This window comes from Gymnogyps californianus, chromosome 1 (genome assembly GCF_018139145.2).
Source record: "Gymnogyps californianus isolate 813 chromosome 1, ASM1813914v2, whole genome shotgun sequence".
Lineage (NCBI taxonomy): Eukaryota > Metazoa > Chordata > Aves > Accipitriformes > Cathartidae > Gymnogyps > Gymnogyps californianus.
Window position 1 is genome coordinate 98,538,531 of NC_059471.1, and position 60,948 is coordinate 98,599,478.

Sequence of the window (60,948 nt, forward strand, 5' to 3'; positions counted from 1 at the left end):
ATGAGGTCCCCAGCCCCACTGAACAGCAGGCCCACATTTTTCTTAGCCTTCATTTTGCTGCAAATGTACTTACAGAAACCTCTCTTCTTGTCCTTCACATCCTTCGCTATATTCACCTCCAGCTGAGCTTTGGTTTTCCTAACTCCATCCCTGCATGCTCAGGCAATGCCTCTATACACCTCCCAAGTAGCCTGTCCCTGCTTTCTCCTTCTGTGTACTCCCTTTTTGTTTCTGGTATCTCCTTGAACTGGGACCACTATAGTAATAGTTAGAGCTTTAGACTATTTTACACAGGCATCCCACGGCAAATTCTTACAGTCAATAGGCCCTTTTCTTCCAAAGTTCCTTTCGAAGTGAAGTTTTCTGATTTTTTCCCATTCCATTTCTGATTACCTCCCATCTTAATTTCATTCTATTATTTTTAGCTCATGTCTTCATTTTCTCTAAGCCTCCTAATATCACCTCTCCCCTGATTTGTGCTGACACCACCTCCAAATTTAAAATTCATTGAAATTTGTTTAAAGTAACATCCATGTATTCCCTTGAATCTATGTTGAACCAGTGTAATGTATATTTGTTATGCTCCAACTAAATCCTTGTATAATCGCATTGCCTTTAATTGGTTACACCTGGGGTTCATTTCATCTAGTTTCCAACAATAAGAACTTACTACATTTAACTGGATACATCAGTATTAATAAGTACATATTTTTAAAAGCTTGTGATGCCATCCAATCTGATAAGTCTTTACCAGCTGCATCTTACTATATAGCAAAGGCTCTTGGGACAAGGCACAGAGGTGTCTATTTTCAGGTATATAATGCATCAAGCTAACAAATGAGATTTTCCTCATTCTGCCTTTTAAACCAAAAAGAATACTACGTGGCTATACCATTTATTCTCCCTTACTTGGAGTTAATGAGATGATTAACAGGTTTGGCTAAGTTTCCCAAGAAAAAAAACCCCAGTGGGTGGCTACTCAGAATCTGTTTTTTAGGTAAGCCAAACCATCTCCGTCTCCACTGAGACTCAGTGGGCCTGTATACTTTCAGTACCTTTGGAAGGAAGGAACCTGGTCCAAGGAGCTTGTCCTGTCATCACACAAGCAGGAGAGCAATGCCTGGTGCAGAAAGGACCAGGGAATTCAGCAGGACTACTCAGCGTAGTTACTCATGTATATCAAGGTCTGCAATTTTGACCTTATAGTCCTACTAAGTTTCTGGTCACGTTACTAAACGCAGGTTTTGGAGAAAGCAGGAAGTCGAAGTTAGACGTCTTCCTCCCAAAATTCCATTTCACTGTTCTCTCACACAGCCGTAAACTAAAGCAAACTCTCCTTCCAATATTGCCTACAGTCGTTATTATTGTGATGCTTGTGATTCATTCAGTTTACTCATGCAATAGCATGCACATGCATTTGAAATGTAAATGTACTAATCTTTTACATCTATTGCTTGATAATTTAAGGACTTATGGCCAAAGGATCTACAACAATAGGAATGGTAATATGCACTGTTCTCTATGCATATAGTTCCATTTTCAAATAACCATAAATAGTGTATATAACAATGAAAGTAAAACTGAATAATGAATAAGAAAATCCGCACCTTTTGCTGTCGTTTTGATCATTAATTTCTATTTACTATCAGGAGTTAGGTGGAGGCAAACCCACATACTGTCATCCTTTCAATTTTCTTTAGCAGTATACCAGCTTTAACAAGGTATAGAGTACAAGGAATACAGTACAATTATGTATATTTTTCACCTTTATGCAGGAAAGCTCTTTCACTAGGTAGTATTGAACAACTGGAATAGCAATAATTTTTGCACTAAACCCACACACTTTTTTTCTTCAGAAACATGGATCTGTCTATGTGTCTATCTATCTATCTATCTATCTATCTTGGAATCAAATATCCAAGTCTTTTGTCCTCTCTACAGCATTTTTTCATATTCAGCAAAAACAACTGACTTAACTTTTTTTTTAATAGCTTTTCAGTTTCTACTCCCTTTGAGTAATTTTTAAAAACCTTTTTCACCTTAAGTAAATCTTGGTACTGATAAGTCAAACAATCAAGAAATAAATTTTAGAGAGAAAAAATGGAGAAAATCCCATGGTGTTTATTTCACTATTTAGGAATGATCTAAATTCTATTTAAAAGATTACATTTCCCAATCACCTGATTGGGTTTTGGATTAAAGGGGGAAGATCTGACTTTCTGAAAGTCCCGTTTCTGAGAGCTGAATCAATCTTAAAGATTTTGGCCAGAAAACGAAGGGGAGATGGGAAAAGATAAATGAAACTGAAGCTCTTAATTTTGCAGATTATGTTCTTCCTTGTAGCAGGTGAGTCAAAACACTTTTCTGAAGAATACTTAAATCTTGTAAATAGCCTGAATTTTTTGTTATGGCTTTAATTAAGCTGCCTCCCCCCCAGATCGTTAATCTAACCCCTTAAATGCCCAGCTCCACTTTGAATCAAGCCTTTTAACAGTCATTCATTGTGTCTTCAATAGTGATTTTGGTTTGAGCACCTGTGGATTTTTGCATATGTTCATGATATGAAAAACAATGGCCACCTGTCTGTACACCACCTATCCCAAGCTTAACGTAACCTGGAGCAGCGCAGTGCCAGTATGATCCCGCCATGCCCGGAAGGTCTCCCAGCTCCAGTCAGAGGAATGTCTGGGACCTTATCTATACTGTGAAAAAATGCCTGAAGTTAGAAAGCAGAGGTCTCTCCAGGCTCGCTTTATTGCTCTCTGCATTCCCCACGTACCCCAGAAGCAGCTCTCACTGCAGCAAGGGTTGTCCAAGTGGAGTGCGCCTCCGGGGCAGCACCCCCAGCAAGGGGCCCGTCGCTCAGAGCCTCTGTTTGCTCTTAGAAGTTTCAGTTCTTAAAACTGATAGCCGCGGCCATGTTGCAGGTATTAACTGTACTTCACCTGTGTTGCAATCAAGGGCAAAAATGCACCCTTGCAATCTTAAACCTGTGCTTTTAAGCAAGATGTTCTACCAGATTAACTGCAAGAGGAAACAGTCAGTTATAAGCTATGCACGCTTGTCCACACTGAGCTATGTAAGGTCAGCCTTTGTTGATAAGGATGGAGGTACACTGTATTCCTTTAAAAATGGAGCACCTTACTGAGGGTATGATGAAGAAACGAACTGGATTTTGAAGGAGCTGGCTATTGCTATTTATTGTCTATGTATTATTTTTTGTCATTTCAGCACAGTTTACGAGAAGCTGAGTGCTCATTGTAGTTATATAGCTGATCATATGAATAATCTCCAGGATTTAATATTGAAATGTTTTTATATAGTGATAAAAGTGGACTTGGCAGAAGTTCACAACAAAATGCAAGTGAAGAGGGTTCTGAAACCCTCTCTCTTATTGACAACACACTCAGAAGGTTTCCCCTTTCTCTTGTGTTAATAGGTGGATTTTTATTATGGAAGTACATTTTTAGAAGGGCCTGAATGGATCAATGTGATGCTTTTGCAAATTTAAGATCAGGAAAACATGGCAGGAAGAGAAGGAGCTGGGGGAAAAGAGGAGGAAACTGGACAGGTCATCTATGTTGGTCTTGCTGGAAGAGAAAAGATGGATGTGGATCACACAGCCAGGCACAGGTGGAAATGAGGCAGATGTTCCAGTCAACAAGTAGCTCATGTCCACATCTAGGCACCTCCTGCCAGCACATCTCAACCTCTGTTAACACGACCAAACTAGCCCTTGGACTGCCCACTTCAACAGTGTAAGAAGGAAGAGAAAGCTACCAAGGGGGACACCTATACACTTATTTGCTGCTTGGGTCCACGTAAGAACGATACTCTGTCAAGCAAGCTCCATCTCACGCAAGTAAGGTTAAAAAGCAGGTCCTCTACAATCACCCTGCAGGGTGGAAAGAACAACCGGAAGGAAAAAAATGAAGTGAATTGTAGTTTACGTTCATGGAGCTGAACAGAACAGATAGAGGTATGCCAGCTACAGTACCTTCTGTGATACACAAACCATGCAGGGCTATGTCACTTTATATATTAGGGGTGAAATCCTGGTTTTATTGTAGCTTTCAGAGAAATAAGTTTTCAGAATTGATTTAAGGATTTTTTAATTGCAGGTTTTTTAATTTTTTTTTTCTTTGTAGACATTAACATTTTGGTGAGCCATGATGTTTCTATATATGCACCTTGCCAGCATCTACCTCAGCAAAAGCCTCGAGTCATTTGAAGACAAACTAGGTCTCACCCTTATAGGAGGCAGAAAATAAAATAATAAAATAGCAAGCTATCAAGGCCTCAGTTCTCATGGTAGCTTTTGTTAAGAAAAAGGGAGAGAAGAAAGCAGCAGCTAACAAACAGAAGGCATGAATAAGGAAGCCTCTTTTTTTAAAGAAACCAGCCAGGATGGGCAGAGAAAGAAGGGAAGGGGAGGGCAGGAAGGCAGCCTCCAATAGCAAACCAAGTCAGATCCTTGGGTCAATGAAGAGTTGTAGCTTGCACCCGCTGACTATTACAATATATCACTACTTTTCCCAAGGCCGTAACTTCTCAGTTTGTATGTGACCCCCTTTTCAGTTCACCTGCTTGCATGGCCCTGAAGGCCCCCAAAGTATGTAGAAATTCCTGCCTTTTCTTAAAAAAACCCCTTTGTAGCCCACTTTTTAACCCTCTTGTTATCCAGGGAAAATCTCAATCCACAAGCTATATATAGCTCGTCAGGCCAGTGTTTCTCAGTGGCTTGAAAGAACTGCTGACCATGAGGCTTGATGAGCAGGTTAGCCGCAGTGCTGGTTACAGGACAGCCCGTGGCCCCACTGATACCTGCCGGTCAAGCCTGGAGGCCTACAAATAGGTCAAACCTATTGTCTAACCAAATAGGTCTAACCAAATCTCTTCTGCCTCAGTCTTTGAAAAGAGAACAGCCAACGATGCGGTTTGCTCCTCTGCCATGGGCTTCCACAGGAAAGCCTAGGCATGCCTCCTGTAAATTCAGTTAGGAATAAGTGAACACTACTTACAGTGCAGTATATTTTAGGGATAAATATTTGTGCATGTATTATTTCAACTTGAGTAACAGAGGCAGTTAGTGGTAGGGCATGAACAGAATTTGGTCTACTGTGGTGTGTGAAATGCTGCGTTACATCTGAGTTCTTCTAGTTCCTCCTCAGGGATGCATGACACTAAAAAACCCAAAGAACAAAAATGTGTGCAGGCACCTGTGGTACATGTTGCCTTAGCATCTCACACCTCGGACAAAAGTGTCTGAGGAAAACCTGTACAAAAGTGTGTCCTGCAACCTTGACTTATGTTTAGCAGAATAGGTAAGACATGCACTAGTTTCTGAAGCACAAGAGCACATGCTAGCTTTAGACTCGCTAACCCGCATGAAAAAAAACAGGAAAAAATCTATCGTGTGACACAAAATAGCTGTCTGTCTTTGTTTCCCAGACAGCTTTACTGAAACAAGACTTTCAAGTCATCTTGTGGCAGACTGGTTTATGCAATACTCCATTAAATGTTTGTCAGATGAGGGTTGTTTCTACATCCCGTTTTTTCTGAAGTCAGTGCACTCCTAGTGTGAAAAGCCTGTTCCAACTGTCTGCCCCTTTGAGGCTGATAGAGCCAGGCTGCCTTCCCAAGAGGATATCTGTCCATCAGTCAGTCTCTGGAGAATGTGGAAGATTTTTTGTGGTGAACTCTCTATCTTCCATCTCTGAAACCATCCTGCAGGAGCCCTATTCCCTGATTTCACCCTTGTATGTTGCTTTGAGTTCAGATCGTCTGGGACAAAGCCAAACAGAGGACACATTTGATGCAGGCAGTGTCACAGAGTCAGCAGCGCTCTTCCCTGAAAAAAAATTTCTTTTTATTCAGCAGCCCAGGACAAAGTCAGTCATCTGAGCAGGTCCTAATGGAGCAGTTCAAAGAGACTGCAGGAATAGATGAACAGCCTCCAGGCTCTGAAGTGCAGGGGTCTGCTCTAATCTTGCTCAGACCCCTTCTTATTGAAAGCTGCTGCTGCTCTGCTGCAGGGTGGGATGTGGGGGAGTGGGTTGCCAGTGTTTGTCCGAGGTGCCGACAGCCTACCACTAGCTGAGATCTGAGCCAGGTCTTGAGGGACCGTTCCCTGCTCAGGTCAGCAACAGCAGAAAGAGTTACTTCCTTAGAAAGGATGGTAGCACTCAGGTATGTCTTCCCAATCTAGTCATGACAACTTTAGATACAGCTGTGTGCGTTTAAAGATCTGTGTATAGGTCTGACTCCCATGCACTTCATTGCTATATTCAGCCCTCATTATGGATGTGAGGTCCGTTCTGGATGGTCTTCTCCACCCGCCTCCTGAGAGAGTAACAGATTCCCCCTTCCAAAGCACTCATTTTTGCCGCATATCAGGATTATTCCTTACTGGAGAGGCACAGATTTTTTTCCTTCAAGATCCTGAAAGCCTTATTTTTGCTGTAGTGGTATCTCCTTCATGGAGTCTGTCACTGCAGCCGTGGAAGGCAGCACAACATGAGACGGACCATCTGTAAATGCCCATGGGGAAAAAGAGGAACATACCTGCCTCTTTATCCTGAGGAACTGGGCTTTGAAACAAGACAAACGCTTTGACAAACACCAGGCTGCACTTGACAGTTCCCTTCAGGAGAGCTTGGACATTGGCTAGTAGTGCACTTGAGCAGGCTGAAGCCCTTGTTTTGCAGTGAATGCAGAACAGTCATCAGGAGCTACAGGTAGGACTCACAGTGCCATAGGTGACCACATCACTTAAATAAGTGGAGGAATACTAAGAACAAGGTGTCAGGATGAGGTACATTGATCTCAGACTTAGCTGTGGACCTCTACACACCAAGTAACACCTGTCAGAAGAACAATTTCGGAAGATCTCTTCATTAAGACAGGGATCATAACATACCTGACCTTTCCCATGCATTTTATTAACTCCTTAAGACAGGTTTGAGTAAATGTCAAACTCGCACATGGTATTGACATTCCTGAAGAAGATGAAGAAGCAAGCCCAAGGATGAATGGGGATGCCAGCTCTGCACTTGTCCTCAGACTGAACATAGCTCTTCGTTTCTGGAAATACTTCTCAAAAAGCGTCAGGGGCTTTGCAGTCTACATCTCGTCTTAGCTCAGAGGTTTTCTGGGTGCAGTAATGAAAACACTGGCAAAGGTTTCACAGAAGTACAGTGAGTGCTCTGTCTGCACCAGGAAGGAGAACCAGATCCTTCTTGATTTGACATGAATTTGTAGTCCTGGACAGCTTGTCTATTCTGTTTTTCCAGGCAAGGTTTCAGTAGGTCACATAAGATATTTGGCAGAGTTCTTTTACACTAAGCCTGCATGGACCATGCGAGGTGAGGGAGGGTAGGGGAAAGCTCTTGATTTCAGGCTTGAAGTCTAGCTGACTCTAAGCTCTCCCATAACACTTCCATTGACTAAATTAGGCTTTTTACAGATCTGCCATGCTGACCCACCAGCCTTTGAACCTAAGACAGAACATATCTGAATACCTTTTGGTGTGTTAAAAAGAAACCTCTATTATAGGTCTATTTTTCTTATGGAAAAACATTCCTAGGACAGAGTAGGGGGAAATCCCATCGAAGCCTGTGACATTTCCTAGGACAATTAGCAGCAGTTAGTGCATTGTGCCCCTCTAACTTCTTTCAGCATATATTTTATAGTTCAGTCAAAACACCCTACTGATCCAGAACTTGTGGGTGGTAGCCAGTCACCCTGAGTGGGTCAGTCGGCAGGCTTTTGTGCGTTTTATGCAAAAGCCAGACAGAAAAATCAAGTTTCTGATCCATAACCCCACTAGACAAAAGCCTCAACAGAAGGTAATTTGCAACTGCTCTGCTCCTGGGGGACAGAAATACTGGCCTGAGAACAGTATGTGCTGTGAGGACCATAGTCTTACACATAATCAAAGGTGCATTTCAAGCACTCGCTGGAACAGCGTTCCTTCCAGTTGCTTCAGCAGATACCCACATTTATAAGGTAGCTCCTGACTTGGGCAGGCTGGAGAGAGTAACCTAAAAAAGCTTCAATGTTCTTGTGGACACTTGACCAGAAAGAAAAAAAGAGAGAGAACCTAAAAAGCATCTGAGAGAAAGCAAGGTGCCTCAACTCTCTTTTTTGGCCCTACAGACTAGTGACTTGGACAGTGACTCCGCTGCTCTGGAGGCCCTGTAGAGTTCTTTGTGCATCACAGCAACCTTTTTCTGAAAGGCCCACGAAAGAGATTACCTTCTTGCAGGTTTTAAACCAATCTATGGCCAAGCATGTGTCTACAGCTCCTGCTATTAAGGAAGACTCAATCTTTCAGGCACCTCTGAGAGAGGTGCACAGTTTTTCTCTGTAGCCTTCTCTTTTTATGCTCGCTTTCCTTTTATTCAGGTGATGGGAAAGCAATCAGGACATCTCTCAGTTTCAAGAGCACTCTGAAAAAGGTGCCAGTGTTATGGGTGTTACCCCATAACAGGGGTGACAGGCTACCTGCCTTTCACTTTGTGGTTTTAGGTTTGGGTATACAGCTATGAGCACAACAGCATCTACAAAAATGGACACCCAGTTTCAGGGGTGTTTCACAGGACTGCTTACCTTCTGCACTGGGACACTGGGTGCCCCCCAGGACAACAGGGTATGAAAATTTCCTGGCTGAAAACAGAGAACTGTTGCTCCTGGGAGGGAGAGACTGTTTTGGGGGGTATAGATCTGACCTTTGCAGAGCTTTGCAAGGTTGCTTTCCTCTCTGAATTACCAAATCTTTCTGGATCACTGTGTGCTTGCATACCATATCTGAGAGCAAGAGACACTACACTGTTAATAAGTATTTGCACTGTTAACCTACCCCTATTTTAGCTTATACTACATTTCATAGCAGCATAGTCCATATGGAGCCTACTCTGCCCCAGGAGAAGCGGACGAAGCCCTCCGTCCTGAGCCTGCTGGGTATGGGTCACATTTTCCACTTACTTACCTCTGGACAACCTACACCTGGGTTTATCAGCATAGTCTGCTTATGCAGATGGACAGATACACAATCCTATCTTCCTGGGCTTGCACCACAAGTCCTTCCTGGCTGTAAAGGCTGATCTGTGTGCTTATGTCCTCCAAGGATTTGGCATTGCCCCTCCTTCACAAGACAAGCAGGCTAACCTCAGCCAACTGAAATAATTTTTGCTAGCCTACTTTCTTCCTCCAGAAGGGAGCATCTGAAGAAGCTGCTAAAGGATGATTGCTGGTCCTCCTGGGAGCCCTTTGAGGATGATGGTGTGGTGCCTCCATGCAGAAACGCTGGCATTAGGCTTCCCTGTTCACATGCAAATGTGTGAAACATCACCACAGTCAAAACCTGCTGTTCTTGCCCCATTCGGAGCCTGACAGATAGTCTGGGTGTCCCATCTAGGTAACAGTCTAGGCAAAGAGCCCTATTGCCCGTGAGACTATTAGGACTGGATTGCGTCTCTCTCATGGGACAGGAGGTGTGTCTTTATACTGTTTCCTGCTCTCACTGTTTTTTTGTAGCTTTTGTAGCCCCATCACATAGTGCTACAATTTTTGGATTAGTGCAGACACGTTGCATTCGAAATATACACACGATCGAGCTACTCTGGGTACATAGGATGCAGGAGACCCTGTGGCCACTTTTTGTAAGTGACTAACTCTGAATGTTTGAAGGTCAATCAGTTTGTGCTGAATGAAATGACTAATGGGCATCTGGGCTAATTTGTCACCTTTAGCATATCTAAGACAAAAATTCCAAGTCTTCTCAGATAGGGCTCAAACAAGTGGTGTCTTGCTGAAGTACGGGCACTTTCCTGAATGCTAGCTCCATACCTGCCCTTCTGGGGCATGTAACGGGCTGCTAAAGGTCTGGCTATTTTGTGGATTCTTTGCCTTAAGGTCATCTAACAGTTCCCAACACTTACAGGGTAAGTTCTCCCTGAATTTCAACTCTAATCTCTGCAAGGATACCAGGAAAATAATTTTCTGGGTGGAAACCCACAGTTCTTGTTTTAAGTGCAGTCCAGTGTTGAAAGATTGTGTATTGACTAGGCTTTTCTAACAAATCTGACTGGTATCAAGACACACGAACAAGAGCAGAATAACTTTATAGTTTTAAGAGGGTTGTTTTGTATTTATAAGCCATAGGAAAAATAGATTAAAAACCTCTGTATGTTATCTAGCCCACCCAAGTGTTGCCAACATCTATGACATGCACTGTGGTGAGGTGTCCACCTTGGCTGTTCCTGCTGCTCTTTGAGAGATTATCGGGCTATCCAACCCACCACCCTTTGAATTAGTTTCCAAGGTCTGAACCTCCATGTGTTTACCAGTTGACCCCCCCAGCTTCTGTGCTGGCACCCTCTTGGTAAACCAGTCTCCCCAGGAACAAGCCTGGAGAGCTCAGGACGCGGCGGGACACAAAAGCACCAAGCTCTTGCATCGCTTCTGAAGAACTCGCTCATTCCTGAGCAGCAATCTGAAGTTATAACTCTCTCTCTCCAGCTTCAGCACAGCCAGTTTAAGAAGAGGTTAACTCCTTGTTTTCATACCATAGGCACCTTGCAGCATTTGCGCTGTATTCAAAGGTGTGAAAATCCTCTTTATCAGGCTGGAGTAGTTCAGTAGAACTAAGTTGACTGGAAACAGGGCAGAGGATTGTTTTGTCTTGAAGATGCAACAACAGAAGGAGAGAAAATAAAACAAGATAATATTTTCACTTATTGTATAGTTAATATTAACAGTTGCAACTTGTACATAGACACAAGTAGAAATTAAACAAAAACAGAGCCATTAATAAAGGGACAAAATAAATGATAATGACAAAAAAATTATCATTAGATATTTACAATGTGCCTCCCACAAAATCTGAATAAGGGAGTATGGTCTTGAAGTACATTTTAAAAAATAAAACAGGAAATGGAAATACAACTCCCCCAAAACAATTACAACCCAGTTGGTTCAGATACTTGTTGTCTATGGGATTAGGTAGCAACGTAACAGCAAAAAAAGTGGCAATATTAATCCAGCCCAGATACAGGAGCATCTTGTCTCGCAGACAATCTTTTTACTCCTCAAGGAAATGTTCTTGCACTATTCCGTGCGTTCCTGGGTACTGCAGTACCTATATCTCTGCATGGACAGCTATTCAGTCAATAGCAGCCCAAGCTTTGTGAAGGCTGGAGCAATTCATTGACACCGTTAGAGAGGGGATGCTTTGCATACAGTAGGACTAATTGGACAGAATCATGTCAAAAGTGGAATCTGTCTACAAATATAGAAGGGTGGAAAATACTTGTTTGAATGACAGAAAAAGATTGGAAGGAAGGGAAATTTAGTCTAGCATAACAGGCACATAAGCAAAATGTTAGAAAAAAGTCTGGGAACATGGAAGATTGTCCCAGACAGGAATTTTTTCATGGGAAATGGACCGAGTAACCTAATTTTTCGTGCCTTTTTCCTCCGTAACTTCTCTGTGGATAATAAGAATATGCAGTCTGAAATCTTGTTTACTAAAACTACATAAGGAGTTACTATAAAGCAGAACAACTGCTTACTTCTAAAATTTTCAATACAAAAATGTTACAGGAAAATACGGATTGGTGGGAAGCAACTAAACTTTCAAATAGCTATAGCTGTGTGCAAACAACTCCAAAGCAACCTGAATTTTGATTAGTAAATTGTTGTAAAGATGCTTACTTAATACTTAAAAAAAAAAAACAGGGCAGGAAAGTTTGATTTCCAAGTACCTCAAATATTTACCAGTTGTTGCAGCTTGTATAGCTTTCCAAAATAATATGGTCTACCTACTGTGATTTTTTATATGTTATTATTTCAGTTCTAGCATTCATGTGTCTCTGATGATGCTTGAGGTGGAAAAAAACCCCTGAGTATAGACACAACATGTTAATAAAATTAACTATCAGTTGATCTACTTCTGCTACCTGACTTCCACCTATGCTATCTATTCTGTTTTCTTCTTCAAAACCTGTGCAGACAGACAGCAAGATAATCAGTATTTTGCAAAGAAACTCTATAAGCCCCACTTGGCCAATTAGTAATAGTGGTACAGTGTTAAGACCCAAGCATAGGCTTTGTCAGCTTTGGATATTTATAGAAATACTCATTTCCCAAGGCCATTTTCTACAGTGTACATGCAATGTTGTCTAAGTGTTTTTCATTGTACCTATACTTTGAACAGTTTTAAGCAAAACAGCAGTGAAGATGCCAGCCCTAGCTGGTATTTGTTTTATGAGGACTGTTGCTATTGTTACCACAGAAGTATTTAGGAAAAGAGGTCCATCACCAGCAGAAACTCGTATTAGCCAGCTTGTACTCCTTTCTCTGGATGGGTTGAAATTACCTTCTGAAAATTACTCACCGGGTGGTTGTACAGGAGTTTGATGACCTATGTCCAATCAATCCTAGAGAAAACAAATGCTTCCAGCTAGCTTCTTTTAGCTTCATACGAAGCTTTGACGTGTTTCAGTGTAGTTGGGATTTGATCCAAGGAGTTATAGAACTTGTAAGAAAAAGTTTGGTAAACAAGCAGTTAAACTAGCATAGGAATTTCCTCTTCAAAAATTTCCTTGCTTAATGCCGAAGTGTTGGCAATTAAGTAAAGGTAGAATTAAAGCATCAATCTTTCACCTCTTAGAGGAAAATAGTAATGTTGCTGTTCTCATTATTCACCAGAAAGGATCTGTTTTCTCATGCTGCCTTCTCTAAAGATAAGAAGTATTTTGGCTTTGTTTTATTTGTGCCTTCAAACACAAGACTTCTTTACATAGGCAGCAGGCAAGCAAACAGTTCTTTCTTAAGGAATTAATGTAGCCACTGAACCAGAATAAACCAATGAAGAGAGTCAGACCTAAATTAAGAATGATGAAGTAAGATGAAGAAATGTAAACATATTTTCGTCATCAACGAGGAAAATGTAGCAAGCAGTTAGAGTGCCGAGTGTGTGATGTTCTACTACAGGTTAATAATTTTTATACTGAGATGTGCAATAGTGGTAACTGTGATTCAGAAATAATTTCAGAAATCACCATTTTTTCTCCACTCCAAAATATATTCATATTGGAAATAGGGCTTCATTGAGCCACTTCAGTTAAAACAAAAAAAAAAGTCAAGAAAAATAACTGAACATATTGGAGTCAAACTGTAAAATCTTGCCTTACATGAAGTTATCCTGTGAAAAATTATGGACAACACATCTAGTTGCTTCCATGGAAAGCACAGCTTCCTGAATGTCAAGGAACTGCAGAAGTCCCTTCATTAGGAGTATTTGTTCGAAGTACAATAACAGAAACTGAAATCTTGCATTTGCATATGCAAACAGCACTTTCTCGTAATTGCAATAAATACATTTTTTCCTAAGTTAATTGCTGGCTTGCTGAAGAATATAAACAGGTGAAACTGAACTGCATTTTCACTTGCTTATAGCATGCCTGATCCAGTGAACTGGATCAGTATTTTGTTTGCGACCAATCGGTGATTTACAGTTTTCTGACTTCATCTGCACAGTTTATCACGGAATTAAAACAATGTTCGATTGTTGATAAAAATCAAGTACTTATACCTGATGCAGGAACAGACCATAAAAGCTTGCCTAGCTGCAGGTAAATATAAAGAGGACACTTTATTGTTACCCTTTTATTAGAGGCTAATCAACAAGTCTCCAAGCACTTTTACAAATATTTGGTTAAATGTGAAAATAGCTATACTCCTCCTGATAATGCATACCATTAATTCCCTTTTACAGAGCAGGAAATGGAGGCAGACAGAAACAAGTTCACCAAAGTTACACAGCAAATCTGGAGCTGAACTAGGATTGAAAGTGAAAAAACCCTAACTCTTTATTATTCAGACAAACAAGAGGCAATTCTTTTCGGATAGGATTTATCTCTGGTTATCTCATGCAGGTATTCAGAAAATTCAGCTGTTCAAAAGGTCTTGTTCCTTTTTTGTTTACTTCTTTAGCATAGAAATATTACCAAAGAAATGAAAATCAGTGGTCTTCCTGGATCTATAAAAAATAAGCTATTTGTTGATATAGGATGTCATGAGTAACATTCAATGTTTTAAAACCAAATTATAATTAAATGATCAGTTGAGAGGATCTGGCTCCACTAAATCAATGTTAATTTTGTCCAAGATTACATTTGGATCCAAAACATCACTTCTGTTTTCTAATTGGAAAAAAAAAAAAATCTTAAGATTTATTGTGGTTTGTTTCTTTTTATTTTCCCAATCAGTATATTTCTGTATGCATCAGCAAAACTAAATTTATTTGATTGTAATTTCTACTGAAACACAGTTCTGTCACTAATTGTTTAAAGCCAATTGCATAAGAATTGAGTAATTTTCCTTTTGCAAATTCATATTAAATAAAATATTTTAAAATGTAAGTCAAAATGTGTTTGTGTAATTTCTTTTTATAAGAGCAGTGAGATCAGTCTGCATCGAAACCCATATTCACTGATGCATTGTAGTTGCTTCAGGCCTGTTTGCTGGCACAAGAGTAACTATAAACCTGGTTTAACTGGCTGAGTAGTTTGGATTTATGGCTGCTTTGTGTTACAAGTGCAAGACAAAGCTAACAACCAGATCAGTGAAAAAAAAAGCCCCGAGTATCAGGAAAAAATCATGCAATAAATTAAAGTTGTCATTCAATTTCTGTGTCACAAGAGTAACATTATTTTAATGTGGATAGCAGATCAAATTTATAGGTCAAGTTCTATTCTGGTGTAGGAAAATGCAGCTGCATTTACATGGTACACCCAGAAAAATCCAACAGAGCAGTATTTGAATTTTTATTCTCTCTTGTTTTACAATAACAGACAAGAAACCCATTGAAACAACATGCACGTAAAGGAAAGTTAAGGTTACTTATTATTCCCGACAGTTTCTTCCCTCTGGGAGAGAGCAAAGAATTTCATAACTCTGAGACTTTCTTTGTCTCTATACTAGAAAGCTAAACTGGGAGGAAAAAGAAAAAAAGAATTGAGAACCAAGAAGAGCTGGGGCAATTTTCTGTTCTTCCATCTGTGTAGGGCTTGAAACTCCTAAAAAAGTTTCTGAAAGGCTGGGAAGGAAGTGAGAATGTTCACAGGGACACATCTTTCTAATCTGCAGATGCATCGGACCTTCTTCTAGTTCCCAGATAACACGGTAATTGGTTTAAGGAGTTGTGTTTTTTCAACATATTTAGTTAATACCCTAACAAAGGACTACCTCCTGTTTCATAGGCATTCAACAGTTAGAAAAAAAGATGATTTTTGAAGATATCTGCTCATTTATTTTGATTTTCAAACATACCCGCAGCAGGTAAATTTATATGTGTTTATTCTTGGTAATACCAGCAGATGCAAATGTACTTCCAAAGTCAACGTGCACTTAGTTTAAGCTTAGTTACTAAATGACTAATTAAGTTCCCAGGTTTCATGTAGTTTTATGGGTGAGTGCATAACTGTAGCGTCTGTCGTAAAGTGTCAACCACAGAGCTCTCTCTCATGGTACCGATGAAAAAAAATGCAGAGAGGACTCCACTGCAGTAGGGCATAATGAGATACCTGGTGCTTAAAGCTGGGCTGTGAAAACAAAGGAAGTGTTGAGTTGGGTGAGCCAGTCCCTCATCCGAATGTTTTTTGTTTTGTTTTTTTTTTTCCAATCATCGTGGACCTTAGCACCAAATTTCCCTGGAGATACCTCTAATTCTAGTTCTGTTGGTGAGGTAAAAGGAAGTCCTGCGCTGTAGTCCCAAAGTGGCAAGGGCAAGCTTATCCTGACATGCTTTGAGTAAGTACTCTGCAGTTTGGCTTTAGAGAGACCTTATCTCCGACTCCCCTGCGTTTTTTTCAGACACTAGAAACACAGGCAAAAATTCAGAAGTATGAAAGACAATGGAGCAAATGACATGTTGGGTATTAACAGAGTAGGAAAAGAACTGCGATGACAAAGTGCCGCAGAAACAAAGCGAGTTATGATTAATGGGTGGGCAGAGCTACCTTAAAGAATAAAGGAGGTGTCATAGGAAGCCAAAGGTATCGTATGGTACGATGTACAATGGTAGGTGATGCCAGACACTTAAAGAGATCAGTTTATTTTACATGCTGAAATTCAGATGCTTAGCACCAGTCTATAGAAACATTAGCTTGCATGCCTGTAAAAAACAAAAGAAAACATCCAAACATCCTTCCCCTGCCCCGCACGTGCATAAATATGGAGGAGGAAGTGGTTCACCAAACATTTAACTATTAATATTAAAGTGAAAGGCATTCGGAGTAAGTGCTGAGCTGAGCAGCGTTAGGCTGGGTCATGTTGAAGCTCTCAGACACCTGCAATTCTGGGCAGTGAACTCCGGGCTCCCCAGCAGGAGAAAGTCCCGCTCCAGCAGAGGACTCGCCTGCCCTCCCGAAGCACGCAGCCAGTCTGAAAAACCAACCCCTGCCCTCATCTCTCCTTTAAAGGTTGCTTATAATCCATTAATACAATGAATACTCAGCATCCTGCTCTCCAAAAGCCAGCTTGCATAATTAAAACGCAATAATACAGACATGCCACTATTTTGGAAGAGATTACAGGGCCACGAGCTCAGCCCTCGACTAGAAAAGACGAGCTGAACAGACCTGACAGCTTCTGCTGCCAAGAGGAGGCACTGTCCCCCTCCCCACCTCCGCCTCCGCCGCCTCCGCTGCTCCAGCTCTCCTGTTCTTTGACCTTTGTTAGCGAGCTGAGTTAACCTTGGGGAATATTAACCCAGTTAAAAAAAAAAAAAAAAAAAAAAAAAAAAAAGAACGCTTTTACCACGTTAGAGATCTGAAAGGCCAACCCTTTAGTGAGCCAGATACCAGCCTGAAGGAAGGGAGGGAAGAACTGGGGGGAAAGAGGGTGGGAATGCACTGTTCACTGACCAGCTCAGCCCTCTCTGAGAAGAAAAGGTGTTAACAAGGGTAATCAACGAGCTGCTAGCTTATGCCCAGATCTTCAAGTCTGTAACTAAGCAGAGCGCCATTCGTTTTAATGGAGCTGCACTGAATCCCCCCCCTCTCCCCCCCCCCGCCCCGACGGCAGCTCCGGTATTGTTTTGTAGTGCACAAAGCAACGTGGGTCCTCGTTCAGACTTCGAAACTTCTCTGGCAGAGGAGCACAGCGCTCCTCAGCACAGCATATTTGTTACCTGTTACCGTGTCCTTCTGCCCAATTGTGTTTAAAACACCTGAATTGATGTAATACCTTAGAAGAGGCTACATATAGACAACATCAACTTACAGAGGAACCAGCCTATATATTTTACATCTCACTTTCTCCTTATCTGTAGCCATTGTGCAAGACATTTGGACAAATGCAAAATGAGATCTAGGATACTCTTAAGCTCAAAATAAATACCTTTTTGAAACATAAATTGTTAGGTATCCTAATAACTAAGTGAGCTTTTTCTTGAGAGAGGAACTAGACATCATCAGTACAGGAGTACATAGCCTCCAAATGACTTTAAAAAAAAAAAAAAAAAAGTGAGTTTCCAAAGTAGAGACATGTTCAGGTTCTCCTGCAGAGCAGAACAGATCTTGAGGGATCTCTCCTTGTGGCCATGATGCCAAGTGACAATTTGCAGGGCCGTTTCCCTCCGTCTTGGTAAGGAAATTTAACAGGAAAACCTTGTGACTAGACACCCTGCTTCAAACCTAAAATATCTCTAAGCTCTGGAGGCCACTAACAGATTTACTGTAGATTAAAGACAAGGACATGCCATACAGATGGACATGTTAGAGAGCCACAGAAGGTGACAATGCAGTGCATTTTGGTTGTGACTTGGGACGATTTTACATTTTACTTCAGGTGAAATTTGAGGTTGAATTCCTGCAACTGAATCCGTACTGGAAAATTACTGAATCTCACTGATTCCTTTTGGGAGAGCATGAGCAGAAATAACCCTACAAAAAGGTTCAGCTGAAAAGCCTAAGCTAAAGTTTAAAGATATTTCAGCCAATACTCCTTACGCTTTTGTACTAAAGGGTCTGAAGATACATAGTTCTCTTCGAATACGCACGTAGAGCTGGAAAAATACTGAAGGTATGATCTTGGCTTCTTGGTACACTTGATGTAATTCCTTGATATGCATTTGAAAATATAAGCAACCCCAAATGCTTATCATGCCAAACTTGTGTACTTTGCCTTATCTGTAGTCTCCGTACAAGAGATGTTAAGCGTAGCATGCAGCAATATTGTAGCTAATTTGGAGCTCTTATTAAAAGTGAGTGGAATTTCTTCAAACACCTATGCACTTTTCCAGTCGTACTCTGAGGTTTTGGGATATAAGTGGATTTTTTTGCAGTGGAGCTCAGCTTTGGCAGAGAAAAACCTCACTCATTTGTAGATCTGCTTTACAGGAGGGTTACCACAAGTCACTAGAGCGTTATAAGTAACGTGACAATGGAGATTGCAGTAATTTTTCAGAGTGCCCCTTTATTAAATGGCCCTAAAAGGCAAAAGAAAAAGGAAGTTATTTCCCCAGGCTGGGTATTTTACGAGCAATCTTTATCAGCTCCTGTCCTGCCCCGTTCAGGGAAGCATTGTGGCTTTTTATTTGCATACAACACCCTGAAACGCAGGCTAATAAAGACTGATGTGTAAGTTCAAAAAAGGCCCGGCCCCCCCACCCCAGCGCGCTTAGGCTGGAACAGCAAAAGCAAAACCTGGGCCAGGTCCGCCCGGAGGAGTCGCGGCCCCTCCACCCCCCGGGGGGGGGACCTTACCCCGGGAGGCACCGCCACCGCCGCCCCCCTCGCCACCTCCCTTTGCTTCCCTCCGGCTTGTTTGTTTTGAAAACGTCTGTGGGGGGAGGAGGAGGAGGGCTGGGGGAAGGGGAGCCCCGGTCCGGTGCTGTCTGGCTGGGGGCGGCTGCCGCCCGCCCCCCCCCCCCCCCGGGCAGGAAGGGTTGCCCGTGCCCCCCGCCGGCGGCGGCACAGCATGGCTAGCCCCCTCCCCTTCCCTCCGCCCGGAGGGCTGGCGGGCGCCGTTCCGCCGCCGCCCCTGCCCCCGGGCCAGACCCGCGGCGTCTCCCCGCGGCCGCGGGGTGAGCGAGGCGGGCTGCGGGCAGCGCCCTCCTCCCCGCCGGCGGCGGCGGGAGGAAGGGGCCGGGCGACGCATCCACCTGGCGGCACCTGCCCCTTTCCCGCCGCTCCCCCCGCCGGGTAACTCCTCCCCGGCCGCAGCGGCTGCTCCCGGCTCGGTGCGTCGTGTCCTGTCCCGTCCCGTCCCGTCCCGCTTCGGCTCCGCTCCGGCGGGGGCAGCCCCAGGTAAGCGCGGCGCTCCCCGCCGCCCGGCCCGGCCTGGCCCGGCCGGGCTCTTCCCCGAGGCGAGCGGAGCCACCTCCGGGGCCGGGCGGCTCCCGCGGGCCGGGGGACGCCGTCGCCCCGGGGGGGGGCCCGTCCCGGCCGCTCCGAGTTGCGCCGGCGGTTTTTGGCTTTTAATTAAGGAACTTCGGCTTTGCTTTGGGGGAGTGCGGAGGGACCCCGGAGGCATCTGAAAATCCCCGTCCCGCGGGGCTAAGGGGGCCGGGGCCCCGCCGGGGCGGGGGTCGGCGCGGTGCGCGGCGCGGAGAGCCCCGCCGGCGCTCCCGGGGCTGGGGGCAGCGACGGCATCTCCCGAGAGAGAGAAAAGGAGGGGCCGGCTGATAAAATCGAGGGGGCACGTAAGCTCGCCCCTTTCAGCGGTGTTTGCCTCTGCTTTACCCGGTTGCGCCCTTTCCGCAGCCGGTTTCTCTGCTCGTAGGTGCGAGGCGAAAAAGTTGCGCTCCCCCGCGGACCGGTGGGTAAGGCAAGACGGGAGCTAAACTAGCACAGAAGAGGTGAATGGGTGTTGTGAAGTGAATAACGCGATCCGACGAGGTGCAGGAGGAAAGGTGCGGAGTGCTCTATGCACGCCAGCGCTGTCCCACCTCGTAGTTCTCGAGGTGGGGGTTGTCCATTTCTTGCCGTTGTGACGAAGGGAGACGAGGCGCTGCGAGATTAGGCAGCTTTTTCAAGGTCACGGAGTGGGTAGTCGCTCATACGGAGAATAAACTAAAACAGCATCTGGTTCTGTGGCCTCTTCATTGTGTATTAATGTCGCCGCTGCTTTGGTTTCTTGCAAAAGTTCTAATTTCTGGTTACAGTTGTCACAACTTGTCAAGTAATTTTGGAAGAGTAACTTTGTTGATAGAGTGCCTTCCTACAGGAGCCGTATCATTGAAACTTCTGGGCCAAAGCTTTGAATGCTGAAATCAACCCCACTCGGCACCTCCCCTCAGGTGGCTTTACTGATGATCATAGCTTACCTGGACCTCGAATTTCACCTCAGGTTTCTGGGCGGGTGGGTGGGTGTCAGTGAATTTAAGAGACCATTCTCACATTGTGCCTTTGTCCTAAGTATCCCTGTTTGCCCTGAGTAAAGTGACACTGATGCCTTTAGTGCTTTAGAAAAAGCCAAAGGAAGCAGCTTCACCTCTGAAGGATGATTTGCATCAGCTAAGGCAGTGTTAGGTGGGGGAAGAGATGGACGTTGTGTGTGGCATAGATCAATGAAACTGGGAAATCGTTGCAGTTGTGGCTGTTACCTACTGGTATCAACATAAATGTAAAGCCAAAAGACAGGTGGACTAAGACAAAAATTGATGTCAAAGTAGGACTTAACATGTCTTTTTTGCTTTTTCCTTTCATCCTTAAACTGTTAAAAATTATACTGGTACATAGGAAAGTCAGCCTAGAGCAAATCTGTCATGGTAGTCAAGCCTGAAAATGGAAATAAGTTGAAACTATGTTCCTGGATGTTGATGGAAAAACAAAGCGAAACAGTATTCTAGGATGCTGGTCAAAATATTTCTCTTGGAGTTGCTGCTCCTGGAGATATGGGCTCTTCCTCCTGTGTCAGTCAAGGGTCGGTCCACACTGAGTACTTCCAGTACCGTGACAGTAGCTCATCTGTGTCCGTGCTACTACATCAGTACTTCTCCCATGTCTTTGATGCATGGATCCCTAAACCTGTCTCTGGCAATACAAGCCTCTCTGTGGAGTGAATTCAAACCTCCTGCGAGCAGGCTTGCTTTTCTTTCTTGTCTGCCATAGACCCCTTCGAAGTGGTTTACAGCTCCTCAGGATCTGTAGTTCACAGGTTGAAAACAGCTGACCTGGACAAATATCTAAATAAGTCTGATTTGTTAGCATTGACAGTATTTATTTTTCTGTGGAGTGGGTACCTACTGGTACCATGTTCATACAATATTTGAATATGTTAAACTCGAATATGGTAAACAAGAATTCCTGAGAGCTTTGTTTTCCGTGCCAGAAACTTTCAGTGCTGTAGGCAGAGACTTGAATTTTACTGCCAGAAGATGAGGTTATTTGCTTCTGCCATGGAAGGAGAAGGGCAGAGGCAGAACCGGGGATGTAGTGTAGGGGAAGAAAGCACCAAAATGCCAGGCTGGCTGTTGCTGCATCCTCTAGCAACACTGTGATCTGTGCACATGAAGTGCTGGGTGCTGTGGGCAATGGCTGCCTCTGCAGTTATTGCCTGACCAATAGGTCCATCTCCTACCATGCCAGCAGATCTGGTTCTTCTGGGCTCTTAGTCCTTTCTATTTCAGAAATGGTTTTTTTTTGTAGGGTTTTCTGCCACTCATCATCCACTCAGCTAGGCAACAACTTTTCAGCCTCCTTTCCTGCCCCACCTTTCCTAACAAAGGCGTGTGATGTACTTGTGATAGGCTGAGTTTCATGGTAACATCTGTTTTCAGAGAAGACAAATAGATGATTATTCATAGTATGAATACAGCATCCTATAACTGTTTAAAATGAGACTGTTACGCTCAGAGCTTTTTAAGGCCTTTTTTTTTGTATGTGGAAGTGTATTAATCTTGGTTTGCTGGCCTTGGGAATACTGTTGTGGACTTTATTTGAGCTGCTGGTAGTGCTTATCAAGAGGCACTGTTTTTTGACACCCGTTGATAAGTAGTTCTACAGTTTAATGATATTTTAGGAGCTAATCTAGAATAGCTTCAAAGCTATTTCTTATGAGATCTAAGAATGCTGAGGCTGTATTTCTGGCATTTCATATAAATGTTTACATAGTCTCGTATAGTTCTCCGCAAGATGCGGTGTTACTGCATAGGCATGCCGAGGAGAGCTTACCTCTATTGAGAAGGTTAGCCGAAAGGCCAGGACATTGGACGAACCTGATTTTGATGACTTTGAGACATTCACTTGCTTGTCAATTTGTCTTTGACCCCTTCCAGAGGATAAATTTTACCTTGTGGAGTAAATTACATTCACTTTTTTTAATCATCGCAATAAAAATATTCAGTACTACTTCCTGAAGAAGTATCAAGGAAATCTTGTTAATGAAATGAGATGAAAATTCTTGTTTATTTCCTTTCCTTTTCCATACATAACTGTTTTTGTTTTTTTTTTTAACCTTTCTATACTTCATTTGCAAGTCATGATAATTTTTAGTGCTGCTTGTTAAATAGGAATCTTGACCTGTTTCTTTTCTCTTGTCCAGGTAACAGAGGCAGGAATTGCCCAGTGTGTGAAAGGATCATGTAAATGAATCTGGAATCACCTCTATGCTTGTTTTTTCTCTTCTTATTTTTTTATTGCCGCTCCTCCCTTTCCTCCCCACCTTCGTCTCATGGTTATATTGTGTTTAAGGTTACGCCACCGAAACTTCTAGGTGGTCATAAAACAGTTGGGAATAAAAAAAATGAAATCATACTTCCTTTCTAGCGTCATCAACAAATGTCATAATTTGTTGGCTTGCACTTTTTTAAGGTTGAGCTTTGCACTGGAATTACTCCTTTGCTATCTTAATGAGTTTTGCCAGTTTGTTCATTTGCATGTGCACTGTTACTTTATCCGGATAAAGGGAACTGCTAATTTTTTGGATGTGACACTGTGTTAGTCAGTGTTCATGTAGAGTGTTTGGATGCTTTTATGCTTCCCCCTTTTAGAAGCTGAACTTGACTTCATGCATTTGGCTTTTAACTGTTCTGTCCTCTCCCTTCTTCCTTGTTTGCATGTGGGTTTTTTTACATCTAACTGTGAAAAAAATAGTTTGGTTTTTTTGATTGTTTTTTCAATTGATGATACCTATCATAGAGCTTAGCAAACAGCTAATGATGTTTCTTTTTCAGGAAATAGCAGAAAATATGTATTGAAGTAATATGTAAATATAGGAAGTATACTGTTGCCAGTATAGCTCTGGCTTCATTGGTCAAGTTGAATTCACAGTGTTATATTAGGATATCTGAAGGTAATTATTCCATCCTATTGACTTAGGCATCTAGACATGGAAACAGCAGATAGTGATCTCTATATAAAAGCTTGTGGAAACAAATATAGCTAGCGGTACTTGTGGAACTCTACGCCTCCAAAGCATGGTACTGCTCTTCATTAACAATTACGACATGGTGTGTACTAAGGAAGTACCATTATTATTTCTTGCATGGAGAACTAGGGTGAAAGCCAGCAAGTCTGGTTTCACTAACAAAATCATGGTTAAATCTTTAGGGTTTCTTTGCCTTTCGTTCTTTCAGTTGTCTTTTTGGGACGTTGGCTCCTGGCTAGCGAAGGACACACGCAGTATAAAGGAGTCACGACCTGATGCTGCTGTAAGGAGGCAAAAGCGGAGGCTCACCTTCGCCCAGCAGTAGCGAGGTGAGGGGCTTAGGAGGATGCGGCGGTGAGGACCACTTACAGCTGGGCAGCACAACTCTCTGCCTGGTGCTTTTCCTGTCCGGGGGACAGAGTGGGTGTCACTGTGGTAGGGAGGAGGACAAGCCTTTGGAGGACTAACAGTCTAAGAAGGCTATATTCAATTAACTAGTATGTTATCAAATGAAGTACAGACCAACTCTACCACAACTTTTGCTTAAATATAAAGAACTGATTTGCAGAAATCCATAGAAAAGCTAAAAATGGTATTGAATTAAATTTGTTTTGAATTAATCTAATATTTTCAAAATTTTTTAATTGTTTGTTTGTTTGTTTTTTTTATTCTGACTTTTATTGGAAAAAACGATCTATTTTTTTAAAATCTTAATGACCTGTGACAGAATTTTAATTATAACACTCCTAAGGCATATGTGAGAAGAAACTAAGATATTTCAAGTAATAGCTGCGAGCTGTGAGGCAGTACGTTTCACTGTATTCATCAGTATACTATGTCAGTGATGGCTATGCGTTTTATACTCTTATTGTTGCCTGTCATTAGAAACAGTAGCGTTATTTCTTTACTTTCAGAGTTGTGAAACAAAAGCACACTCGATTTTGGACCTTCTGTGTTGCTGGAGGTCCAAATGCTGGTTCTGCTCCATCCATACTGGAGTAAACCAGAGGTTTTAAAATTCAGGGGCTTGACTGCCTATGAGTGACGGGTCCCTTTCATTATTTAGGTATACTTTTTCCAAAGCTAGAAGGTGTTAGCAAGCCGACCTGCAAGGCTCTGGCTCCCTGGGCCCTGTTTCTTATACCTTCAAGCCTGCTGTGGGGATGAGCTCCATCCCTGTTTCCTTGCCTGGGGATCTCTGTATGTTTTAACTCCTCCAGCTCACTTTAAAGGACTCCTGATGTTTGTTTCTTCAGATGTACCCAGTAAAGTGCCATTATAGCTCGGCAGACATCAGGAGGAATGACTGGCAGAGGGAGGAAAGGATAGTTGTGCGTTCCCACTAAACTCTTTTGCACCAGACTGGGTTTATGATACTTTTATGTGGGATCTATTTAAATCTGTCTGATGTGTGAGGTGAGTTAGAGGCCAAAGTATTGGACTGAGATAAGACGGACCAGTCTCTTCTAGCTCTATAGTTGTTGGGATGGGGAGCGTTTGACAGGTCAGCTTGTTTCTCCATGACCCAGCTTCCTTATCTGTGAAGTTGTTGCAGTACCCTTGATGTATTTGTAAAACATTTTGAAGTGTCAGTGATGCGTGTTTAAGAAAACTAGATTATATCATTATTGGATGCTACACATTGATTTTTGCCTTAATGTTTGCAAACTAACGGGAGCCTGGTGGTTTTGGTTTAATCTCTTTTTAATACACCGGCAAATGTGTATGTGTAATACCATGGAAATCTGTATATAACTATGACTTCCCTGTGTCTTGTGGTGTGCAAACGGAAACCTGTTATTAATCAGAAGCTGGATGGGAGATAGATTAACAAGAACTAAATTGGGAGTGATGGTTGAAAGCCAGTTAAGCAACAAAGACTTTTTTTTCCTCAGTTCATTTAAAAAAATACCAAAAAAACAACGAAATAAAAACCTTAAAAGAGTGAGGAAGACTGTCATCTGCCAATTTGCAAAACCTTTCAAATGGTAATGTAAAAAATATTTGGGTTTTTCTTTGGTCATAGTACCTGTTGGCTTACCTCAGAATCACCACCTAATATTCTTCTGTCTGCTATCACTAAACATCCTAATCCTTTTTTTTCCCCTCCTTTTCAGAGAACACGGAACAAAAATATCTTCCTGCAACTTGTTACTTTGTCCTCTGAGTCTGGGCAGAGCTACACTTCCTGACGCTGCTGTGAAGAGCTGGGTAAGAATGGATGCGACATAAAGCAGAAGTCTTGAAGTCTTAGTCACCAATCTGATGGACTTACTGTAAGTAGGAGTAAGACTTGTTTTTCACCTGTCTGCCATGCAAATAAGAGTTTAACCGTGCATTATTATTTACTTTTTTTTGCTAGCACTAATAAGTAAATACCAGAATCAGCCTTCCTAAACTGTCAGAAAGTATTGACACGCTCAAGGTGCCGAGCTGCTGTTGAGTTCTAAAACATAACCTTACGCTTCAGGCTGAATTATGTTGTGTCTTAATGCAACTGCTCTTTATAGTTGTGGCTTTCAACAGGGGTCATGGCAGTGTGCCTGTGTGCAGGGTACTGCTCTGCGAGCTGGAGAAAGGTATTTCTCAGTGCACGACTGAGGCACTTCCTAGGCTTTTTTTCATGTAGAGTAACATTATGAGAGGAATCAATAGATTAAATTATTTATTAAAATGATTGCTTGTGGAGGTGTATAACTGTCTAGTTTAGAACTGCAGCAGCAAACATTTTGTGCTTCTTGTGTCTTTGCTAATCTGTGGTTTTACTTAACGTTAATGTTTAACTTTAAAATAAACGGCTATATGCTTGAAACATTGGATGTAGCTCCTCTCTTTTACTCTATTTGAAAAACTCTTGTATTGGTGTGGCATATTGTTTCCCTGCTGTGCTTCTCTGCCTGTTTTTGGTGTGGTGGCTACAACACACAACCAAGAAAACAACTGTTTGCAACGCGGAAGAGTGAAGATGTGACTTGTGGGGCTGCTAGCCGTGGCGTTATCAAATGAGTTAGATAAATTTGTATTTCGTGATGCTTTGTTCATGTTCTCGTTTCTGTGTCATAAACCTCAGAGTGATACATGAGTAAGTGTTGAGAGAGGCAGGAGGACCTGAACTTGGTACTGACACCATGTGGGTTGTTGCCAGGATATTCTTTAACTCTCATTCTGTTAGCGAGAGTGAGCACTAACTTAATCTTCTCGGTTTGTGTGGCGCTCGTGTTAATGAATAGTTGCTACTGTATAATCCTCAAGGTTGTATTGAGAGGCTATTGAGATCCAATTTCATGCTGCACCTTAATTTGTACCCTCTCTTGAAATACTTCCGTATTTCCCCCCTCCCCAGATTTGGTGTTTTTCCAAAGGAAAAACCGACAAGAAAGGTGGACAAAGCTTCTGGTTGTGATTGTTTTCTGGGTTTTGTTTTTTTTTTTATATAGGTTCACGCTTTACTTCCAAACACTTGAATTGTTTCAGTACTGCTGACAAAGGAAAGATGACCTCTACTGTAGTAAGTAAACAAAATATTCAAAATATTCCTCTCTGATTTTTTTTTTAATGAGGTTTTATTTCTTTACAAGTAACAATCTATTGAGTGATGTCCTGGTTAACAAGTCTTTTAAAACGTGGAGTATTTGTTGTGTTTTCCTTTCTGCAAAAAGGGAAAGATGTACTGTGAGGCAGGTGTAAGAGGCTTGAATTAACTAGCATTTCAAGTGCTCAGATACTGCTGGGAGAGATTTATGCTTTTAAAGCTTATTTTGGAGGGATAGATTGGAATGGCTTCTAACTAGTTCTTAAAGCTCTTCCAGGATAAATATTCCACAACCTGTTGTAGGCCAGTGCGTTTCAGAAATAGCTTAGGTATACCTGGTGTTGTCATAGGACAAAGTGGGGCAGTAAACATTTATCCTAGACCTGGACAACTGCGTGCACAAAGGCTGTTACTTGTCAGTGTTTCTTTTGATGATGGTACTGCCTAAAACTGTCCTTGCTGCTTATTTCTACCCTGTCAGATGTTCCAGTGCAATGGTTTGTGTGGCCAGCTGGAGGGCTGGGCTCAAGAATCCTTCTTAGGTTGAGTTACTTTGGATCAGGAAACTGATCTCGTCATACGCCTTCCAGCCTCACTCTTGTTATTTTTATTATTCAAAGTGCGAGGTATTAGGCATGTACTGTAAATCTCTTTCTCTGTGTAAATTGGAGTCGCTAGGATGTGTATGTATGCATGGCGTATTTCTGCATTGGCAGAATTACTTAGTGGGGTTCTGAATGTAAATAGCATCTGAAACTTATTTTGCCCTAATTGGAGTCTTGCATCTTGTTTTTCATTTTCTCCTGTTTCCTTGCCCTCAACATTGTCATTTAGGGTCCACCGCCATACTATGAAAATCATGGCTTTCAGTCAGAAAACGTCTGTTCTGCCAGGCAGCCAGTAGGTGCTAACCCGTATCCACAGTACTTCTCAACAAATGCTCCGTCAGTGCCAAGCTATGTCCCAAGGGTTGCTACCCATCAGTCGACTAGGCCAGTAGCACGTTCATCCGGGAGAACATGTGCATCAAGTAAGTTTTGTTAGGATTTCTTCCAATTTTAGACTTAAGGTCTTCCAAAGTAAGGTAACAAATAAAAGGGATCTTCCCTTCCAACTCCTGTGTTGAAGGAGCCACCTCCCTGTTGATGAAGAAGTAATAGCTGGCTGGGATGCTGGTCTAACTGGACAGGAACCTGGGCGATTTGGAGGAAGGGTGGTGGAATTGAGAAAAGTCTGTCTGGCAAAAAATGTCTGTTTTTAATGTCAAGGAAATAGATAGTGCTGGTGGCTGGAAATTACCTTATTTGTGAACCTAATTTCTCTTTTTCTCCTTGCTTTCATTTCAGGTGTAAAGAAAACCATAGTCATTATATTATCCATTTTACTAGTCATCTGTTGTGCAATTGCTGCTTTCTTCATCTGGTATTTTGGTAAGAATTTTTTTTTTTTTGTTCTGAAAGAAAAGATGTATTAAACTTTTAAAGTTAGAAATATACATTCTTATCTCCCGTTTTATGCTGAATTAAGGACAGGAAAGTCTTTGTTACCTGTCTCCTGATGAACTAATATTGCTTCCTAATGGCTCAGTTTTGTTTGTGATTTTTTTTTTTTTTTTTTTTTTTAATGAACAATACTGCTGTCACTTTCCCTTCCCTTCATGAAGTAAATATATTTTTGAAGTTAACTGACGTCATCAGCTTTTTGACTCTCTGGAGCGGCTTATTCAGGTGGCTTCTCTGGAAAGCTCCAATCTATCTGGCAAAAGCTGGTGCAGTACAACTATACAGCGCCATAGCTGTTAGTAAAGAGTAGTTTGACCTCTTACAAGGGTTTTTGCACTGGGGGCTGGCTGGCACATGACTGTGCGTGGCCAACACATTCTGCGTTGCATTTCATTAGGGAAGTCACTGCTGGGCATCCTCTCTGGAATGGAACTCTGTTCCAAATTCGAACTTCACTTAATTTCAAGTGAAGGAAGGAGATGGAAGTAAGTTTGTATACCTTAACTGCAGGAGTGTAAATGGTCAAGATATGTTTTATTTTGGTAAAATGGGATCTCTCTTGGGGCAGAAGTAATTCACATCTGTTTATTTGTTTCTGTGAGGCTTTTGCTTTGAAAGTGTGTTAACATTGTGTGAACCCAGCCCATCTCACCACTGTAAGCCGTACCACAGATGATATATTGGCCTTGGAAGTCATCCCCAACCAGGGTGACTGAGCTCTGAAGCTAGACTAGAGCAATTCTGTTCAGCTTAGATGAAGTTTGCCTTGTGCTCTCTTAATTTCCCTTTCAATGAAAGCCACTTTTCAGAGGAAACTAAAAAACCATTTGCTATGTTTTTAGGAGCCTCTCCTTTCTGTTCTGTGCAGGAAACGAAAGGGAGAGAGAAGGGAGTTCATTTAAAACTATTAGGATGACACTTTGTGTTCTTAGGGATTTTTTTTACTCACTTTGATTTATACAGGGTGAACGTAATCTTGTTCTAAATGGCAGCGAAAGCAAAAGGATGTGCTTGGAGTAATTGCTTTCTTCCTCCTTTTCTGTTTATAGGTGTTACGCTTTGTCAGTGTAAAGCTGACTCCTTTTAGACAACTTAGTGGTGCTTGCTTATTGAGGGGAGGCAGTGGACAAAATCCAATCAGCTGCATCAGTGACTTAATCTGATAAGCGATGTAAAGGACAGGGCAATACATCTTCTGTTGTGTCGGGCTAGGTCTCCCATCTCTGAGTTTAAGAGCTCTTTCTGATGTTTTGCTCTATCAAAGTGGAATACTCCTTAAGATGAGAGTTGGCAGTAGTCGCCTGAGGCTAAGCTGATGTTCAGCCTAACAGCTGTGTTGCTCTCTCACCGCAGTAGAGAATCGTTGTCTCAACTCCTTAATAGAGTGTGGATCTTCAGGAGTGTGCATGCCGCCCTCGCAGTGGTGTGATGGAGTGAGCCACTGCCCCGACGGGGAGGATGAAACCCGGTGTGGTGAGTGCTGGCAGTCAAGCGTGGGGACCTTCAGCCAACTGCAAGAGTTTTTGAGCAAATTGCCTTGCCCAAAGCTTGCCTAAGTTACAATAGGGCCATTTTAGCCTAAGTTGTATCTCTAAAATGGTTTAGGATGTTTGAGCGCTTTGAAGCCTGTGTCTAGATATTCAGTTTGTTTCCAGTCCTATTGAAAAGCTGAAGCAAAATGACTGACTCAGGGGTTTGAGCTGGCTTAACTTTGAATCAGTTTTAAAAATATTACCTTTTAATTTGAACAGGGTTTGTGTAAAACTGAATGTAACATTGTCTCTGGAATGAACAGTCATCGTTGACTTCTTAGTAAAACTTCAGGTGATAACATAAATTTGGTGGTCTTCAGTCAGGCTTGTCTTTTTCCACGTATTTTGCATTCCTCATTCTCCCAATAATGCTTCAACTACTTCATAACTCCTTTGTGTAAGAAAGCCTGGTCTGATCAGTGTTTCCAACTGAAAAGATGCCAAGGGAAGCTTTAGTGCAGAGCTGAGAGGTGAGCTAAAGGTTTCCACCTTTAGTGAAAGGTGGAAACATCATCAATTTGTTCATTCCAAAGGTGTGGCATCTTGTTTCTGACACCTGTGTTGTGCCAGTGCCACTCTGGAAAACTCCGGCTGTGCTCTTATTCTCTCTATGGGAACTTTTGTTCTGCACATGCCTCATGCAGGGTTAGCATTTACTGGCATATGGTCTAAAGCTGTTCCTCTCCATTTGGTTGAATAATGGGTTTTTGGAGAAGCCTGTTCAATCTGTTCTTTTGCTTGAACCATTTTATGTTAAATTCTTGTGCAAATAAATACATAATGGGGCATGGAATGTCAGAGCTAATTGCTTCTTGTTACATTCTTGCTTTACAAATGCTTCTCTGAAGGAATTTGGTGTATTAAGATATAATATAAAATATATTACAATAGATTATATTTTATTTATACACAATGTATGATATATTAAGAAATATATGTTTGCATAGATAAAAGATAAGAAAAGATTGGCTATTGCAATCTTTCTCAGTGGTAGAATGTGAAAGAGAATTTTGAGCATAAAAGTTGAAACGGAAAGACAAACACTGTCTTGAAATGGAAAGACAAACACTGTCTTGTACACTTGCATTTTTAAACTGGTAGTTCTTTTAAATTGCCTTACACAAAAGAATTAAGTCATTGCGATATTTCTGTCTACTTGGTATTTACTCAGAATTTGAGTAGAATGCAGCATTAAATTAACACCAGTTCATACATACAACCAAATATTATGGGTAACAATACTTTTAAGTAGGGAAAGAGCAGTAATATAGCGTGTGGTATTCTTCGTTTCTTTTTTTTTTCCTTCTTCCTTTTCTGGCAGTTAGACTTTTTGGACCAAACTTTATCCTGGAAGTTTATTCACCTGTCAGCAAATCCTGGTATCCCGTTTGTCAAGACGACTGGAATGACGATTATGGGAAGATTGCATGTAAAGACATGGGCTACAGTGTGTAAGTCTAACTTCTGTCAGCCTTTGCACATACATAGAAAGGTTAAAATTTCCCTCTTGCCCTTTTTAAGAATGCGTATCTGAAACAAAAAGCAGTTGGCAATCTGGTTCTTGTGAACCCAGGTGGGCCTGATTTTAACAATGGTAGCTGTTACAGAATCAAAACGAAATGTTGCTCCAACAAGTAACGGGGCCTGGCACGCATGCAGTAGTTACTCAGTGGGGTCACTTGTATCCAATACATTCACTTACAACCATCTTCCAGAGCTCGCTTCAGATCATTATAATTGCTCAATAACATCCAGTCTGACTTAACCTGTCATCACCAGTATTACACGGAAAACCTTGGTCTTCTGAGGACACAAGTAACACCAGCTGGTGTGGAAGATCGCCGTAAACATTCATGGCCCTGAGTGCTGCCCATGTTCTCGCCACGTAATGCCGTAGCCTAAATTCTTCTGTGGTTGAAATACTTGATGTTGCCTCTCTTTGATACGGTTGGCAAATACTGTCTTCTGTTGTGCGTGGAGTAATGGAGTGAATTTATTGCCTGGGCAGGCAGAACTTGTGTGTGCCCACGCTGTGTTGTGGCCCTCTGAATTCAGGTCTCTGAACCAGCAATGACCCCAGTAGTTCCAACTCCAGTAAGGCAGCCCAGCAGCAACTACACAGAGCTGGTCCTCAGCTAGAAAGCCTGGCAGAACAGCAGCACTTGCTACCCCTCTTGTTGTCCCACAGAAACATGGCTGTCACGACTTATCGGACCTGAACTTTGCTATGCTGTGTAAATGTACCAGCAAAGGCATCTCTTCATCTTGCCCTGTTTCATGAGGCTGAAGATTCCTACCGTGCATGCATATTAGATAAAAATATTATTTTAATCTAGTAACTGTTTGATGGGAAATGGAACTTGACAAATGTTTAAAGAATCTGGGTGTCTGGCACTGTACTACACCACTGGGGTTCTGTGTTTAATTAAAAAAAAAATAAATCATATTTTTAGTGTTGTTCATGTCAGAAGCTCTAGCTTGGCACAGTTTACTGTTACTTGTTTGAAAACTGAAACTACTGGGTTTCATAATGGACTTTCTGTTTTGCAGAGATACGTATTACTATAGTCAAGGAGTAGCAACTGAAGTCAGCTTTAAAAGCTACATGAAGATAAACACAAGTGCTGGGAATATAGACTTGTACAAAAAGCTGTATAGCAGGTATCTTTGTTTAATACAAACTTCTTTCCTTTTATCAGCGGTCTTTTTAGCTGTTGTAAGAGGTGTAGCTTCTGCCCATAGCATAATGCAGGCACATCTTTCAGTGGGGATTGTTAGAGGGAAAGAGACTTTGTTTTTAATCTGATTGCAGCAACTGCTCTCCCTTCTATTTAAAAACACAGCTGTCATTTTTCATCCTTCCTCTCCTCTTTTAAAAGAGATGTCCCATCCTGTTCCCTCCATGCGGTCTAGGAGGTTGCCATGTCAAAGATACTTTTCTAAGGCTTTTTGACCATCAACAGGAGTTTCTGTATGGTGACAATAGCTACCAGCGGTAATGCATTCACAGCAGCTGGTACAGCTTTTTTTTTTTTCAGTCACATGAACACACAGCACACAAAATGGATCTTTCACTGTGGAAGGTATCATTTTTATTCTCATTAAACAACTCTGAAGTGTCTAGTTTCTAAACCCGTAGACTGCTGTGCCTGCAAAGTTCCCGTGGCTCCCCTGTTTAGGTTCTTCTACAACTACTTCATAAATCAGCTCAACTTTTTCTCATGCTGTTATTCACCTCGCTCCTAAATAGGCTTACAAATCTTTTGTACTGGCGATGGCAGTCTTCCACATGACAGTTTTGGTGAATGCAAGAAATGGTGGAGGCCAGATGGTTGCTGGTAGGGTAGCTGGAGAGAGTGAAGAAAGGAGGGAACCCTCAGCAGGAAGATGAGGGTGAAGGCAGGGCACGTAGCTGGAAAGGGTAGGAAGCAGCTGGAGGGTGAACTTTGCCCACCATTTGCTTCACTGTGTGCCTAAAATCCCGTTTGTTTTTTTATGTCTATTGCAGTGATTCCTGTGCTTCAGGAAATGTGGTTTCTCTGCGCTGCATAGGTAAGTGACTGTGTTTCTCAAACTTCTGCTTGTTCATGCTTTGAAATGCTCTGGCTGGGAAATCCTTTTGAATCTGCATAAATAATTGCCGTCTTTTGACGGGCAGATGATTTAACTCTAGTTCCCAAGTTTCAAATGGTGCAGTTTAAGGAGCAGGGTGAGAGAGCAGACAAGGAAGATGTTGGACCCCAGTTGCTTTTGTCTTTGCTGCCACCAGTTCCTTTAAATGACCTGCCTGCGGTGAAGCTCTGTAGCCCTCGCCCGGCAGCCGTGGTGGGACATCTGTGGCGCATCTGCTCTCCAACACGCAGCCGTCGGGTGGGCAGTGCGTTCTTGACAGTGATGGCTGTCATGACGTGACTCCTGCCTGTTGTCTGTTTTGTTGCACAACACAAAGGCGTGTGTCTGTGCGACTCGCCAGAGATGCTTGAATACCACTCTCAAAGGTATAATGAACCACTGGTTTATGGTTTGTGGTGAACCAAGGGCAGCAGCTACCAAATACCCATCTTGACATTTGCAATGTGAAGGGGGTCTAGGCTATGGGAGAGTCAGGATCTCGGTGTCCAGGGCAGGGGCCCGAGCTGCGGCATATCGAACGCCAGCAGTGCAGAGGTCGGGCACGGTCTGTGCTCCCCTCTGCGAGCGAAGCCTGAGCTGCAGAAGCCATCTTCCAGACCAGCTCGCTCTTCAACTAACACTGGTATGTGTGTAACTGACTCTTTAGAGTGCGGCCTGTCCACTAAAAGCGTGAACGTTATGAACAGAATCGTGGGTGGCAGCGGGGCGGCACTGGGGCAGTGGCCGTGGCAGGTCAGCCTCCACGTGCAGGGCACCCACATCTGCGGGGGCTCCATCATCACCCGCCAGTGGATAGTGACGGCGGCACACTGCGTGGAAGGGTGAGTCTCGCCTGCGTGGGCGCCGGAGCGACCAGCTCGCTCGTTCGTCTCTCGAATGGCGATTTTTCTTGCTTCAGGCTGAAATGCACAAATTTTCCTAAGTCTCCTGACTTCCTGCTTTAAAACTGGATTAAATACTGTTCCTCCTCTCCCCCCGGCCTTGAATGCAGTTGCTAGGTACAGTATTTTGTCTATGTAGCGGTATGGTTTTCAAGTATTAAGGGAGAATTTGTTCTGGAGGAGGCTGGCTGCAGATCATCTGTCAGCTTTCTACAGGGAGCAAATCTTATTTTACTTGTCAAAGGTGGAAATTAAATTGGATGGTGGTATTGGGCTCAGATACCCACTCAACTTAAGAGTTAAACTCCAGGCACCAAACTTAATGCCAGGCAGTACAATGTTTTCATGAAGATGTTGAATTACACTGTGAGGAAAAACGAAGAAAAGGTGGAAAAGGAAAAAAAGAAAAAAAAATCCCAAACCCTCAAATATTGCACTACTGTAGATATGATCAATTTAAAGATGCCTGTACCATTTATTTCCTCCTATCTTCATGCCACAGGGTAGTAAAGCCCAAGTCAGTATTAAATGTAGATTTATACCTATCCAAGGAGCACTTTACGTAGGCATCAACAAGAAAAATATCTGGTGCTTTGTACGTTTTTAACCTGTAAAGGAGAGTTGAGGGTGTTGTGGTACCTTGTTTACAGTGGCAGAATATGTTTAAAAGGTGGCTGCTTCTGTTGGAGGGAAAACCCACTAAGCAAAAACATTTTAACGGTTGGTTGGCTGGATCACAGTTTGAGGCTAAGCCAAAGAAAAATAACTTTGTCCTTAACCTTGAGAAAGGAATGCAAATGTTTATTTTTATGTGATGATCTTATCCCTCCTTTGTTTTCTGATTTGAGCTCTGTAGTATGCAAAAGCTTTAGGAATGGCAACCAAGCTGTAGCTGGCACAAAACTGGTTTTCAGTCTTGTGGGTTTGGTTTTTTTGGGGTTTTTTTTTGGGGTTTTTTTTTGTTTTTTTTTTTTGGAGGGGGGATGACTTGCAAGGACTACTGCCTTGGCAGTTCTCATGGAGGGAGTTTTAACACTTGTGGAAGTGTTCTGTTGAGCATTTGTAAACTGTGCTGGAGCACAAGAGACTACTTAAATTACATCTACTGAGCATGCTTAACATTTAAAAAAAAAATGCCAAAACCCAAAACCAAACAAAAAACCCCCTGGCATTTTCAAGATAGTGAAATTCCTTCACTAGATCATGTTTTCACTAATTCTGGCTTCTGCTGCCCTTGCGTGCTTTGCGCCCTTGCGTACACGCAAGTGATACTACTGATATGTGAGACCTCAGAAATAACTGCTTGATCCCTCAGCCATGGAAATCAATAGACTGCAGTGTTGCAGTCTCAGACTGTAATTTGCTGTGCTGAGTGACTAAGGGGATAGACAGTGATGCTTAACCCATTTCAAAGATTTTTTGGATATATTTATGACATTAGAGTGAAGCTGACCCAAAGTTAGACATCTTGCAATTTGTTTACCTTGTTCTTCAGAAATGGTAGTCAAATGCGTGTGCATTCTTGGTTGCTCACGCATTTGACTACCATTTCTGAAGACAATTTTTTGAAGGTCATAATCCGTGACTTGTTACCAGAGAAGCAAACCTTCTAACCTTTCTTTTTTCTGTAGACGATTTTCTGATCCATACAGCTGGAGGGTTTATGCTGGGGTTCTGAATCAGAATGAGATGTTCTTAAGAAATGGCTACCGAGTGCAACAGATAATTTCCCATCCGGATTATGATACAGATTCTAAAGACAATGATGTTGCCCTTATGAAGTTAGAGACACCACTGAGTTTTACTGGTATGTATTCTGCTCTTCTTAAGGCAAAAATCCAATGACAATGAGCACATCTTTTAAAAATTCTGAAGTTCATCAAGAAGTCCTTGTAGATACTTGTGGAAAGAACACCAAATGTGGGTAGAGACACCTTAGAGACAGAGACAAGGTAGAGGTAGAGACAGAGGGCACACCCTCTGATTTTCTAAGTAGCATTTATTTAAATCTATTACATGGTAAGGGAGTTTGGTGTCATCTCAATAATGTACTTTTACCCCAGAATTCTGTATGGTGCTTAAGTATTGCCACTCCTATATGTGCAGACTCAGGATGTAGTGGTGGAGCAGCTGACTAAACCCTAAACCAAGTTAGGTCAAATAACAATTGGGGAAAAAAAAACCCCAAACCCAAATGTTACAAGAAATTCCTTTCTTAAAAGTAGATGTAGGTTGTTTGTAAGGAAGCAGTAAAAAATGGAGGACAAACCATTATTTAAACTTGAAGCGCTTTTTGTGTACAGGTCCTTTACATTTCAGTGCATCAGTTTAAAGCTACTAGAAGTAACCTGGAGGGGCTCTTCTGCTGCTGAGAGCAGGGAGGTTGTCTGGTTTACCAGGTTTTTTGTTTCACACTTCTTGTATATATGCATTGAATCCTGCTTGCATTGTGATTATTTTCAGCAGGGTTTCGCAAAGAGAATGCGGATTGGTAGTTGCCAGAAGTTTTTCTTCTTCTTTGTCCTTTACTGATCAGAAGAGCTGGTGTTAATTGTTCTAGTTAGCCTGATGAATTGAGCTAGAACCATTAACTGTGCTTGTTCCTCACTTTGAGGTGAAGATTAGGTAGCCATCTGGGAAAGGGCAGCTGGTAAGCTTTCTGCTGCTGCCTGCATTGCACAGTATTGTTTATCTGCAAGGAAGGTGAAGTACAGAGAAAATGCATGGTGTGTACATATTTAAGTGGTGGTCATGCTAAGATATTTCATATGCATTTATTTTGAATTATGTCTGGACATCTGGGATTACAGATGTTACTGTGTTTGTTTTGTAGATACTGTACGGCCAGTTTGTCTGCCTAATCCAGGAATGATGTTCCAGCCTAATCAGCAGTGCTGGATATCTGGGTGGGGAGCAGAGTACCAAGGAGGTAAAGAATGGCTCTGGAATATTTTGGTCTTCTACATAAACCAGTCCTCTTCAGTTTACGAATAACTGTTGCATGGGCTGATTGGGCAGTTTGAGCCAGATCTGTTGATAAGCTATTTTTTCACCCATGTTACAGCCCCTAATATTTACACAGGGCATTCTGTCTCAAAGCAAGTTGTCATGTGTTGCATTCAGCAGACTGCAAAGGAGCCTCAAATCAGTACCAGGGGCCAGAAATACACACACAGGAAACAATTCTGTGCCCCTGCTAGCAGGGCCACCTCTCCTGTAACAAGGGTAGCTGTATGCCAAGCCAGTCCTCTGTGGACATGGGAAAGGGCAGGAGCCTGTCCTTTCCACCACCTCAAGCTAAAATAGCATGATGCAAGTAAATTTGTTAGAAGTGAAAAGGAAAGGGAGGAAAGGTTTCTTTCAGTATGAGAAGGTACTGGGCAGGGAGGGGGTGTTGGGGAAGCTGGACCCTGAATATGGGAATTGCTGGCAGCTTGTGCTGGACCATGAAACTGTGGGGAGGGCCTCTTCGCCTCTTGCAGACTTCACGTGCTTTTAATAGCCCTGTAGATAACACAGTTGATTTGGGGCTGGAGTAGGCAGGTAGGTGCCATGTTCTCTTGCTTTGTAGTACACTGACAGCAAAGCGGGGTAACTCACTGACCTCTTGGAAGGGAGTTTTGATGTCACAGTTGTCTCTTTGTGATGGACCGTACATCGTAAGTGTCCATCCTGATGTTTCTAGTAAGTTTATTTCATCTTGAACAGTGCTAGCTGCTGGGATTTGTGATAGCAACATAATATGATGCTTGTTCTAATTTTGTCGTTGTATGTGTGTTTTTGTGCATGTTTCAATTTTAGGTAAAACATCAAATAACTTGAATTATGTTATGGTGCCCTTAATAGAACGTTCTAGGTGTAATTCTGTCTATGTCTATAATGGCATGATTTTGCCTACAATGATCTGTGCTGGATATCTAGGAGGAGGAATTGATTCCTGTCAGGTAATTATTCCTAATTAACACCTAATAATGATCTGATTATTTTTGTGGTCTTACTAGTAGGCTTTTTAAATAATCTATTAATTACAAACAGATTCTACGCAAAAAAAAAAAAAAATTAAAAATTGAGTAACATTTTGGTTGGGCTTCTAGTTCCTTTTGCGGTGCATCCCTTTAAAAGGGAGAGCTTTTGTTTCATCTTCTGAATGGCTGCCAGTGCCAAGTTCTCGCTAAATACCCAAAGAGGGCGAGGCAGTCCTTTTTAATACTTCAAGGATGTTTTGTTATCTGGTACTTGAAAGTGAACAAATGCTCTTCATAATCACGGAGATACCCTAGCATTATGCTTGTGAACAAGAAAGTCAATAATGCTTATGTTATTTAGTGCCTTGGGCAAGGAATTTTCATCCCTACTGCAAGGAGTCATCATTGAATACTGTAATTGCCATTGCATTTTGTTTTAGTGACTGCCTTAAAATGGTGGTTAGCTTTTTTTGAAACTTAACTTGTATTCCTGAAGTGAAACGGATTGTGTCTTTCCTGGTGGCCAGGTCACTAATAATATGCTTGTATTTTATGCAGGGTGACAGTGGAGGTCCGCTAGTAACTCAGAAAAACTCCGTGTGGTGGCTGGTTGGAGATACCAGCTGGGGCACTGGCTGTGCTAGTCCCAATAGACCTGGAGTGTACGGGAATATGACTGTGTTTACAGATTGGATTTATAAAAATATGCAGGTAAAATATTTGAGTGTTTTTAATAATTTTAAGTGACCCAAATCTTGAAACTTGATTTTATTTATAAAAATAAATAATTGTGACTTGTCTGCTAATGAAGCTATTCTGTTGAGAAGCATCTGAGTAATTGATAAGATAGTCTGTCAGCCTGTCAGCAGAACCTGAACCTTTTATTTTTTGTTTTGTTTTGTTTTTTAAACAGGCGAACAGATGACAACGCTGTCTGTCCTTCTTGCTGATCGATGTTTCTGAGAACAAGAATAAATGAAGCCATGGGGGCCTGGGATATTTATTCACTTTGCAAATGATTTGTTTTTCTCTTTGAATTTTCTTTTTAAAAATAACATGAAGGATTGCACACTCGGTTCTGTGCTGGCTACAGTGACTGATCTTAATCAGTGAAGGATTATCACAATGAGCACCTTTCTTGTTGTGGTGCCTGGCAGAAAGTTCTGTCAACTGCTTGCTGAAATGTCTCTCTTTAGTTGAGTAACTTTCACTTGATAATCAGGTACAGGCTTATAATGGCAATTTTAATCACAATTTAATTTAAGATTTTCATAGCAGGATGCTGAGGCGGTTTAGTAGTGTTTTAAATTAAGTGTTAAGTAATGTGAACGTTGAATCTCTGAGCTGCTGGTTGGCAATTTAAAAAGAAATGAATGTTTTTTGGTGTATATGAAGGGAAGTTTTCATGCACTACGGTAGAGGCACAGAAAAAAAAATACTGTATATTCAGGTAGTTAAAAATCCTCAGGATCTTGACACAGCAGTCATCCAAGTCAGATTGTTCGAAGTGAGACCAGTCTGACTGTCTCAGTAATTAAAAGTGCTGTTCTGCCTTAAGCTGCTCTGAACCCAAAAATGGCAAGACCTGCTGTCACTCTTGATGTAGGCTACGGAGAGGGATGCTCCGGAGCTGTAGCGGGAAGCGGTGAGTTAAGTGTCCCGATGGCGAGGTCCCTGGCTGCGCACATCGAGGCTGACTCTTGAACTCTCCCTGCGGTGAAAGGCAAAGGGCAAAGGTTTTCAGTAAGCCTGTGTTGCAAGCGATAGACCTCTGACTGCAGACACATGTACAGAGGCTGGATGTTTTATACAAAGAAACACAAATCTGCGTTTCTGCATAACCAGATGAACTACCTCATTTATTAAATTTGGCTTTTAATTCCTTAGAGCTCTCCTTTATGTGTCTGCATGTATGTTTTTAGCAAAATATAATTAATGTCAGAGTGCCACCTCAGCTAGGATTTTGAAAATAATTTATAATCATAGTACAGAGGATCAAAAAGCCATACCAAGTCATTTTTGTTAAGAAGGATAAATTTTTTGAATGAAATTACTCTACTAGTCTTGTTTTCTCTTTTGGTACTGAAATGCAATTATCTTGCATGTAAACACTGCACCAAATAAATATTTTTTTTTTTTTTTTTTTTACAAATACTTTTCCTTAGTAGTCGTTTATATCTGTTTGCTTGGAGTTTTTTGGAAGCAGTTGCTGGATTCAGTGTCTGAAGTGCTTTGAGAATCTGATTTAAAAAAAAAAACAAAGTAAAAAAAAACAACACAAGAGGGTGATCCAAGAGATTGTTTTAATTCCAATATTCCAGGTCCTTGAACAAACCAGGGAAAGAGAGCTGGATGTCCAGGAATGTTGGATGTCTTTAGTGGCTGGGTCTGATGAAATCACTCTGACTTGTGAAATTGAATTAAATAAGGAAGTTTAGCCTAAAGGCAGTGGGTCGGGGGAGTCACACCCTATTTTGGTACTATGTCTCATGCTACCTGAAGCAATGTGTACCTGCCTCTCTTCTCTAGGTGTGAGACAGGGTGTTTTCAATAGCACATAAGCATCAAGTGTGCCTTGGGGGATACCCTGAAGTAGTCAATAAGTTTAAAGTACTTTCAAAATAGAAATTAAATAAATTGTTATGGTATCAGGCTTTTTTATGGCTTCTGACCTGCAGCACTGCAAGTCAATAGCAGCAAAACAGTATACTGAAATGTGGAAAACTGGCTGTAGTACTAAACAGGGTTAAGAAAGTTGTATGTTGTACTGGGGTGAAGGCTGTGCCACAGAAGTCAGCCATCTGCTGCTGCAGTTTCATATCAGAGGGTTAAACACCTTCTATCATTTCTAGCCTGAAGAGAAGGCTTCTTTTGTAAGCATCTTGGAAATTACTACATGGCACACTGGTACAAGCACATTTTTTTTTTTTTAGCTGAATGCAGACATTACTCTTGCTACACAAAGCACAGTTTTGCCCATTAAAATAAATCCTCCATATGAAAGATGTTATAAATACAGTGTGCAGTGTTATATTTTGCGCTGGCTTCCATGAAATGAAAGAGCTTTTGGAAAGGTTCTCCTTGCCCTGGGGAGGGGAAGGAGAAAGGCAGCAAGCCACGTGCTGAGACACCCTTCTAATGTTTAACATCCTGGGTGGTTTAATCCCTTTCGGACATTCAAATCCTGCCATCTATTGAATTGCCCGTCAGTCCCAAAATTTCAAGCGATGCTCCAGGCAACCAAAAGAAAGAGCCTCTTAGCCTTTCTCTGCAAATCAGAGAACTGAAAAAGGAGAAACAGCCAACAACATCCTGTGGAGGTACTGATCAGATGAATTTAACTTTCTTTTCCCTCTAGGCTGGAACAGTTTCATGCCCACCGTGTGCACCCTCTCTACCTACTGGGCTGGGACTTAACAGTGGTGACACCTTGCAGAGTCATCTTTCAGGTGATGGCAGGAAAGACAACCACCACAGCGAGGCAAAAACACAAAGGGAAGCAGGGGATCGCTAGGGTTGTACAGTAAGCATCTAGGAAAGTTAGTTAGATAATTTGATTTCTCTAGTTTGTGAGTTATATAGCTGAAAGCCCTCATCCTCATTTTAAAAAAAACCACAAGACGACACAACCCTCAGAGCTCTGGCTTTTTAATAATTATTTCAATGATTGTACAGAGTTCATAAAGCAAATGTTTAAAAATGGGCTAATTTTTATTTCATCACAACTCCCCAAATGGACCACTTTACATAAGGGTAGGTATTTGCATATAACTGGTTATGGAAAATAAAGCAGAACTGAACACTAGAAATGAGCGTTTAAAGTCTGTGCTGACATTACATTTTTAGTGGCTTTTACAAAGTTCTTCAATAATGCTAGAAAACAAGAGTAGGGAAATACTTCTGAAAAATGAAGAGATCTACAGCGAGGTGAAGTCTCTCAGGTACTGGCAGGCTTTGGTGAGACGATTAACTCGTTGACTGAGATAGTTCCTATGTTTAGCAGCTTCGCTGTCCTCCTGAAGGAGAAAGCTTAACTTGTCTTTTTCTTGCAAAAGATGCAACATGGTGGTCTGTAAGTTATCCCCGAAGTCATGAAGGGCAGAAGACAAAATGATCAGAGGTATCTGATTGGCGAGGCGTTTACTTGCTCCCTGCAAGAAGGGGAAAAAAAAGACTTGTTTCCCAAAAAGAACTAAAAAAGCAAGGGACCATAGGTAATCTGGTAAGAAGTGACAGCACGTTTTTAAAATGTTGTGTTGAGTTACTGTTCAAGAAGTGAGTGCTTCTAGGAACTAAAATGTTTGCCATTAGTCTTTTTTGTGCCTAAAGATCTAAAAATTGAGAGTTACAGGAATGACAGCTGTTGCTTTTTTCCCTCAGCAAACTAAACTCAAGTCATGCTGTTCCCTGCTTAGCTCTGCCAGCTATCATTGGTAAGAGTTATACGAGGACATACCTGACGAATAGTACTTGTGAACAATTTCTGGCATCAAACCTATCTTCTCTGAACACTACCAATCCATTGTGGTACGGGAAATCAAACAGTGATTTTTCCCAAAGGTGGTAAATTCCTGTATTTAGATGGTATTTCTGACGTGGTTGTCCTTTTAAGTGTAAGACAGCTTTGGAGTAAGCTTTAGCCTTAAGGGAAAATGTCTTCGGCAATAGTGAGACTAGACTGTGCCTACATTACATCTATTGATATCTCAATGAGATGATTTTCTGCTTAACCTCACAAACTGTCTGGTCTAGTTATTTATGCAAATTGAAACAGATTGACCTAGAAGAGCTTGTGGGGCCCTTTCCCCAGAGACATCCACAGGGCCTTGGGGCTTATCTATTGCTCTTGGGCGACGGGAGGTTCAAAACCTCTCCAACGCTGGGAGGGAGCTGTCTCCAGCCCTCCTGGTGCCCGGTGAGCACTTACACCTGAGTGACTGGCTGCAGTTGAGAGAGGTGCCGTTTTCCTTTCTTTTTGTGGCACCTGACTTGAAAATGGCAGTGGGAAGACCAGGTAGAGGCACATTTGATTTGTAGGTCCTATAAGGCTTAGGCAGCCCATTTCCAGAGAAGTCTAAGGTGTTTCTTGCTTTACATACCTCTGGAGCTCAGAGGCTGCAAATCTTTCATGTACAAGGATGGTGTTGAGCTCAAGCTAAGAAATACCTAAGACTAGATGTTTAATTTTTCTTTCTAGTTTGCAGAGATCTAGTCAATAGCAAGCAATTCGCTGTCAGCTAAAGCACTTACTAAACCTACGTATTCTCTAGGCACTACTGACTGTGGCAGGAGGGAGCCTAGGTGCTTTAAATATGGGTGTTTTTCTGGAGCCAAACTACCCAGAATCTTGACAGTCCTGCCATAGGTGACACAGATTCATGCATGCCATTTTGAAAGGCCATGGACACTAAAGAGCTTCCATCTCATTCAAAGTGTATTTGGCCTTGCATAAGTCCCATGGAGATATGATGCCCTGGCATTTGTTATTGTTGAAAATGGCACTTAGGGCATTTAAAAAAATGTGGAACTAGCATCTAAGACATTTGTGCTATAGCAGAGAGTATAGCGAGGCGGCAGGGAAGAGCTTATGCAGTTCTGTCTTTGTCTCTTGTTCTCTGAAAGCCGATGGTTTTTTCTCCATCAGCCTGAGCAGCCTGAACACTTAATTGCAGGAATTTGTCAAAACCTTGCTATTGAAATTCAAGGTGAGCTGCTACCTACCTTACTGCATTATTAATACTGAACTTGTTGCTTTCTGAGGGAGTTTTATGAAACAAAGATCAAAAGCCAATCCTGATACTGCGTGTTCTCTTTGCTGTCTTTCTTTAACGTGATCCTTTGTTAAAACATCCCATTTGTCTTCAGAGACTTAACTTCTATGGAGCTATCTGCAATACAGCATATGGACTCTGATCTCTACAGATAGCCGAATCCATTTTAACTTAACGTTTTATTATCACTCCTCCTGCTGCATTAGTTTAGGATCTAACTGCAAGCCACTGACACCACTTTCTGCTAGCAGCAGGAATATGCAGAGGGGCTTGAGGCTGACCTGAGCTGACCTGAGCTCTCAGATGCTGTGCCAAACGCCGAAGTGTTGTACATAATGTTGTTAAGCTTGTGGAAAATAGTGTTATTTGAAAACCGTGAGATGAACTCACAGCGGGGAAAGCAATCCTAGGACTGTTGCTTCCTTTGCTGGAGAGGGGGGGCTTGCCATCAACTGAATATCAATAACTTCTAATTACAGGGCCAAAGGCTCTTCCCCATCCTATCCTCCATGCTGGCAAGTGACTGTCCTTTCCTCCCCCCTGATGCTTGTCCCCATAGGAAAGCCAGCAAGAGAGCATTGTACTGGCATGGGGCTGTGTAGGCAGCAGGGAGTCACCCCCTTCTCTGTGAAAGGCTGAAGGAGGGTGAGAAGAGGACTCACTTGCTGATGGCGTATTCCCCAAGCGAGGGGCAACTGCAGCAGGGAGCCGTGCCAGGCTGGGGGGTAGCTAACAAGTGGTTTAGGAGCCAGCTGTCGTTTTAACAACCTGCAGGCTTTTCTAATCACCATATCCCGCAGTGTACAACTACTTCTCCCCAGCGACTGTGCTGACACAGCCCATCAGACCAGCTTTGTCCTGGCATTTTCATCACTGGTCAGAAGCTCTGATTAATTCGTACAGAAGCTGTGCGTGTACCTGGACGAGACACTTATACCCTCTGGCTACTATTCCCTGCATAGTAGTAGTATTGCATGAAAGACTCGTATGAGATCTGGACAAGGGGTATATGCTATAGCATTCAGGGTGCAGAAGAATGGCTGTATCGTAGTCTGTAAACTCACATTGAAATAGGCCTTCGTATGAGAAACCATTTCCAGGACAAAGGAGGGCTCTTGATTCGAAACAGATCCAAACTGCAACTCTTTCCCACTGCCAGCTTTGGTAGTGTTTTCCGCCTTAATAGAGTTCAAATCGTTAATGTAAAGGTCATCCTGGCAGTATACAATTCTCTCCATTTTAAACTGGGTCCGGATATGTCTTTCAGCCTCTGCTGCTTGTTGCTCTCTAATGTCTTCAATTCTGGTCTAGGAAAGAAAACAACAACAAGTTCTCAGACATTTGCTTCCCTTTGCAAAGGTGCCGGTGCTTAGCAGTGTCCCCCGGGAACAGCAAGGTGGGCACAGCATTCAACAGTCCTTGCTGCAGCACCATCTAATCCCATACCGGCTCTTGGGAACATGGAGTAATGCTTTAGATTCTGGTTCCTCTGTTGTGAAAGAGCAGGAAAACGTGGCCGTTTTGTCCACTCCTTAAACACGAGTGGGATCAATCAAAACCTGGTACTTGGAGCCTGAAGGAAAATACAAGGTTGATGGGAACAAGCAGCACTGGCCAGCCGTGAGTTCAGCCTGCAGCCTGTCCTCGTTTTTTGCATGCATTTTGTTTGTGTCTCCCTCTTGCAGTAGGCAGTGACAGCAGGCACTGATGTGACCTCCATTGCTCCTCCTGCCCTTCTCAAAACCTGCAGGCTCCTATCTGTTGTCAGCAAACCAACCCTGTCTAACCCCTCACTGTCTGGTGCTTTTATTGCAGTAATCTGATGCTTTCTGGCCTTTTTGATAGTTCCACCTAAAAGTCTGTGGGGGCAGCAAAGTTCCCTCAGTCATCCTCAAAGTCCCTTAAAATGCTTTCCTAGCATCCCTAAGAAAGCATCCCATCTTTTTTCTCATCTTCAGTGTCTACCAGAACTTCCTCCCTCTTCGTTCCTCTCACTGTGTTATGCCTAAAGACCCTCCCTAAACACCTCTGTATTTGGTTGAAATAGATTATTTGCTTGCAGTCTGGTTGGCCTGGGAGCTCAGTAAGGTTTGGCCATGCAAGTCAAATAGCAAACCATTTCACTCACATTTGCCTTTGAGTTTCCTTTTTAAGCAATACCCTGTGAGGGGACTCTGCTTCCTGGCTGTCCAGCATTGCTTCTCACCTCTTCCTCAAAGCTCTTTCTGAGAAAAGGCCTTCAATGAGATCCACATCTTTTAACTCCACCCCAAAACATGCAATCTCCCAAACTGTGAACCGTCATCTGCTAACTCTCTCATAGCTGAATGATTTTTGGCTTTGCTGCTGCTGCTGCTCCCTTTGATAAAATATGAGATTCCTGCACTGGCTAACACCCTGGCTTGCCTTTCAGAGAGGGAAAAGCACTGTTTAGTGCTCTGAGGCTACCCACACACTTACAAATCATTGCAGGACTTAAATTTGAAATTAATTATAAACTCTTCAAGGCAGCCATACCAGGTTTTCGTTGCATTGTGTTGTATGCCTCAAGAATGTGATCAGAATGAATGAGGAATGCGTGTTTTAGATGTTGTCAAAGTTGTAGCAAAAGGCAAAATGCAGTTTCATTAGTGCCATTATAAACATGCTATCATTTTCAAGCTCTTCCTTATTTTGTAAAAACTGTAGGCCTGCGAGAAATTCCATGCTTGCATAAGGGTAATGCAATGGGATAGGTACTGTAAGCATGGCTGTATTTACAAATGCCATTCTGTCTTGCTCTTGTCTTATCTCAGGTTATAGGTAGCGTCTCACCTTAGCAGCTCTGTTTAGATTGTGAAAATTAGCAAAATGCCTTTTAGTGAGTTCCATAAATTTGTCTTCAACTAGTCCTAAGGGAAGAACAGACAGACAAAATAAACTCAGGTAAGCAAGTGAGGTTTTTAAGCTATTAATATGAGACTTGGGAAAACTACTCATTTTCTGTATTCATCCAGAAATAGCTGAGCAGCTGTACTGATGCACTATGCCTTTATGACCAATACAAACAAGTAGGAATTTAGATTTCTAGGTCCAAGAGTGTGAGCCATTAAAGACCTCCTGTAACCACTTAACACCTGAGAGATTGAATATCACTGAGATTTCTTTGATAAAGCAATTTCTGTGCTTACAGCTGTGTCTGACCAGATGTGCCATCACTTGGCCATGTAAGCACATCTGCATCTCACCCCCTGAGTGGCCTCCCCAGGAAGAGGGGCTAGTGCATATAGTACAGAGCACTGAGTCTGGCACAGACGCCGTAGCTGCCTTCTAAGGCAAACGTAGGACAGATAGTATCATGACATACTTTTTCCTTGGGTGCTTTTCACTGGATCCACTATGTACCCTTTCCCCCAGCCCCAGCAGCCACTGTATATACATACAATGTCATGCAAACAATTGGCAAAGAAGCTGGGTTCCCAGTTCAGGTTTGTGAATGCCACTCCCCGGGCTTGGGCATACCAAGCCGCTTGGCTGGCACCAGGTACTTCTACTATGCTATTTCTTTACTGTGTTATTTGTTGTCGTTACTTTCTAACTCCCTTCCACCAGCCACTGGGAAAAGTATTAACAAATGCTGGAGACCACGTGTAGAGATTGGAGGCTCTAGAGAAGAAGCAAGCCCCTGGGTTGAATCAGATTCACTTCCCCACTCCGAAGTATCCTGGCTGGAGCTCTTGCTCCAGCAGTGAGAACATCAGCTTATCCTGGAAAAAAAATTATCATCGGGCACACCAGGGTCTCCCACGCGACAGCCTTGTGTGGCCTGCGAGACGTACCGATCACATTGTTCAGTATCTCAATGGCTGGCTCCTCCAGTTCTATGATTTGCTCTTTTATAATGTCCTCAAATGTCCTGTAATTGGTAAAGCCTGGGAACTCCCGTCCACGATACTGGTCTTCATATTTCCACGCTTTACTGGGTACATTTTTTTTAACTGTAATATTAAAATAACATTGCTTTACTACTAAATCACTCAATTTATAAATTTCAGATTTAAGAAGGAAGTCTGTTTCTCCTTGTTGAAATGCTCTTGAGAAGAACTACTGAGACGATCTTTAAAGCAATACTGTTACTACAGAACTGAGCTAACGCACATTATTGCTCAGTGAATGAGCCATCTCACACACTGGATCAAGCATCTAACTGACAGAGAGCAATCCAGAAATTATGATGGGGCTCAAAAATACTGGCCATTACCAGTCACTTCTGAGTTTTAAAAAACCCAGAACAAAACAAAAACTCAAACTCACTAAACAGTCTTATTCCAGGGAATCTACTGTTGACTAGCTATTTTTATTTAAGATATCACAGTCAATATTTCTTTGTTGACATTATACGAATTTGCCATCTTAAATGAGGTATATCCCTTTGAATTGGTTTACATATTCAAGCAAAGATGTGTTTCTAAGTGTTTTGAAAGGTTTTGATATTGCCCTGTTTTGGGCTCAAATTTGTGAATCATGGATCAAGTGCACATGTGGAAGTAGAAGTCAAGTCATGAATCCATTCAGTTCTAACATTCAGATATATGAGTCCATGGTTGGATAATAACAAACAAAAAGAAAAAGAAAAGACAGAAGTAGATGTGGAGTATCTGGTTCAGAGTCTGAAAACGTACCTGTATAGTTAAGGTAGTACAAAGCTGTAACATGGCCACAAGAACATCTATCAGCTTTGCAACAGAAAGCTCAAGGCTTCAAGTATCCAAAGTATCTGCTATTTTTAATACTTTCATGCATCATAAGAAAGCTGAACCTAAACAGAATCATCTGACATGCAATGATGTACCTTCAGAAATCCTAGCGGTGACTGATAACAATGCTTTTCATTGAGGAAGGGCTCGCTACAGCTACCTCTAGGTTCCAACCTATGTAAGTGAACTTACTCTGCTGCACATGTAAATACTTCACCTGAGCATACATATGCATGATTTTGGGGTAGCATATTGGCAGCAAGAGCTGTGCTGTTGTAAGAGCTGCTGTGCTCTTACACAGGTGTGCTGCTACCCCTTCCGGTTGTGAAGTCGGACATACTAGTTTAAATCAACAGGGATAACCTGAAAGTGCCCAGAGGATTCCCCACTGTGGTTCAGCTGCCATGGGATGCCTTGCATATCTTCTGCAACTCAGTTGCTCTTTGTCCTCTGAAGAAGCTGCATCCTTCTGCTAGTGCTTTCTGCCATTTTCACATCTATTTCTTCATGCCTTCATTGTCTCACTCCTCTTTTATTCCTCTCCATAAAATCATGTTGATTGGCTTGGTACTTCATGGATGGGGCATAAGAGACATTGACATACACCAATGTCTGTCTGTCTGTCTCTCTTCACATGTATGCACATATATACATATATTTGTCTCTGGCTGACAGCACCTTGGCAGCCTATTTGTACCTATCATTTTAGAGTCACCGGTGACATTGACATAGATGTGCATCAAAGACTAAAAGAACTTGTTTCAAGAGCTACTGCTTGACTGGCAGCTGATGCTATTTCATCTCTAAGAGCAAATGATGGGGTCTCTGAAAGATGTGAAAAAGATGCTGCAAAAGATGTTGAGTGTACAGCAGAGTTCAGTCTGCGTGTATCACCTGACGCCTCAGTTTAGAACCGAGTTCAGTTAAGCAATTAGCAAGGTGGGTGATGCACAGAAAGGGGTACTCTTTATAAGGCTGTGGTTATTTCAGACCCAGAATTGCTTTCTCCACACCTTAAACCAGAGCTGAAGTAGAATAGAAAAGACCAAAATTCCAAACCATTATTATTAATAATAATAATAATTACTATTATTATTAAGTGTTGGTGTTAGTGTTGGTTTTGTTGCTGTTATTTAGAAGAATGGTTCAGAGAATCACCAATCAATTCTGTGCCAGGGTCCACAGTCTTGATTTTATTCCTTTGCTGGGAGAAGAGAGACATCCACTGATCTCTCTGTAATGACAGCATTTAAAGCAAGCTGGGTCTTTGTCCGCAAGGACCAAAGCATAACTTGCCTAACACTACAATAGATGAATGCTCCTAGCTTCTGGTTTTTCACTTTCTTGAAAACAACCCATTGATGATGCTGTGTCTTGATTTAAAAGCAAGGGAATGGAATCTCAGGTCAGCTGCAAGTGATGGTTTTCTATGCTTACCCTTTGTAGCACACTCTAGGAGAGTCACTTCCCATGTTCGAAACTCTCTGCGGATTTTTGTAAACAGTCTGATTTCATTTCCAAACAACTGTTCCTCTCCACGCATTGTCTGAGAGATGTCTTGATTAAAGAGTTTGATCAACTGTAATGAATTAAAGAACAAGCAAGCAATGTAGTAAACTTCCATTTCTTCAGACTAACTTGCATATATTAAGTAAATCTGCAGTCATTTGATGTTAAAGCAGGGACATGGTTTATGAGAACATCCCTTCCTTACATCTTTTATGCTCTTAGCTCCTGTTTTGTTTTTTTTTTTTTTAAAACCAGCACAGCTAGAGGAGAACAAACTTGATACTCTTTTTTTGTTTGTTTTGTTTTGGGTTGTTTTTTGTTTTCCTGTGGACTCAGAACCATTTACTAAATTCTAGTTGACCAGACTTGTATGAAGTCTTTGAAGGCTGATGAGCCTTCATAAGCACCTCTGCTGGCCTGCCGAAAGCTTACTGTGAGGGATTAGCTCCCCAAGACAAGACACTTAGATGGACTTGCAAACCATATTTTGATATCAGGAATGCATTTGGTCTTATGAGTGCTGTAAACAATGGAAACCCTTCAAAATGCCAGGCAGGCAGGAGTGTAAGTTTTCCCTCTCTGAGGTGCTTGATTTTGACCAGTCAACTGAGTTGTTGTTCAGTTCTCTTGCCACATAACCACAGGAAAAAAATTGCTAGAAGGGGCCACGAGCTCCTGTGGTCCATTATTTTTGCAGATACGATGTATTCCTGCCAGAGGTTTGTCTATTTTACTCTCAAAACACTTCAGTGACAGATACCACAAGCTTCCTGGTGGTCCATGCCGATGATTTGCTAACTTCAGGTGGTTTCTTTTTCTCCCATATTTACCTCCTTGCTCTGGTCTGTGACCAAACCAATATTGATACTTACATCTGTGAGGAAAAACAGCTTCTCAGTCTCTGTTCTGGGTGTGCCTCTTCTATACTTTTGTAGATCCTGTAATGTTTTTTGGAGCACCTCACGTATTTGGTTCTCTAGTGTTGGCAAAGTTTTCTGGGGGGTAGACAGTAAAGAAGGACATTTAGGTAGGTTGAACATGTCTGGTTTTGGATGGAAAACAAAATCCCTCTAAGAGTGACCTACACCTGTACATGATCTTTGCTGCTCTTAGGAGTCCAAGAGCTCACTGTCCTTGCATCCTACGTGTGATAGTGGGATAGAATGGAATTACAGATATGGCCTTCATTGAGAGAAGACAGAGGGCTAGGATCTCCCTGAGAAATCAGGCTGGACCTCACTGTCAGGCAGGCAGAGTAGCTGCAGTCTAGGGCAACATTTCACCTACAGTGAGCTAAAAACTATGATGTCCTCACAGGTTGCACCAGGGAGGTGGTGACGCAGGGAATGTAGTGACCCCTCCATTCCTCATAAATACCTGATTGAACATGGCTGTTTAGTTGCTTATTTTATGTAAGGTTACATAAATACATATTTTTTTCTCCTTCAGGACTGAATTTAAAGGTTCCCTGTATTTTAGCATTTTCCCTTAATGGAATAAGACACATTACCTACAGATATATGTATATAAAATAAAAAACCCAATATACTTATATTAGTATAGTAATATAATAAAACAATTAGATCTTACTTGAGATTTTGAAGACATTTTCAGTTAAATAGAAATTATTGTGTTTTAGTAAGCTCATAGCAGTAACTTGTCACCCAGCCGATCAGCACTCTTCACAAACAAAAAGAAGTATCATGGCTGCCATTGAAAAGGCAGGAGTTATGAGTTACAAGTAGATGAAATGATTTGCCTGTTGTCAGTCTTCAGCTTAAAGGCAAATCTGAGGACAGAGCATGGGTTTCTTTACCCCTAACTCTCAGTTCAATTTGTTCTCAGATTGCCGGATTGAAGGATAATTAAATACTATCTATGCATGTAAAGATGCAATCCAATTGCAATCAATTGCAATCCAAGGTTGAAGGGCTGAACTTATTTTTAGATAGTAACTGATACAAACAGCTTAGTATGGCACCTCTGTTACTTACAATAATATGTCTCACAAGTTCATTTGTGAGCTTCTCTGCCAGATGAGGGATAGTAGCCCTTCCTTCTTCCAGAAGAATGCTGCAAAAAAGAGGAAAAGGCGGTTTTGGATAGACTGCGTGTGCAGGGCAAGGAGGCAGCACTGGTGCTCTGCTCTGTTTTCACTAGTTCTACTACACAAACTGAGTAAAGAAAGGGCCCTCTGGGGAGTGCGAGTACAGATGCGGCAGCAGCCCAGGACTCTCTGGGCACCATGGCTTTTATGCAAGAGTTGTTTGACAGCTACTGCTGCTGGCTAAACAAAGGGAAACAGAGAAGAATCTGAAAATAGCAAATTCTAGCAGCAGATTAATATGCTGCTGTATTATTTCTGCATGTGTGAAGCACACTGATTCAAAACCCTTTTCTCCTACCATTCTCTATATTATGATTGATTTGCTGCTGAGTCATCTTTTGGGGAAATCTGTGCCCTCAGCACAGGCAGTATCCTTTCTCGTGCTGAGTTTCACCGTGTTTTCCAGTGAATAGAAATACTTCAACACTTGACTCGAAGTGCTCAGATGCTTAACTTAAATTCTTTGGGACTATTCTGAACTTCTGAAGTTCATTGCACTTCTCCCAGGGTTAAGGGGAGATATTTATTGAACTTGCATCCAAAATACATTTTAAAAGTTTGTTTGACATGTAAAATTCTTCTGGCTTACTGGAATGCAACACTACGTGGGCAATGAGAAATAGCGAGTATAATTAATATCTGTTTGTAACCCTAATTTAAATCTCAGCAAGTCAACAGGAAGCTTTGAAGTGACTTTAATATGTTTTCGCTTAGGTCCTTTCTGCATGAAGTACCTGAAATGTTTGTGAGTCTCGAAGAATTTTCTCTCCTGCTGGATTGCAGCAGCCAAGGCCAGTTTGTTGTGGATGTCCTGCTGCCCACGACACTTCACGATCATGTAACCTTTTTTGAGGGGGATGACCAGGTTTCGTATTATGTTAATGATAGACTCTTCGGTTCCTCTGTCCACCAGATCGGGTTTCGTGAGGATCCCTGTGAAGTTACCCAAAGAGAAAGTTAGACGAGCGCAGAAGTTAAAGGTGGGAGAGGTGCGGTAGGATACCCCACCACCAGAGCGGGAACGCTCTGTAGCACGTTTTATAAAGCAATTTCTCTTTGTTTAGTTTTCTCTCTCCTAGAAAGCTCTCAGCTCCTGGGCTTTGCACTGTAAAATTTGCTCTACAGTTGGCCTCCCACCATGCCTTTTGCCTTGCAAACCTCTTTTAACAGGCAGCAGCAAAGCTTTCCCACCATTAACTCTGAGATTTTCAATTTCCAATTATTCATAACACGAATGCCAGCAAGACTCAAAATTGAGGGATTCTTAGAGCTACTGGATCATCTCAAGCTTTGTTAATAGTTTATTTAGGCTGTTTGCTTTTTTTTCCTTCTTCTAGTAGCTAATTTCACAGATCTGGCATGGAATACAGAACATCAGACCATGGAAAAAAAGATTTGCACTTCTCTTCAACTTGTAGCTTAAAAATTGCCTCACCTAGTGTCCTTTCTCCACTGGGGTCCACCTCCTGAGCCATTTTCAGTGCTTCTGTTGTTGCAATATCCACATTACATGGCACCACTACCAAATTGACTGTCTCTTTGCAGCCAATAATTCGTTTAAGTAGCATTTTGATCTGCAATGCAATACAGCAGTAATGAAGTTCAGTGAAATCAGAGGCTTGCATGTAGGATGTGACCATTTCTAGCAATACAAGCCACTGTCTGATGACATTAAATGTCACATATACTGAGTATAGTATTACATGCTAAAGGATGGCATGGAAATGGGTCAGCAGAATAATGCAGCCTCTTTTCCTGTGTCAAGATTAATCCAAACATCTAGCATGAATGAGACCAGACTGTTGTTATGCCTGTCCTGAAAGCTATGTAAAGTTTAACCTCTCATGCATATAATCTTTCATTATGGAAATATTAAAGATATTTCATAAATAATCACATGTAAGAAAAACAAGTTCTGATGTCTAGGTACACACTTATGGAAAGAAAGCAAGCTACATTATGCTGATAAATCTCAAATTTGTATCTCTGAAAGGAGAGCAAATGTCTTTGGCTTACATTTCAGTGGAGTATTTGCGAAAAACCCCCCACAAGTCGCACATGACATCTAGTTGGTGTTGTTTCTGTTTCAATGCCAAACTAAAGGAGTTTCTCGTAGTTTGTGTTGTATTGCAAAAGGTTCACACAGCTCTACTGTGCTTATACCAAAGTAAGTTAACTCTTTTTTTTCTGAGTTTTGGTAAAGGTGCCTCTCTTCTACTTCCCATCCATCCCAATTTCTGACATGCTCCAATGCTATAGCCTCCATCTCTGAAGCATGCAGGCAGCTGGGGATGATGGAAATGTGTAGATCATGTCACACCTGCTGCTTTCTTCTGAATACAATAGAAAGATTACTATCTAATTGTGAAATGAAATTACTCTTCTCCCAGAGAGTAAAGCCCAGACAATCCAATCTTATCTCATTTTTGTTGATATGTCTGGTTTAGTTTGGGCTACTCTTATTCCAAGTTCCTATTTAAAGGTATTTTAGGAGAAACAATACACCCAGCTCCTGCACATCACCCTCACAGCTGGCCTTGTCCAACTAGAGTTTTATTTGCATTTCCCAGAATTTCTTCTAAAAGCAGCCAGAGGAAGAGTAGAGATCCCCTCCACTTTAACGCATATTCTGTTTACTTCAAGAAGGGTCTGCTGGGATCCCTGAAGGGATGAGAAAAAAACCAGGATGGGTGTGATTCTGATGTGCTCTGTAAGTAAGTGATGACAGAGCAACGAACCTGTAAGAGGGCCAATTTGCCGCCTTGCTCCAGAAGAGCTTACAAGAACTCAGATCTATTCACCTTCGCCAAATACATCCACAGAGCTGGTAAGAGACAACTCATTTTGGGATATATCTATCTTCCAGACTGCCATCTAGCCAAGGGACACAAGGGCAGCACTGTGTTCATGGTCCATATGGCCGGGTTATTCTGTGCTGCCATGGGTAGGCTGTGTCAAGGCACCTGAGGTGGCTCCTTCACGGCTAGCGTGGGCAGCTCCCTCCTGCACGACAGGGCAGACAGGAGATCCTGGACCTCACTGTTCCTATCGGCAATTCCTTGCCTGAAAAACAGGCCTGTTTGTTAGCGTAGCTCTATTGCTGGCTCAGAAGCCCAGCATAATAACTCCAGCGTCCTACAGCAAAGGCTCGCTCGCATATGAGGTAGGTTACAGAAGTGACCCTGTGCACAGGTTGGCATAGGAGACAGTTTTACCTGTTCCCCAATGTCTTTTGGCTGATCCCCCACGGCCACTCTGGCAATTCCAGGAAGATCAATTAGTGTCAGATCTGGGACATCTGGGGACCGAATTTCTAGGGAAATTAGTTCTCCACTAATGGCACCTCGAGTGCCAGCCACAACATCCTGGGCTGCAAGGAGAAAAGAGCAAGGCAATGAATACAAGCTTCAAACAATGCATCAAAGCGAAGCTGAACACAATGACTTTGAAAAGTACCTGCTACCACCTAAGGTTCTTTTAGGCTTGGCTTTTTTCAGATCCAACCATGCACGTAAATCCATTTATGCAAAAATCTAAGGAAATTATTATGCAATACGTGGATATGTGGAGTCCTTTTGGAATGTGAACTGTAACATTTTACAGAGCATATACTTATGAACTCTTATATATGCAGACAAAATACATGTAAATAAACCACAATGAAAGTGATTGGATAAAACACTGGTCAATTGTAGAAATGTTTCCTCCACATCAAGACACTTTGTAGGCATTAATTAATCCTTGGCTGCCTTGAAAGATAAATAGGTGTTTTTCTATTCTTCACATTTTGATAGAGTTTGAGAGATCAAGTAATTTGTCCTAGATCTTATAAGGCAATAATGCTTGAACTGTGAACAGCACAGAGAAGCAAGGAAACCCTGTAGTCATTCTCATGAGAGATTTTCAGCTCTGTAATTAGCTTAATAAATTCATACCACTTGCCTTGCCAGTTTTGGAAGGATTATTGAAAATATCCAAATAATATATTGAAAAGCTAATGAAAAAACATTAGGACAAATAACAATATTGCAGAGCTGTGCTAGTCAAGGAAATAAGGACAATCCAACTTTCACCTTTAGGGCAAGTGCTTACTGCCCTTTGGGTAAGAAAAATGTTTCCTTACACAGCACGAAATACCGTAAAAGTAAAGCTGTGACATGGGAAGCACAATGATTGAGGCTATGGTCACGCTAGCTGGCAGAAGCTCTATATGTCCTCCACTCTGCCTTCTTGCAATTTTCTGAGCTTTTGAACTGATGACAGGAGCCATTTAGGGCTTTGCATGTTTACAATTTGACAGACAACCTCCCCAAACCAGGCAGACAGCATCCAGCTGAGGACACAGCCTGAGCTTTTTATTGGACATCATGGATCATCTTCACCACTGAAGTAGTACAACTCTCCTGAGAAAGTTATATTATGCTACCCCACCTTCTTCTGCTCTGAATTCAGCTCTTGGTGTTACTGGTGGCTACAATCACTTTGTTAGTCTGGGGACTGCTGCTCAGCCTAAGAAAAGGGGAGAAAGGATTCAGAGGAGATTGAGCAAGCCAAATCAGAGGGGAATACGTTACAACTCACCTTCTCTTATCGCTTTCTCCACCTCAAAGGCATTCTGGAGATCTATGCTGATGTTGCGGTAACAAATTCGCCCTTTCCATGCCTGAGTGGCAGGTATTCTTTTCAGTTTAAGTTCCAAGGGACATCGAGTAACAATACCTGCAGCAGTTCCAAAGACAGAGGTAACTCTCTCAGCAGTTGTTATGCATAATACACAGCCATGGACTGCGTGGCGTGCACAGAGTTGCCTAATACTTCGCACAGAGACACAGAAATGTTCCAAGAGACAGTGCCACAGGGCTCTTGTCTGACTTCCCGCTCAGAGTAGGACTGTCACCGACACTGGATGAGGTCAGCCATGGCTCTGTCCAGCCACATCTTGTCTTGCAAACCTCCAAGGATGGAGATTTGCACCCTCTGGGTGACCTGTTTCAGTGCTGCACCTACATCCTATGAAAACCTTTTCCTCAAGTCCAGCCTGAAAGGCTAGATGGTATTGTCAACTCATACAGAACTTGCAGAACTTATATCTGTGTGTATACACACACACACAGAGCTGGAAAGTGAATCTTCTTGAGCTGCAAAGTCTTCCAACAATCTTCTCTGACTTCAATAACATCCAAGGCACATGTTTACGAGTAAAGATCTTTGTACATTTTTTGCCAAAAAAAGGTATCTCTAAGAAAATCTTGTTAAAAAAAACCCAAACCAACCCCAAAAGCAAATTTCAAAACTAATCTTCCATGTGAAACTGATACTCTGCTGCACTACTCTTTGCTGGGAAATGCACGGAGTCAGCTGATGCTACCTTTCAGTCTGTCCACAGTTTGGGGCAAGCACGCTACACTATATTCTTCTTACTCCTGGTCTCTTGACCACTCAGAACATGTGCCTTGTTGGAGTCACCCTGTAGTGCCCCACCTGCACATCCATTTCTTCTACTGGAAATTAGAGCTGAGAAGGCCCCTGGAGTCTCACAATTTAGATATAGTCTTACTCATGCAGTTATCCAATCCTAGACCAAAAAAAGACCCCCCCCAAAAAAAAGAAAAAAAAATCCCTTCCACTTCATCAAAGTGAAATTCAGGTGAAAACCTGAGAAGGTTAATTCTTACCATTGCCCCTAGGAAGAGCAACACCAGACAGGGCTTCTAGGACGGAGCTTTTCCCGGAGCTCTGGTCTCCAATCACTGCGATAGCAGGCAAAGCCAGGTCTTTTTCTATTCCGAGAGCTCTTAGGCTGTCGATGAGATCAATGCAGGGTCGGATCTTTTCCTCATATTGGTGGTACAAGGTGTGTTCTGCTGTCTGCTGGAATTAAACTTACAATGAATTTTCCGTAATTTTAAAATAAGTTCTTTCCACAAAAAAACCCCTTTTAGGCATCTTTTCCAGTTCATCATTCTCTAGTAAACCTTGTGTACTGGCATCAGGCTGTACTTCATACCACTGTGCATCCTTGCATCTCCATGTTATAAACAGGTATTTGTAAATATGACAAAATCAGTTGACGTTGGCTCAATGAGCATCCTTAGTAAAAATACCAAACTTTGTAAGCTATCCTGAGAAGGTAAAGAGTAAAAGGAGACCTCATTACTAAGTGTGCTTTGTTAATTTTTTTTTTTTAACTGCCATTTTCTTCCACTCATCTACAGATGTACTGAACTACGTGTATGCAAATGAACACTAGTCCCAGTAATAAGAGAATTTAGTACAGAATAGCTTATTAAACCTTTGTTTTGAAGTTTGAAGATTTAGTTTGTGTACAGACACCAAAAGCGTTCTGCTGTAGCGTCCTTAACAGGTAGCTAAAATCTTTTAGATTATCATAGCTCTTCTTTCTTTACCTCATTTTAGGCTAGGGTAAGGGATGAATATGAGTGATTTGTTTTAAATGACTTATTATTGTCATTTTTTGGTGTTGATACATGTGCCAGATATTAACGCAGGCTCTTCATTTTCATGAAAACAAACCGAATGATTTCCAGCCCTTTACAAAACTGGTCCACCTGCTGTTAAATATGCCCAGCTAAAGTGTATAAAGATCAGCTTGGTCTCTTCTCCCTGTTCCTCTCTCCATGTTCCAGTCTGACTGCTGCATTTAGAAATGCAATTTTGAGAACACCAATGTTTTACAGACCCTAATGGGCCAGGCACATTCATACTTGATTTTTTGAAAAGCAAAATTGAAGTTTCCCACCATCACCTTTGTCTAAGAAAGCCACCTCTGAAAATATGTCTATCGATCAGATGTAATCAAACAGAGCAGATTTTTCTTTCAAGATGAGAAAGACAGCACACATTACTGGAGGCAGGTATTTTAAAACCTTATTGGTAACCCCTCCCCACTATCTTCATTACGATGTTTACTAGCTAGCAAATCCTAACCATTCTCAAGGAACTTCATTAACTATGACACAGACTTAAACCCAATCTGCTTTCAGTGTCAAATATTCAACATAGGTTATTATTAACCTTTCTTTGTGTTTCTGTTGAAGGTAGCAGAGCCTCAAGTAAAAAATATCTCAGATTTTAGGATTTCTGTTCAACATTTGCTAATTGTTACCAATGAAACAGATGCACATTGCATATTAAATTGGCTGCTAGGCTGCTGCCATCCTGTTTTTTACACCTGCGTTTTTTATGCCTGCAGATTAATTGCAGGTACCTATCTTCCTAGTTACACAAATGGCTGCTTGGCCCTGATCCCAAAAGTACTCCTCTGCTTAGACCTAACAAGTGCAGATTGCCCAAAGAGACAAGGGAATTCGTTTTGGGGCACAAAGTGAAACACAGGAGTAAGAGTAGGGAGGATCCATGCCCTCTTCTGGTATCTGCCTTACCTTGTCCTGTTCTCCGTAATACTGTTTCTTCAACTCCTTCTGCTCGTAGTTAGGGTTTCTCTCAATCATGTTCTCCGACATCAGAAGACCTTCATTTTCTGATTCTGGTGGGAGTGGTACTGCAAAAGCTTCTAAAGATGGTTGCAAGGGAAGCGATGCAAAACCATCTTTCTTCAGGGGAAGTTTCGTTCTTTCAGGAAGTTGTTTGAACGCTACACCCTTATTATCCATGGCCTGCTGATTTTTTGGCCTACCACGTTGGTTGTCCATAAGTGTTTCACTAAATAGTGATTACTGTCTGGTCCAACCACTCTTTCGTACAGCTTCTGAAATCAAACATGGGGCACTGAGTGATTCCAGCTTGCAACAGTGATCAGAGCAGAGAAAATCAAACACCACTTTTATTTACTGATTCAAATGCTCAGTATGTATCAAGTGCCACAGCTCTTTTCAAATCACTAAAATTGCTCTCCAGAGGATAGAGTTGAAACACTTCTCCCTACTTCTCTTATGCTTTCTTTGTGTTTTTAAAAAAAGAAGTTGCCACAAAGTAAACAAGAATATTTTTTTGGGGGGGGAGGGGGGGAAGTTACACCAGTTTTTTCAAAAAGCCAGTTTTCCTCAATGAAATATTTTGCTGAAAGGTGTTTTGAGAAGCTCAGTCAGTATGGCAGCTGCTGGGCACGGTTGGAGAGAGTGTGTGAATGCTTAACTTCAGTCACCTGGGGTCAGGAGTACAGGGCTGTGTGGCTGCACAAGGAGGTGGTCTACATGGGTGGGCCACCAGCAGTGAGAGTAGGACACACCAAGCCATAGTCTGCTATGCGGCCAACTCGCCTCTCTTGCGGTAGACACACTTGTCAGAGGCAAGTCTTACACCTATTTAGAAGCTCAGTGTCTCAGCCCCCCCCTCTATAGCTTAACACCCTCTCCAAAAAGCAGACTTTGCTTGACATGATGTTAGAGAAGGGAGAACTAGGAGACTTTATTTTCTTGTT

General features: G+C 42.0%; 2 protein-coding genes across 3 annotated transcripts; one reads left to right on the top strand and one right to left on the bottom strand.

The window, feature by feature from the left end:
- Positions 1–19,252: 19,252 nt before the first annotated feature.
- Positions 19,253–40,533, top strand: TMPRSS2 (transmembrane serine protease 2). 2 transcript variants are annotated; one of them, XM_050901678.1, is made up of 15 exons: positions 19,253–19,316; positions 25,497–25,655; positions 26,817–26,887; positions 27,746–27,941; positions 28,258–28,341; positions 29,767–29,886; positions 31,267–31,396; positions 32,496–32,606; positions 33,454–33,497; positions 34,225–34,399; positions 36,091–36,266; positions 37,293–37,388; positions 38,261–38,403; positions 38,983–39,135; positions 39,338–40,533. In XM_050901678.1, exons 3-15 carry the CDS (start codon positions 26,873–26,875, stop codon positions 39,347–39,349), a joined length of 1,455 nt encoding a protein of 484 aa, XP_050757635.1. In that variant the 5' UTR covers positions 19,253–19,316; positions 25,497–25,655; positions 26,817–26,872; the 3' UTR covers positions 39,350–40,533. The 2 variants fall into 2 exon arrangements, with proteins under 2 accessions (XP_050757635.1, XP_050757643.1); XM_050901686.1 differs by lacking the exon at positions 19,253–19,316 and adding an exon at positions 23,644–23,708.
- A 1,579-nt stretch (positions 40,534–42,112) lies between these two features.
- Positions 42,113–60,181, bottom strand: LOC127029602 (interferon-induced GTP-binding protein Mx-like). Its single transcript, XM_050915309.1, has 13 exons — positions 59,951–60,181; positions 58,223–58,418; positions 57,129–57,266; positions 55,763–55,917; positions 53,983–54,121; positions 53,282–53,480; positions 52,435–52,513; positions 51,313–51,435; positions 50,369–50,510; positions 48,014–48,172; positions 47,010–47,086; positions 45,260–45,502; positions 42,113–42,575 (listed from the first exon to the last, which is right to left on the bottom strand). The coding sequence occupies exons 1-13, from the start codon at positions 60,179–60,181 to the stop codon at positions 42,342–42,344; spliced, it is 2,115 nt and encodes a 704-aa protein (XP_050771266.1). The 3' UTR covers positions 42,113–42,341.
- Between the last annotated feature and the right edge of the window lie 767 nt (positions 60,182–60,948).

Bases quoted from the DNA above. Each gene is read 5' to 3' on its own strand.
- TMPRSS2 (XM_050901678.1), top strand. The intron at 31,397-32,495 runs GTAAGTCTAACT...TCTGTTTTGCAG, and splicing joins AAAGACATGGGCTACAGTGT to AGATACGTATTACTATAGTC. The intron at 36,267-37,292 runs GTATGTATTCTG...TTTGTTTTGTAG, and splicing joins GACACCACTGAGTTTTACTG to ATACTGTACGGCCAGTTTGT.
- LOC127029602 (XM_050915309.1), bottom strand. From the start codon at position 60,181: ATGGATAATAAGGGTGTAGCGTTCAAACAACTTCCTGAAAGAACGAAA. The intron at 58,419-59,950 runs GTAAGGCAGATA...GTTTAATTCCAG, and splicing joins ATTACGGAGAACAGGACAAG to CAGACAGCAGAACACACCTT. The intron at 45,503-47,009 runs GTGAGACGCTAC...TTTCTTTCCTAG, and splicing joins ATCTAAACAGAGCTGCTAAG to ACCAGAATTGAAGACATTAG.